Source organism: Miscanthus floridulus, chromosome 10, assembly GCF_019320115.1.
Source record: "Miscanthus floridulus cultivar M001 chromosome 10, ASM1932011v1, whole genome shotgun sequence".
Lineage (NCBI taxonomy): Eukaryota > Viridiplantae > Streptophyta > Magnoliopsida > Poales > Poaceae > Miscanthus > Miscanthus floridulus.
The window spans coordinates 3,643,250-3,715,149 of NC_089589.1; the positions used below are offsets into that span (position 1 = coordinate 3,643,250).

A 71,900-nucleotide genomic window follows, 5' to 3' on the forward strand; every position below is an offset into this window, starting at 1 on the left:
GGAGGAGCTCATGGACATGTGTGAGCAAGTACACACTTGCTTTGAGATGAAGATAAAGGAGTGCAAAGAATTGTGCAAGAAAGTCAATTTTCTTGTGCAATCCTTTGATGAGCTCAATGCCACTCATAGGAGGCTAATGGAAGCCCATGAGAAGCTTGGCAAATCTCACTCTAAGCTTAAAAAGGCTCATTCCTCTCTCATTGAGCAAGCCAATGAGGAGGCCAAGAAGGAGCAAGTGATTGTGTCTTGTGATGTGGGACTAACATGTGATATTATTATTGAATCCTTTAATAAACCCATTGTTGTTGCTCTCACTAACCCTTCTTGTAGCACTACCACTTCTACTTCACCTTTGAGTGATGGTTTCACTTGTGATGCCTCACTAATAGTAGAAAATGAGACCCTCAAGAAGGAGGTGAATGAGACCCTCAAGAAGGAGGTGAATGAGCTCACTCATGCCTTAGGCAATGCCTATGGTGGAGATGCCCGCTTGCTTAAGTGCTTGGGTAGCCAAAGGTTTTCTCTCAACAAAGAGGGATTAGGCTATACCCCCAAGAAAGGAAAGATAGCCTTTGTCACTCCCAAAGCTAGCTTTGTGAAGGGCAATGGTTAGTTTTGCAATAGATACAAGCAAGTTGAGCATATAGAGCAATATTGTAAGACTAACAAGAACAGGCAGCCTAATGTATCCTCAATTAGATTTGATTCTTGTTACATGCTTGTTAAGGGTGTCAATGGTGTGAAGGCTAAGTTCATTGGTGCACCAATTGTGGGCCCAAAAAAGAAGGCCATTTGGGTACCAAAGACCTTGGCAACTAACCTTCAAGGACCCAAGCAAGTTTGGGTACCTAAAAAGAATTGATCTTCTTTTGTAGGTCAATTATAAAGCTGGAGGAAGGCATTGGGTGCTTGATAGTGGGTGCACACAACACATGACCAGTGATTCAAGAATGTTCAATTCAATCAATGAGAATGAGAGCAATGGGATTGATAGTATCACATTTGGTAACAATGGCAAAGGCAAGGTCAAAGGTCTTGGTAAGATTGCAATATCCAATAACTTGAGCATTTCCAATGTGCTACTAATAGAGAGCTTGAACTTCAACCTATTGTCGGTAGCTCAATTGTGTGATCTTGGTTTCAAGTGCATATTTGGTGTGGATGATGTAGAGATCATAAGTGTAGATGGCTCTAACTTGATATTCAAAGGATTTAGATATGAGAATCTATACTTAGTTGATTTCAATGCCAGAGAAGCTCAATTGTCAACATGTTTGCTCATTAAGTCTAGCATGGGTTGGTTATGGCATAGAAGGCTTGGTCATGTTGGAATGAAACAATTGAACAAGTTGATCAAATATGACCTAGTTAATGGCTTGAATAATGTCACATTTGAGAAGGATAAGCTTTGTAGTACATGTCAATCCAGAAAGCAAGTAGGAAACACACATCCTAAGAAGAGCATGATGAGCACATCTAAGGCATTTGAGTTGTTGCACATGGATTTATTTGGACCAACCACATACACTAGCATTGGTGGAAACAAATATGGATTTATGATTGTGGATGATTTCACTAGATACACTTGGGTGTTCTTTCTTGTTGATAAGAGTGATGTGCTTGCAACCTTCAAGACATTCATCAAGAGAATTCACAATGAGTTTGAAACAACCATCAAGAAAGTGAGAAATGACAATGGAAGTGAGTTCAAAAATACAAGAATTGATGAGCTTTGTGATGAGTTTGGAATTAGGCATCAATTCTCGGCTAAGTACACTCCTCAATCAAATGGCCTAGTTGAGAGGAAGAATAGAACTTTAATTGACATGGCAATATCAATGTTGAGTGAGTACAATGTGAGTCATTCATTTTGGGCCGAAGCAATCAACATGGCTTGCTACTATAGCAACCGACTCTATTGTCATCCATTGAAGGAGAAGACCCCATATGGGCTCTTGAATGATAGAAAGCCCAATATTGCATACTTTAGGTTTTTGGTTGCAAATGCTACATATTGAAGAAAGGCACAAGATTGAGCAAGTTTGAGAAGAAATGTGATGAAGGTTTCTTGCTTGGTTACTCAACTACTAGCAAGGCTTATAGAGTTTGGAATTTGGCTAGTGGTACTCTTGATGAGGTTCATGATGTGGAATTTGATGAAACCAATGGTTCCCAAGAGGAAGATGAGAATCTAGATGATATGAGAGGCACTCAATTGGTCAATGCAATGAAGGACATGGATATTGGTGACATAAGGACTAGAGAGGTGATTGATGTTGAAGATGACAAGAATCAAGTGCTCTCTAACTCAAATGTGCAAGCTAGTGGTTCTCATGATGAAGATCAAGCAAGTGCTAGTGACGACAAAGTGCAAGATCAACAACAAGTGGCTAGTTCATCATCTCAACCAAGTGATCAATCAAATGCAAGCAATCAAGTGCAAGTGCTCCAACCAACCAATGTTGCAAAGATCATCCATTGGACTCCATAATTGTTGATATCTCAAGAGGTGTGCAAACAAGATCAAGATTGGCATCATTTTGTGAACACTTCTCATTTGTGTTATCCATTGAACCTAAGAAGATAGATGAAGCTTTAAAGGATTTTGATTGGGTAAATGCTATGCATGAAGAGCTAAACAACTTCATAAGAAATCAAGTATGGGAGTTAATTGAGAGGCCTATGGATCATAATGTGATTGGAACTAAATGGGTCTTTCGGAACAAACAAGATCAAGATGGGATAGTTGTAAGGAACAAAGCAAGATTAGTGGCTCAAGGTTACACTCAAGTTGAAGGTCTTGACTTTGGAGAAACATATGCCCCGGTTGCAAGATTAGAAGCAATTAGGATCTTTTTAGCCAATGCTTGTGCCCACAACATCAAGTTGTACCAAATGGATGTGAAGAGTGCATTTCTCAATGGGTACATCAATGAGCTTATGTATGTTGAGCAACCTCCTAGGTTTGAAGATGAGAAGAAACCCAACCATGTTTACAAGTTGAGAAAGGCTTTGTATGGATTGAAACAAGCACCAAGAGCGTGGTTTGAGAGATTGAGGGATTTCCTACTCTCTAAGGGATTTAAGATGGGAAAGGTTGACACCACTCTCTTCACCAAGAAGCTAGGCAATGACTTGTTTGTGTTGCAAATCTATGTTGATGATATCATATTTGGATCAACCAATCAAGATTTTTATGAGGAGTTTAGAAAGATAATGGCAAGTGAGTTTGAGATGTCCATGATTGGAGAGCTTAGATACTTCCTTGGTCTTCAAATCAAGCAAATGAAGAATGACACATTTGTGAGTCAAGGAAGTACATCAAAGACATGCTCAAGAATTTTGGAATGGATGATGCTAAAGCTATTAGTACACCAATGGGGACAAATGGAAACTTGGATAGTGATGCTAGTGGCAACATGGTGGATCAATAGATATATCGGTCTATGATTGGAAGCCTACTCTATGTGACCGCATCAAGGCCGGATGTGATGTTTAGTGTATGCATGTGTGCTAGATTTCAAGCCTCACCAAGAGAAAGTCATTTGATTACAACAAAGAGAATATTGAGGTACTTGAAGCATACACAAAATGTTGGATTGTGGTATCCCAAAGGAGCAAGATTTGAGTTGATTGGGTATTCGGACTCCGGTTATGCGGGATGCAAAGTTGAAAGAAAGAGCACATCGGGCACATGTCAACTATTGGGAAAATCACTTGTGTCTTGGTCATCAAAGAAGCAAAATAGTGTAGCACTTTCAACCGCTGAAGTTGAGTACATTCCGGCCAGTAGTTGTTGTGCTCAATTACTTTGGATAAAGTCTACTTTGAGTGACTTTGGAATCAAGTTCAAACAAGTGCCATTGCTATGTGACAATGAGAGTGCTATCAAACTCACCAACAACCCGGTTCAACATGCAAGAACAAAGCACATTGATGTCCGCATAAGAGTTCACCAACAAAAAGGGGACATTTGTATTAAGAGTGTGGGCACCGATGGTCAACTTGCCGATATCTTCACCAAGCCATTTGATGAGAAGAGGTTTTGCAAGCTAAGGAATGGATTGAACATACTTGATTTCTCAAATATGTGTTGATGCACCCCCATTATATGACATGCCCCTCCTTCGAGCAAAGCAAGGTAAAGTTGATTGACATGTCATTCATCCATTGCTAAGGACTTATTTAGTGCATCTAGTCATTTCTATCATGTCTTAGGCTCATTCATGAAAATCAAATGAATTTGATGCTTGTATGGTATCACTATTGCTTGTATGTTTGAAATGATCTAGTGGTAGCATATGACATGTTTGTGGGCTTGTGAACCTAGTGTTTAATCTAGAGAATGAGCTATAAGTATTTAACTCAACATGGTACAAGATAACCCTTATTTGGAGGTGTGAAGAAGCTTGTCCTTGGATCAAACCGAGTTAAAAATATTTTGTAAATGACCTAGATTGAACCAAATTGAGAAAATGATCCTCACTTCACATGGTTTCACCCCAACCTGTCTAAAATTTGAGCTCACCTTTTGTGCTAATTGTTGACAAAGGGGAAGAGAATTCACAAAGATAGTAAGAGATAGGGGAGCAAACAAATGAAATGACATTGTAAGGGGATCAATTAAAATTTGAAGCACACAAGTAGGGGGAGCAAGCTCATAAACTTGTATGATGCATTTGTATGTGCATTACACTTGTTTGCTTGCATGACACAAGTTCTTTAAATTCCCTATCAATGCTTGTGTGGTGTATGCTAGATTATAGAAAATGATTGATGAAATGAAAACTGGCATGCATAGGATGATAGTTAGATGTACCTTGCATGTTTTACAAGTGATACTAGAGCCTTGCTTATAATGTTGATCTCACGAGGTATCTAGTGATTGTGTTGCAAGTGCTATCTAACTAACCATAGTGCTAAGGATGGTGTTCAAATGGCAACTCCGATTGGTATCATGCTTCAAAGGTCCATTCTTTACAACTTAGCATCATTTGGTAGCTATTACTCTCCCAAACTTCTAATCCATGCATATGTGCAAGCTTCCAAATCCAAACTCTTAGCACATATGTAGGGGGAGTTAATACTAACAAATTGGGTTGACGAAAGTTGTCCATAGTCTTTACACATGGTAATATGCTTGGGCAAGCAACATGAATCCAAAAAGATTTAATTGAATATCTTTGTAAATAGGTTGTCATCAATTACCAAAAAGGGGGAGATTGAAAACCTGAGTTTGGCTTTGGATAATTGAGAAAACCTAGGACTAACCTTTGATCTAAGTGAGTGAATTAGATAAGGTGGCCCATTCCAAGTGTTTGAGAAAGATGAGGTCCATGGAGTTGAAGATGGACATGTGTTAATGATGATCAAGCTCAAGTTGGAAAAGAAGAAAGAGAAAAACAAAAACCAAGAAGATTAAGGCAAAGGTATATGATAGGTTTTTGTTTTGCACTCAAGACACCATAGAGGGTGTGAGTGACTTAGGATTGATAGCCGTACTATAAAGAGGGGAAATCTTTGGCTAAACGGTTTATCGAGTGCCACTAGGTGACATGATTCTTGAATATGCATTTAGGAACCTAGTGTGCTAACCTTGACCCTTGTAAAATGCTTTGAAAATGCTAACACACATGTACACAAGTTCTACACTTTGTGGTTAGCAACTTGGAAGCAAGGGTGAAGCGGTTGTGAACTTAGAAAAAGAAAAAGAGGAGAAGGTCCATGACCGGACGCTGGCCGCGGGGTGACTAGACTCACCCCGGTGCATCCGGTCATTTATAGCGAGGTGGCACAGCTCTAGCCGAGAAGGCCTATGAGCGATCGGATGCTAGGATCTAACACAATGGCCGCATCAGGTCAACTCAAGCTGAGGAGAAACCGCTCGGTGGTGCGATCGGATGCAGGCGTGTTGTGTCGATCAGACGCGCAGGCGAAATGCAAATGCGCTGACGTACGCTGACGTCGCATGCGCAGAGGCGACACAGGTGTCGATCGAATGCTCGGGCGCATCAGGTCACCTCTGACCTGACGCGTCCAGTCACTAAAAACTAGCTCTAGAACGTCTCTGGAATTGACTGGACGCTAAGGGCTCGTGCGTCTGGTGGCACAAGCAGCGAGTCCGATCAAACATTAACAACACGGGCTCAGTTCTTAACCGTTGAGATCAAGCGGCCATGGTTGAATCGTGGGGACATGTGGTGGTGATCTAGCGAACGGATGCTGAGGAGGCTACGTTCGGTCACACCAACCGGTGCGTCCAGTCACCACGTAGAGGCACCCCTTTGATCATAACATCTCTATTTCGTTGGGGGTGTCTATTTAAAGGGTTTGGCCAGCTTGGGGCTCACTCTCTTGGCACTTTAACATACTTGACATCCTTGTGAGCCTAAGCAAACACCTCCCACTCATCTCCACCATTGATTCATTGTCATAGTGAGATTGGGAGTGATTCCAAGTGCATTTGCTTGAGTGATTGTATCTAGTGGCACTTGGGGGTCATTGTGGCTTCGACACGTGTTGGTGATTGTTCGTGGCTAGCTTCGGTGATTGTGAGGGGTCTTGCACCTTCCTCAGCGAAGTGCCGTAAGGTAGCTCTAGTAAATTGCTCGTGTCATTGAGTTACCTCACTTGTGGGTAGGTTCTTGCGGTGTCCAATTGTGTGGACGAGGTTCGCGCAACACCTCTTAACCGCTGAACCACCAAGTGTTGGTCAACATAATGGGGACTAGCATGCCGGCAAGCACGTGAACCTTAGGAGAAAAATTGGTTGTCTTTTTCCCATTGGTATTCTCCCAGTGATTGAATTGGTATTCATCTTGTGATTGGTTTACTCCTCTACGTGACGGTACAATCACCCTACTCACTCTCTTACATTCCTTGCAAACTAGTTGTCAACCTCTTTAGTGTAGTTAGTCTTTGAGAGCTGGTTAGTTTGGTTAGTATGGCTCTTTAGTTAGTCTTTGAGAGAACACTAGCTTAGTGAGTAGTGACCTACCTTGTTGTGTGTGATAGTGATCATAACAACTAGAATTATTGGAATAGGTGGCCAAGAGCTAGAGCAAAATTGCATTACACCGTTTGTTGTACTAATCAATTGCTCTAATGCTTTGTAGAGATTTTAAATAGGCTATTCACCCCCCCTCTAGCCATATTAGGACCTTTTACCGACCCAGTGAAGCGAGCAGTGGGGATGCTTTCGTCCTCACGTCCCAATGGCATATCAGCAGAGATCTAATTGAGGAGTGGATAGCTCTTGGCCAGAAGCCACTTTGTGTTTAAAACAAGTTCAAGAACATAGTTGATTCGGATGGCTATAAGGGTCCGGTTGTAAGTTGCCGCAGGCCAAAAGAGTTAAAGACCGACGCTAGTTTTGTCACTTATGTCGAAAACCAGGTGAAGAAGATTTGTGGGGCTTATCTTTTCAAGGAGCAGGAGGCCAAGAATGCCAGCCTTAGCTCGAAGAGGAGGCTAAACTGAATTTTTGATCTGATGGGAGCGGTGTATGACGATCGGCCTATTGTGGAGGAGAAAGTTGTAGAAAAAACTGATGGGCGAGCGTCGAAAGCTGTCCAGGGACAGAACAGCTCGGCAGGGCTGCTGGGAAACACAAAGCTCACGAGCTCGCCGACGTTCGGATTGGACGTGAGTTGGTGAAACCTGTCGAGAGGATGAGCCAAATGGTTTTGTTTTGTCTTGGTGAATACACTGGCGAGGCTAGTTGTAGTGATAGGGTGAGTTGGGCGTAACGAAATGGCCGTCCTTTTCCTTTATCGATTGAAATAACAGGTTCTGGGTTTCGATCGTTGATTTTTCGCTTGCTTATTCTTTTTGTACTATTTCAGGTTGACTCGCCCCCAGGCCTAAACCCCATGGCGCCTCCCAAGGTTTTGGCTGCTACTGCTGTGAATGCCTTTAATGATGACTTGTCTGTCATCGACCCTCCCACCTTTTCCTTTATTGTTTTGACCGCAATTGACCCATTGTCCTCCTTTCACTTTTCAGTCTATTCTTCTAAACTGAACTCAGCAGCAATAGAGCCTGCTCTATCGCCAGAAGATTGAAGAAGACAGCGTGGTGAAAACTCTTCGTGTTGAGGAGTTATAAAAGGAGGTTGGAAGCCCCAAGAAAAAGAATCATGATGAAAGGGAGCTACGAAAAGCGGCCGAAACCAGCCATTTGAAGGTGAAGGAGGAACTGGCAAGGGTCCATGAGGCCAAGATCAATGAAGCCTCATTGCTTAAGAAGAAAGCAAAAGAGATTGTGGCTCGGTATCGCCACTGTCTCAATGGCATTGGCTGTGACACCCAGCTTCCGGCGGAGTACATTGCTGCCCCGTTTATGGATTGTTTGCTTGGTGAGGTTTCGGCCCTAGAAGGTCACATGATTTCGCTATTTGATTTCGCTGCGGTAACCGCCTTTAAGGCTATATGCACTGGGCTTTTGGAAGCTACTTGTGATCACCTAGAGCATCTTGACTTGTCAGATGTTGATCGGTTTTTCTAGGTTTCATCGGAGGCTAACTCGATTGCTGGAAAAATTTTCAATTCGTTTTGGTCTATGGGTGGCAATGACATGGCCATTATGAATGCTGCTCTGTCATGCGGGAAGGTATTGGCTTGCTTAGTTTACTCTTCACTTGATCTTTTGTTGTTCCTAATGGCCTTCTTTGCGAATCCTGACGCGTTGTTGTTTTCTCCTTTCGCCAGTCTTCAGAGGAAAGGCGAGCGATTCGTGCCATGGTGGAGAAGTACCTGAACGATATGCGTGGTCCTCGTGATGGTGGCGATGCTTCACCTGCTATTTCGCCCATGGCTTTGCCTGCTGCTTTGCTAGCCCCTAGAGTCGAGAGCTCCGCAGCTGGCGCTGCTCGGAATGCTGGGAGAGACGGGGTAGATGAATAGATCTTGAACTTTCGTTGTGTGGACAAGATGTCTTAGGTGATGGTTGTAAGCATTTAACTGTTAACTTGTTGCCTTGAACATTTTCGGTGCGCAGGTTCCAAGCGAGGAGCCTGCACAACCACTTGACGTTAATCCGCTCATGATTCGTTGCGGTGATTTTTTGTTGGTGGCGCCTCATGGTCTCGGTACCGTCAGAAAGTTCGAAACGCTTGACTTTTTGACTTTTTGGGAATGCGGTATCGGCGAATGCGCCGAAAGGAGTACCTGCAACACTTCTTTGCCTCACTAGATCCATCCATTTTGGCCAATAGGCATCGCCTTCGCAGGTGGATTTGGCGCGCACGTGGTGAACCACATGCCGACTCCTCTGCCAGATTGCGGGAAGCTAAGGAGGAGCCGATTGATTATGAAAAACGCTGATACAATTTTTACTATAGCATGCATGATGACAGCGCCTGAATGTTTACAAATTGCTTTCGCTTTTGTGTATGCTTAGCTGAGACTCGTCACATTTTTGCCGAGTATAGTGGGCTTGTGTTTTTGTCTATGTGACTTGGTGGAAAAAAATCTACGCCTTCCCCCAACCTTTTTGGCGGGGGGTGGCGAAAGCACGCGTGAAAGGCTCCGATGCCAGCCCCTCAGGTGCTACTTAGAAATTTTGACGCCTTCCCCCAACCTTATCGGCAGGGGGTGGCGAGAGCACGCACGAAAAGGCTCCGATGTCAGCCCCTCGGTGCTACTTAGAAATTTTGACGCCTTCCCCCAACCTTTTCGATGGGGGTGGCGAAAGCATGCGCAAAAGGCTCCGATGCCAGCCCCTCGGCACTACTTAGAAATTTTGATGCCTTCCCCCAACCTTTTCAACAGGGGGTGACAAAAGCACGCGTGAAAGGCTCTGATGCCAGCCCCTCGGCGTTAGAAATTTGGATGCCTGCCCCCAACCTTTTCGGCTGGGGATGGTGAAAGCATGCGCGAAAGGCTCTGATGCTAGCCCCTCGGCGTTAGAATTTTGACGCCTTCCCCCAACCTTTTCGAAAGGGGGTGGCAAAAGCACGCGCGAAAGGCTCCGATGCCAGCCCTTCGGCGCTACTTAGAAATTTTGACGCCTTCCCCCAACCTTTTCGGCAGGGGGTGGCGAAAGCACGATTTATGGGAAACAATGATGTCGGTTGTGTGGTGGAAATGGGCTTTTGTTTTGCTTTATTATATTCAGTAAAGATGCGATAGACTTCGCTTTGATGGGAATTTACATTCTATTGGTTATCTTTTGATTGCTTATATATGACTTCTTTGCCTTCCCCTTTGGTTGAACGTATTGGCAGACCTGCGCAATTGGTATCTTTCCTTCTTCCTATTGTTTTGCGTTTACTTGCCATGAAGTTGCAAATAGTGGGGCGAATTAGCTAAATTGCCTGAAATGATGCTGGCTTTTGGCCTCCTTCGTGTTTGTTTCCGCAATATTGGAAATGACAGCCTGCTCCTTGACCTTTGGTGTTTAGGGTGATAGGTATTGCCAATCGGCTGAAAAAGCCTTTCGACACATCGGCACCTACTGCGCCTGTAGACCAAAAGGTGACCCATGCCACAAAAACTCATGTCGCAGCTCTGCCCGATGTGGGGATACTATAATTTTCCTATTGTCGCTCCCCCACTGATAGCTTATGTGGTGGTACCTTTATGTCTCGTGACATGACTCGTGGGCCTGGAGTGTGGTAGCGTTTAGGCATTTGGTCCACTCATGCTGGCTGTGGCGTTGGCTTTACGAGCTCTCTTTCAATATCTATTTTCACAATTCTATGGCTTATGCCTATATAATCTTTTGCTCCACGGAATGACGGATGGCGGGTGTATGGTATTTCTTGGATTTGCTCTGCCCTTGCGTAGCGTTATTGGCTACATTTCTAGCTCACCCTGGAGTGCCTAAAGTAAGCTAAGCTGCTAACTACAGATCTATGAGAAAATTTTGTATTTGGCCTTAAAAATAATGCTCCTTTTTTATTTGACATCGAAACTGAAAATCTTTCCTATATGTCCTGAACTCGAGTTTTTCTTTCGTATTTGACACTTCCGTCAGTTTGAGTTGGTAACGGTGTCAAGTCCTATGTGAAAAGTCCATTTTACCCCTCTGTACAAGCAGCAGACGCAGCCAAAGGGCGCCGGCAGGCCGTCTCCCAATCGCATCTTCATGGGGCCTCTCAAGAGGGCATCCGGGGGCTATACGCACTTGCTTATCGCCGTAGACAAGTTTACAAAGTGGATAGAGGCTCGATCGATCTCCGCAATCAAGTCCGAGCAATCCATGCTATTCTTCCTCGATATCGTCCATCGCTTTGGAGTCCTGAACTCCATTATCAAGGACAATGGCACGCAGTTCACCGGGAAAAAGTTCCTTCGATTCTGCGATGAATACCACATCCACGTTGATTGGGCCACCATGGCGCACCACCGCATGAATAGGTAGGTCGAGCGCGCAAACAACATGGTCCTACAAGGCCTCAAGCCTAGGTTTTGCAACCAGTTGAACAAGTTTGATAGACGAGGGGTCACGGAGCTTCTCATGGTACTCTAGAGCCTGAGGATGACCCTCAGCCAGGCCACCGGCTCCACGCCATTCTTCATGGTCTACGGTTCCAAGCCTATCCTCCCGACCATCCTCGATTATGGAGCGCCGAGGGTCAGGGCGTACGACGAACTGGGAGCTGAGGCATCCCTCGAGGATGCCATGGACCAGCTAGATGAAGCGTGCGACATTACCCTTCTCTACTCGGCCAAGTACCAGCAAGTGTTGTGCCGGTACCACAGCCATCGAGTGCGGGGTCAGGCCTTCAACGTCAGGGACCTGGTGCTCCACCTCGTCGAGAGCAACAAAAACCACCACAAGCTCTCTCCACCATGGGAGGGACCATACATCGTCATGGAGGTGCTCCGACCAGGCACCTATAAGCTCAAGACCATCGACGGTGAAGTCTTTATCAACGTCTAGAACATCAAACAACTACGTTGCTTTTACCCTTACGCACACTTTCTCTTATCGGTTTCGCTATCGAGTCCTTGATCTTTAGTGACTCCCGACCTAGCAATGTCAAGGGGTCGGGCCTCACTCGGGGGCTAATAAGAGCATATCTATCTGGTAGATATTTTCTATGCCCGACCCTTTCTCACGTTAAGATCTAGAAGCAAGGCTTGCAGAAACAAACACTGAGTAAAACTGGTCAGACCGCAAGAAACCTATGCCCCAGTGACTATGGCGTTTTTGCTCACCAGCGTGATCAGAGTTTTTTGCCCGCACCCCGAGGTTTTTAGCCTTAACTACAAAAAGAGTCGGAACACACTAAAGAGTATATCTACCCGGCAAACATTCTCTGTGCCTGACCCTATCTCATGTTAAGATCTAGAAGCAAGGGTTGCGGAAATGAACGCTGAGTAAAACTAGTTGGACTGCAAGAAACCTACGCCCCAACAGCTATGACATTTTTGCTCACCAGCGTGATCAGAGTTTTTTCACCTGCACCCCGAGCTTTACAGCCTTAACGACGGAAAGGGTTGGAACACATTAACCTTTTTATACAAAAAGGGGAGAATAGTTGAAAATTTGTTTGCCCATAACGAAATTTAAGAGCTTGTCCACTTATTACAAGTTCACCGCCTGGCTTATCTACCTAACTAATTTCTTGGGGGGATGATCTCATCCTCTATCTCGGTAGGTATGTCCTATGCCAGAGGGGCCACCTCCTTCTCGATGTCGTCCAGCTTGGCATTGGTGTAGATAGGCATGAGAGCTTTCACAGGTAAGGAGGGATACAGAGTTAAAAATGCTCATACGGCCCATTCAGGACCAGGAGTTCGAAGGCCGGCCCTCCGATGGGTTCACAGCCGCTCCATGGTGCCCTTAGAGTGAGGGGTGGAAAGGGATGGGCCCACTAGCGGCTAGTACCCAGGTGCATGAGCGCCGTGGGCTTCCCGACCCATGTTTGAGTCTTGGTCAGTTCCCAGTCCATGGTTTTTCCTTGAAGAAAGGCAACGAGCCCTTGGGACCGGTCGAACGGACCCGAGAACTATATAGATTGGCCACTGAGAATCTAGAATCGATCACCAGCTGACCCATGCCGGACCCCCGCGAACAGGAAGCCAGGGTCCACTTGGACTAGCCTGCTAATAGCTCACCGAGCACCATGTTTCATCCATCGAGGAAAAACATGGCATGGCTCAGCCCCTCCATTTTATCGAAAAAATGCTTGAGGGATGACGATCACAAAGACAAGCCGACCCCTCGACCAGACCCCTGCAATGTGTGGGGGCTTGAGGGAAGTTGGACTCGCAAGGAGACCAAATGCATGGTTGCAGGATGATGGCTCAGATCCTAGGGAGGGGTACGTACAAAAACTAAGAATAATGTTTTTGAAACAAAAAATGCTTTCTCTTACCTGTTTTGCTATCATCTCCTCGATCTTTAGTGAAACCTGACCCCGGCAATGGCAAGGGGTCGGGCCTCACTCGGGGGCTGATAAGGGCATATATATCCTTTCTGAAATAGTCACTGTGCCTAACCCTTTCTCACATTAAAAACCTAGAGGCAAGGTTTGCAGAAATGAACGTTGAGTAAAACTGGTCGGACTACAAGGAACCTATGCCCCAGTGGCTACGGCACTCTTGCTTACCAGCGTGATCAGAGTTTTTCACCCACACCTCGAGTTCTATAGTCTTAATAACAGGAAGGGTCAGAATACATTAGCCATTTTTACAAATAAAAAGGGAGAAAGAACAAATTTGTTCAACCGAAACAAAAGAACAAGCTTGTTTAAACGAAATAAAAGGGTTGGAACTTGTCCGCTTATTACAAATGTGCCACCTGACCTATCTGACTAAACTAACCCCTCCAAGGGATGATTTCATCTTCTATCTTAGCAGAAAGGTCATGCACTAGGGGGCCACCTCCTTCTCGATGTCGTCTAGCTCGGCGTCAATAAAGACGGGCGTGAAGCCTTGGCTCATCGTCGCCAGATCATTGTTCTCATAATGAGAATGGGTGATCACGAACGATCGGTGAACGCCAAAGCAAAGTGCACCTCTTACCCTATCACAAGCCTGGTCTATGATCCGGGTGGCACGAACCACGATTGAGCTTGTCTCCTGCTCTGGGGCTAGCTTGAGCTCGTCGTAAACCAGTTGGATGGCGACGCGCAGGTTGTCGTGTTCGTCGCTCTCCTTCTGGACGGTGTCCTTCACCTCGCTGAGCTCCTTCTCTAGGCCGCGGCTCTTCACCACCTCCACCCCGAGCTTGTCATTGAGACCTGCCAAGGTCATGTACTGACCATGCCAAAAGGCTTACCATGGATTCCAGGGAGAAAGACAACAAGGGAAACTGGAGACTTACCATTCACGTCCCCTCAAAGCCTACGCACCTCATCGCGCTGCTGGGTCACCTCAGCCTCTAGGCACTGGACCTCTTCTTGGCGCTGACCAACCTCCGTGGCGAGCCCGGTGGCCATGCCCTCGGCTACAACCTTTAGGTCCATCTCCCCCTAAAGCTCATCCTCGAGGTGGTCGATCCGCTGCTGAGCGTCGGCACGCTGTTGGTGAGCCAGGTCAATCCCCATGCAGAGCTCTTCTATGGCCTAGAGCAAATCATTCTGCTCCTTCTATAGTCGCTTGGCCTCCACGATGTCCGTGCGCACCCTCTCAATCAGGGTCACGAGCTTCTCCTCGGCCTCGCGGGTGTCATCGCGAGCGTGTTTCTCTCTGACTCAGAGGTCAGCCACCTCCCGGGTGGCTGGGGCAAGCTTAGCCACCTCCTAACGGGTGGCAACGAGCTGTGCGGCCAGCCCCTCACTCCACCACATCTCCTCGACAAGGAACTAGGACTTATCCCAGCTACGGTCCATAAGGATCTACGAAGAAGACAAGACTTAGAGGCGTGGAAAAGAACATGAGGGTCGGAAGCACGGTCATATCATACCTAGCCAACTGGGGTGACAATGTCATGCATCGAGCTTAGCATGGTGGTCAGGGCTTGAACTGCATCTCCAACCTCCGTGTGGATGCTCCACCATTCCCTCTCCTCTGCTGCTTCATCGAGGGCAGCCACCCGGACCAGAGACCAGGACATCCCCACGCCGACCTCAAGTGGTGCCAACCTCTCTTGTGGTGGCAGCTCCTCCAGAGCGGCTCCTCTAGCGATAGAGGGGGCAGGTGAGGCGGACACGAAGGCCTTTCCTATCACCACATCCATGAAGGATGCCTTGGGTGTGCCCCCTTCCATCTGCCCCACCACAGACATGGCCACCTACATGGACGATGGCTCCGACCATGCTTCCTCTGCCTGCAACATCGATGACACAACCGGCCACGCCGCGCCCACCATGGGTGCCCCAGAAGCGCCCTCCTCTGCCTGCTCTCCCGTGGAGGTAGCCATCGGCTGCACCTCCCCGGTCAACGCCATGGCCACCCCAATGCCACTCACGTTCACCACCGGCGTGGTGCCAGCCGGCTCCTAGCGTGTTTGTCGAGGGAGGATCATTTTCAGAGCGAGTCACAAGAGAGTCCCATGTCCTCCAACGCTATAAGGGACATGGCAGTCAGTTCACGGCAAAAATTCGATAAGACAAAAGGACAAAAAAAACTCTTGACTCACCCTAACATCATCATGCAAGGACATTTTGGGGCTGGCTTGCTTGACCCCAGCTGCTCGTCGTCGGCACATTGCCGCTTCAAGCACTCCCTCGGCTTGGAGGGCTCAGACAAATTAGAATGGCTGCCTCCCACCGACTTCGGAGGCACTGCCGAGGGCTCAAACGGAGTGGGGCAATCTATTTCTGCCAGCTTTAGGGCCACCATAGACAGCCCGGACTGAGCAGGATGGTTTGATTCTGCCAGCTCTAGGGCCATGGTCGAAGGCCCAGACAAGGCGAGGCAGCCTGATTTTGCTGGTTTCGAGGCCACCGTCGAAGGTCTGGACGGGGCAGGGCGGTTTGATTCCGCTGGCTCTGGGGGCGGGTCCTCCCCCTCCTACCCCATGGCATGCCGCAGGAAAGGGCTCCGCCTACGGTGAAGACGGGTTCTTGTCCCCAGCGGCCAGATCATCCCATAGGATGGGCGACCCAGAGCCGTCATCCTCCTTCTCCTCTTCTTCCGACAAACCTTGATGCCGCTTCCCTCGCTATAGCTTCGCTCGCTATTTCTTATCCTCGTCGTCCTTCTTCTTCTTCCTTTGTTCATCCATGGCATAGTTCACCGCCCTCATGGCTGCGTGCTCTGGCAGTGGCGCGATAGAGTCCTAGAAGAGTAACCCCACCAGCAGCTTGATGAAACCCATGTCTAGCCGCATCACTGGATGCCCTAGGATCAGGAACACAACGTCAGCCTCCCCTATGTCCTCCTTGATGCACTATGCGACCTCGCTATCGTAGAGCAACCCTTGGGCAAGCGTCGTCCTAACAAGTTGCGTGTCAGGTGTCATCCGGTACAGCGAGAGGACGTGCGCCATCAGCGGTGCCACCCTCCTCGCATGATACCCCCTGATGATGCTAGCCCCACAAAGGCCATGGGTCTTCACGAACATGATGGCCTTGAGGAGGTTGCACATCCTCTTCTTCTCCTTGACGGGTGGCCCACACGGCCATGACGGCGGTACCTCTTTGACTAGGTGTCCAGAGAAGACTGGCAAGGGAGCGGCAGGATCATTCTTCAGGTAGAACCAATGCGAGTGCCACCCCTTGTTGGATCTAGAGAGTTATTAGGGCTTATACTGGGCCACCCGCTGCCCCCGGAGGTGGATGCCCATGAAATCCGATCAACACCGGGGTCTCCTAGCCTCTCTCCTTCTTCTTGATCAAGGAGATGGAGAAGAAATATCTCCATAGCTCAAAGTGGGGCTCGATCCCTAGGTACCCCATGCACATCGCGATGAAGGCCGCGATGTGCTGGATCCCATTGGGTTCAAGTGCTGCAGCTCAATCTGATAGTGGTGCAGTAGACCCTAGAAGAACGGGTGGGGAGGAACCACGAGTCCATGCTCGTGGAAGGGTGTGAAGTAGACGACGTAGCCGTCGGGCGGCGTCAGTGCATCCTCACGGCCGGGCACAAGCCACTCCATCACATCGGTCCTCCCATGGAGAAGACCACGCTTGATGAGGCCCTCCATGCATGCATGGGTAGCATCAGAGCAGTACCACAAATCCATGGAGGATGGAGGCAGCTACAGAGAAGCAAAGGCAGCAGTGGAGAAGCAGAAGCTACAGATCTAGGGTTTGGGTGGGGATTAGCAAGCACGGCAGATCCGAACGGCGACAGCGGAGAAACAGAGAAGGTAAGGCTATAGTTTTGGTGTGCAGAAACGTTAAGGGGGAGGCCGCTATTTATAGGACGGAGCAGGGCGAGAAGGCAAACCGTCTGCCTAGGTTCACGCGCCCGCTGTGCTGCGTCACGTCACCTCCCTCCGAAGATCGTGCACATGCTATCTCTAGCCACGCCTATTTACACCAAATTTTGAGAAGAAGAACGCAGGAACTCGAAGCTTCTAAGATCGTGTCGTCAAGGAATCGATTGTATAAGGATCAATATTAGCTGATTCAGACGTGGTACTGGGATTGGCTCTCTTCGGATGACATCAGCAGATAACATCAATGAGCTACAGTTGGCGTTGGGAAAAATATGTCGGACTCTATAAAAAGGAAAGATTAGGGTCCAAGTTATCTTAAGTTAGGAATGTTTTCCTTTATTCCAAAGACTGTAATGAGTCGTGTTTGAGTAGGATTTATGTTTAAGTTCTGGGTATAAATATTGGACCCCGACTATTGTAAGAGACATCCAATCAATCAATACCAATTACTTTTTTTGGCTTCACGCCAACCCTTAGGAGTAGGAGTACTGTAGATCTCGGTGAGTTCTTCAACAAGTAGGGCTGCATCGATCTAGTCAACCTCTGGCTTGTCTGTAAGTACCGTCATGGCTTACACCTTTGTTTGTAAGGTTGCATCGGTCCGGCCGACCTCTTACGAGCTCTAGTATAAGTTAGTTATTGATCCTTATCTAGTTTAAGTACGGCTGCATCAGTTAAGTTCGACCTCCACTGCTCGAATTAGATTAAGGTCAAGTTATTGGCTCTACCGAAGGGTGGCATCCTTCGGATAGATTCATTAAGTTACCGATCTTGCTGATATTCTTGTTGTCATTAGTTTTAGCAATATTAACCTGCCCGATCGAGATTGATCTAGATCAGCCTCACATCCTTTTAGTCCATCATTTATTTTGTCACATTGCGATGGTTCTTACTGTAAACAACGGGTTATGTTTTATCGACCATTCTACTTCGATCTTGATCGTTCATGGTACACGGCTAAGGTATGTCTGATCTTGAGAAGGTTTGCTAGCTAGTTGAATCTGGTCTATAGCTCGCTATTATGACTGTAATGATCCGGTCGATCCCCACTGTTAGCACTTTAGATCGGAGTATGCTAGTTGGTAGATTTGCTTTTGACCAGGCATGACCTTGGCTATTTGCTATGCCTGTATCAGCTAAATAGCCGATCGCCCATACTTTAACGCTTATAGTGTGTCTTCATTATTCTGTTAAATGTGAATAGATCTATTTATTTTAAAGGTTTGATCTGTTATCTTTATCATGGCTGCCATTGATCCGGTTGAACCCTACTGTTAGGGATAACAGGTTAGATTTGATGAGTTTATAGGTCTGTCCATATTAAACGGTCGATTGTTCACATGCTGTAATCCCTTTCCTACCTGAATCGGCTATTTTAGCCGATTTGCCTGTGCTTTCACAGATATGGCATGTTTTTCATGAACCTATTAATATATAGATGGTTTTATGGATTCTTTGGCTTTAGTTTGTTATCATTATCATAGCCGTATCGATCCGATCAAACCTCACTATTGATGGTAACAAATCAGATTCAGAGCGTTTGTAGATTCATTTGTACTAGATAGTCAATTTGTTCGCATGTTATATCCCTTCCCGTTAAACTTATCAACTCAATACTTTACATTGGTTATATGTACCTAGCTGATGATGTTACTTATATCTAGATGCAATGTACTTGTTATCATAAATCAGTCATGACCCATGAACATCGCAGTCCTTAATTGCTGATTTCTTCTCATATAAGCTATTTAGTCGATCTTCCTGTCTGGCTGTTCCCGAAGTAGCAAACTTGGAACCATCTGGGCAAAACTGGCATGTTCCACACTAAATTACTGATAAACTTTCTCTTATTGTCAATTGTAGGTCAAATTGACTGGCATGCCATTAGGAATTCGCAGGATCGACTGGTCATGCGTTGAAACCAGGCAGATCTCCAGATCGTTCTGGCTTGCTACGTGTCCACCCGGCATGGCTCCCACATTTTCTCACCGACCGCGCCCATGAAGGACACACCGGATGATGGTTTGCCCGGTCGATGGGCCAAGAACCATCGTAGGTAAGGAGGGATACAGAGCTGAAAACGCTCCTACGGCCCATTCAGGACCAGGAGTTCAAAGGCTGGCCCGCCGATGGGTTCACAGCCGCTCTGGGGCACCCTAAGAACGAGGGGTGGAAAGGGATGGGCCCATTAGTGGCCAGTACCCAGGAGCACGAGCGCCGCGTGCATCCCGACCCACGTTCGAGTCTTGGTCGGTTCCCAGTCCATGGTTTTTCCTTGAAGAAAGGCAACAAGCCCTTAGGATCGGCCGAACGGACCCAAGAACTATATGGATTGGCCGCCAAGAGTCTGGAGTCGATCACCAGCTGACCCATGCCAGACCCCTATGAACAGGAAGCCAGGGCCCCACTCGGACTAGCCCGTTAACAGCTCACCGAGCACCACGTTTCATCCATCGAGGGAAAACGTGGCACAGCTCAGCCCCTCTATTTTATCAAAAAAAATGCTTGAGGGATGACGATCAGAAAGATGAGCTGACCCTTGACCGGACCCCTGCTATGTGTGGGGGCTCGAGGGAAGTTGGACTCGAAAGGAGACCGAACACGCGGTCGTAGCACGACAGTGGACCGATCGAATCCTAGGGGACCAGAATCAAGAAAAATCTTTCTGACCTCCCGAATGCTTCGGTTACATGCCCTAAGAAGACCGATCGCGACAAAAGGAAATTGCCATCCTACTAGGACACGCCGTGGGCTACAAAAAGAAGGCAAAGGCCCTTAGAGTCCTCTCATCCAGAAAAGCCTCGAAAGGAGTATTCTACTCCTCCACAGGCTTGGGGGCTACTGTCGGGTATCGATATTAGGGATACCCAATGTAAGGAAGTTAGCGCTCACGCTGACTTCCCTAGATGGCTCGAGACATATTAAAAGGTCTTGCCTGACCCCCACGGCCATGGGCTCCATCTTGTCTGACCTCGAGGCCACGGGCTCTGTCTCGCCCGACTCCTTGGGTACGGGCTCTATCTCGCCCAAGGCCGCGAGCTCTGTCTCGCCTGACCTTGAGGCCGCGGGCTCTGTCTTACCCAACCTCGAGGCCACGGGCTCTGTCTCGCCCAACCCCTTGGGTGCAGGCTCCGTCTCACCCGACCCCAAGGATGCGGTTCCTGTCTCTCCCAAGGTCACAGGCTCCATCTCGCCCGACCTCGAGGATGCAGGTTCCGTCTTATCCGACGGGGACCCATACCACCGCCAACCACTCTAGGTCCAAGCGTATGGGCCTAGGCCAAAACTCTGATGCCAGGGAAGAGGCTGGCATGCCTCGATGTAACCTGTGGCCATGATGGTCCATACCTCGGGATTCACATCAAGAACAGTGTCGGGCGTGTCGGTGATGTTCTGCCTAATCCTCGTACGGACGCTGACAGGCGCGTTAGTTCACCACAACATCCATCGGGATGGAGTGGAATGCCATGACCGGCAGATGACACCTGCACATGGCGCTAGTGATAAATAGGGCCATGACATGGAGCCATCCCTATTGACATCTACAGGATCGGTAGGACCCGCATGAAGGAGAAGAAGGACCCAGCAACCCTGGAAGCCTTCTTCTCTCTCTTGTTCTTCTCCTTTTCCTCCTCTATAACCCACACTTTCCCTTCGCCAATAAAAGGGGAAGCCGGGTGCCCCATGAAAGGGGGGATTGGGACACAAGAGCACGACACGAGCACACAGCTGAGCGGCAAGCGAGCTCTCAGCACCCATTCACTCCTTCCACTAGAGACTTGGGATCATCTCCCTCTCTCGCCTATTTGTAACCTCTACTGCAAACCAAGTGTCGGCAACACGAGCAGTAGCGAACTGGATGTAGGGACGTTCCGCCTGAACTAGTATAAACCCTTGTGTCCTCCGAGCACACCATCCGAGCCAGATGCGCAAATACAAAATTATTCGTCAGTGGTCCGAAAACACTAACACTTTGCACTTCTACTTTCGCTGCTTTAGCTCTTTCTACTGACGCCTAGGAGGTCTTTGGCTGACTAGGTGAAAACATTGTCGTTTTCCTACAGAAATGAAATAAGGTTCTGCTTCTCTTGGTTCGATAAATTTGTGCCGATATGAACACACTTGTCTGGTACTGCCTCGGTTAAAGGCATATTTGAGTGTTTTCTCCAGTTTCTGCCCTTGGACTAGTGATTTTTCCGCTGTCCCATTCGATTTCTTATGGCTTTTTGGTCACTTCGTTGATGAGGCTATATCCAGGTATGTGTTTGCCCTCTATGCACCTTGAGGCGAGTTGATCCCCGTGTACAGTGATTATGCTGAAAGGTGAAGGCATTTTCATGCATAGATAACTTTGCTTAATCACCACTTTGAATTTGTTGGTGAAACCTCTGCCAAAAATAGCAGTGTATGGGTAGTCCATGTTGACTATGTCAAACATTATTGTTTCCATCCTTACTCTTTCACCTTCTTCTAATGATACTCAAATGGCCTTTTTGCCAATAGCATCTATCTTTTTACCGCCGAAACCGAATAGGGAGTTTCCTGCTAGTTCAAGGGTGCGCCTATCCAATCCCATAGACTCAAAGGCCTTGATGAAAAGAATATCCACCGAGCTTCCCATGTCGATCAGAATGTTGTGCAATGTATAGCCAGCCACATTCGTTGTTGCGACGAAAGCATCGGAATGCGGGAAGTCTCTCACATGGAAATCGCTTTCGTCAAAGGTGATTAGGACCAAGGACCAAACTAGTATGTTCAAGGGTAGCCTTGGGGACACCGTATGGACTCTCATTTGATAATCCCTTCTTGCTCTCTTGCTTTCATGTTCCTGGTTGGACCCGCCTGTTATGGCAAAAATGTGACCACGTGACGGAAGAATGCTATTGACGGTGTGTTGATCTAATGCATTCTCCTATTTGGCCTAGTTCTACTGGCTGGACTGTTGTTGATCTAGCTAGATTGGTGAAGATACCGCTACTGACTGAGTTGGGTACTGAGCGAACTACTGATAAGGTGGGAATGTTGGGTACTGCCAGGCGAAAGGTGCTTGGGAATAGCCTTGCGAAAAGCTCTGTGATGCATTACATTTTGGCCGACCGGAAGCGGCGACTGACTATAGAACTAAGTGTGGTTGCTCTCGGTGTGAGGTGCGTTGTGAAAGACGTGCTTGGGTGCTTCACTGCTTTTGGACACCTCATCCTTCTCCTTTAGCTCTCTGGCCATCTGACTGTACTTGCAATCTCTGGTGAAGTGACCAGTGTTTTCACCGCATATAGCATAGTATGGGGCCTTGGCCCTCTTCCTCGACCTCTACCATCTCATCCCCCGCACGGTGTACGGCCGCCACTACCGCTGCGCGCCGAAAAGTCGAAAGGGCGATATAATTGTTGTTGTTGCGGGTTAGGCTGAGGTTGCTCTGGTGCCGATTGCCCTGAATCTTCCTCTAGGTTGTTGACCAATCAAAACGGTCTCACGTTGCGCTGATTTGGTGCCTATGGAGCTCGTGGGATCTTAGCTGCTTGTCTGAGTTGGTTACGTGCCGCCTTCCGGCGTTTGAAATCATCATCTGACCTGGTGTACTGCCTCATCACCTCGAAAAGTTCCTTCACAGTGGCCGGTAGTTCCCGTGTGAAATGCGCAGCGCATTGGCCTATTGCCAATGCTTCAATTGCTACTGCTATTACGGCAGCTTCTGGAACATTTGGCACTTGGGCCTTCAGCTGGATGAATCTTTCCAAGTATTCGGATAGCGATTCGTTGTCTTGCTGGCTGCAATTCAAAAGGTCCCTTGTGGTTTTTGTGCCCAATTGGTATCCCTGGAAGGTTGCCAGAAGCTCTGCTTTTACCTGCTGCCAGGAATTGATTGAGAGAGGCTTCAGGGATGTATACCAATCAAGGGCAATGTCTTCAACTGCTAAGATGAGTGATTTCGCCAGAGTTGCCGCATCTCCTTCAGCTGAGAACACTGCCGTCTCGTAAGCTGCTATGAACTTTTTGCGGTTATTCTTTCCATCGAAAGTCGGAATGCACGCCTTGTAGCCTGCTGGCTAGGGGTGCTGTTGCAGTTCTTTCAACATCGGTGAAGATGGATCGTAGGTTTCATCGTTTTTGACCAGCGCTCCGATCTCTGGGAGCACCACATTTTCGGCAGCGTGCCTCGGGCCATTGGCTCCTGCTCTTTGTAGCTGTTGGATTTCTCTGAGCAATCTCTCCCTTTGGGATTTGGCCTGCCTGATGGCCCTCTGAGTCTGATCAGCTTGGTTTCGCGCTGCGGCCTGATGCATTAGCTGATCCCTCTCTTGTTTCAATCTGGTGATATCTTGCTGGAATTGCTCTAGCCTTCTCAGTTCTCTTGCTTGATCTATGATTTCCCCATCTTCTTTGTCTTCGTCATCTTGATTCTTGTCTGCTTCTTCAACCTCTCCTTCTAGCATTTCCGCCCTTCTGCTTGGTAATACCACTTCTTCGCCACATGGCACCGGCGCTCTTGGTTCAATAACGACTGGTTGAGCTATAACAGCGGTTGCTGCTACTTCTGCTGCGCCGGTTGCCGTTTCGGCGGCCGTGATACTGGCGGTTTTAGATGCTTCGGCTTTGTCAACTACCATCTTGGGTCCCTTCCTCCCGGCCGTGGCAAGCTCGAGCAACAACTACGGTGGGCGTCAATGTTGTTCTAGGCCTTAACCTAACAACACCGGGCTGCTACTCAAACTGCCGAAAACACAAGGAAGTAGACTGAAGAGAATAGACTGACAAAAAGTATGTGCATGTTAATTCATGGAACTAGGGTTCCACCACCCCCCTTTGCATTGCTCACATGGAGCTCTATTTATACTCATCCGTATCTTTTACAAATACTAAAATGCCCTCCTAACTACTTAGATCCCAAGGCATATTCCCCTCTCCTACAGGTGCCCTTGGTCCATCCTGCCTGCGGCCTCCCTCGGGCAACGTCTCCCCCAGATGGGTCCCCTCTGCCTGGGCCCCTGCTGGGCCGTCCAGGCAAGACTACCGACCAGCAGCGGCGAAAAGACCTGCAAGCAGTCACATGCTACATAACGGTTAGCTATTGTCCCGTCGAAAAGATTCTCCCGAGCGCCATTCTGCCAATAGGCAGGAACTGATGTTTCCTTCCACCAGGGGTTTCGCCGAATGGAGGTACCGACGTGCAAAACATAGGCCGAAGGCCTCTGGGCGCCTCTGCACAAGATGGGCGGAAACTGGCGTTTCCTTCCTCCAAGTGTTTCGCCGAACGGGTGTACCAGCGTGCAAAACACAGGCCGAAGGCCTCTGGGCGCCTCTATGCAAGATGGACGGAAACTGGCGTTTCCTTCCGCCAAGTGTTTCACCGAATGGGGGTACCGGAGTGCGAAACACAGGCTGAAGGCTTCTGGACGCCTCTGCGCAAGATGGACGAAAACTGGCGTTTTTTTCTGTCAAGGGTTTCGCCGAATGGGGGTACCGGCGTGCGAAACACAGGTCGAAAGTGACTTTACGTAGCTGGGGGCCCAAGCTATATGGCACCCCCCAACACTGCTACCTTGCTCCTCGTTTTCCTGAGGCAGGTCCATATGGAGATCTTGACGGGCTAGTTACTAATACAATTCATGTGATTAGGTTTTCCCATATATAAACGCTGAAAGGCCATAGACAAGCCACTCTTTTTCTATATGTTTGCCGTGTCGACCACAAGGAATAATGCGCCAACTTACACGTCATTATCGGTGGTGGGTCACCCTAGAGGTGGCACACCTGCTTGGCTAACAACTCCCTCCCTCGTAATTAATCTCTTTTTTTTTGAGAATTTCCTCATAATTTTCTATCTTTGTTTGACCTAGCTAATGCCCTTACGTCTCTTGGCCACGATAACAAATGAAGGAAACAAACACATCAGTCACAGCGGTCAGCAGCAGCTCCATCCAGCAGCAAGCGGAGTGCCCGAGCCCGAGTAGGAGAGGCGCTGCATGTCGATTTCGCTCGCAAATCGCAACCAGTGAGTCTGGCTCTGCTGTTTTCTCACCCTTTATCTGTTAAAGTCCAAGCCAGCAGGTTTTCTCACCCTATAAGGAGAAAGATCCGTTGTACCATGGAGATCGTGGTGGGGGCGCTGCCGAGCCTCCTCCCCAAGCTTGCTAAGCTGCTCATCGGCGAATACAACCTGCAGAAGGAAGTCAAGGGTGGCATCATCTTCCTCCAAGCAGAGCTCGAGAGCATGAAGGTCGCCCTTGAGAAGATCTCAGAGATGCCAGCCGACAAGCTTGACAAGCAGGACAAGCTCTGGGCCAGGGATGTGAGGGAGCTGTCTTATGACATAGAGGACAAAATCGACACGTTCATGGTGCGTTGCAAGGCCGGGAGCAAGGTGGCTGAAGACGAACAACATGGCTTCAAAAAGGCCATTGATAGGAGCCTCAAGTGGCTGGCACGGCCGAACATCCGCCGTAAGATTGCTATTGATATCCGAGACATCAAGAGCCGTGTTCTTGAGGTGCATGAGCGGCGCCACAGGTACGAAGTCAACAGTAACCGTAGTGTTGATAAGCCTATCAAAGTTGATCCTCGTGTATTGGTGCGGTATGAGGAGGCGACGAAGCTAGTTGGAATTGATGAGGCAAGGGACAAGGTAATCAGGATTTTTATACAACGCAATGAAGTGTCAAAGCAGCAGCAAGACACGATAGTTTCTATTGTGGGGTTTGGAGGTCTGGGAAAGACAACTCTGGCTAATGTGGTGTATGAAAAGCTTAAAGGAGAATTTGATTGCTCAGCTTTCGTATCAGTTTCTCAGACTCCTGACATGGAGAAAATATTCAACAACTTACTGTATCAACTTGACAAGAGAAATAATATACGCATCGATGTCATCGTTGATGATCTCAGGGAATTCCTTCAGAAGAAGAGGTACAAACAAATCAAACGATACTAGCCATCAATTTATAATTATGAACTTTTGCATAGGACAATTGAAAAGCACCACTATTATCCAAAAAAAAAATCCTATTGAAATTTTCTAGCTAGTAGAACCCTTAATTTCCTCTACACTCTTATTTCTTAACTCTATTACTTTGAGTGGATTCTATTGTCAATTGTGACCCTTTTGCCCCCACTAGTAGAGAACAGACCTTTGATCCTCGGTCAAAATGGGCTCTAGTCCTGGCATTTTTTGCGCCCGGGACTAGAGATACCTTTAGTCCCGGTTGGTGGCTCCAACCGGGACTAAAGGTCCCTCCCAACGGCTACTACGCCAGACAGAGGTGGCAGGGACCTTTAGTCCCGGTTGATGTCTGGCACAGTAGCCGTTGGGAGGGACCTTTAGTCCCGGTTGGAGCCACCAACCGGGACTAAAGATCCCCCCTTTATATCCCGGCCGTCTTCTTCTTCCTCCCCGAGCCCGAGCTCAGCACATTTTGAAGCTCACTGCACTAGTGTTCTTGCTTCCTCCCTCCATTGTTCCTCCATCAATTCTTCGATTCCTCCGTCGATTTCTTCGATTCCTCCGTCGATTTCATCGATTCCTCCGTCGATTCTTCAGTTGTAAAGGTTACCAATCTCATACTCTCATTTTTCACCATTGTCTTATCTCATTTTGTTCACTATATATATATATGGTTCTTTATTGTGGTTTTTTTTTTCATTTTTAAGCAATTTGAGCTCAAAATCACTTCAAGCTTGCATATTTACATGAAGGAAGGTTAAAGTAGCTATTAAAAACTAGTATTCACCGTTCATTTGTAGCATGCATAGCACACTTCATTGTTTAGAGATATAGAGAATTTTAGAGTTTTTTAATTTTATTTGTTTATAAAATGAGAAATTTATAGTGTATTAAAAAATGAGTATAGGGACTAGTGCCTCCGACTGGTATGACAGATGCAATGCAAGGCCGTGCAATAGGAAGCAAATCCGTTCTCTTTTGACGATTCGCCCGAACAGCCGGTCCTGACAGATTTGGTGGTTGAACGGGTCCGTCGGCCGTCGCCGTGCGACTGTACGACAAAGAACGGCATCGATCGACCATAGTATTTTATTGTCCGGAGTCCGGTCCGGGGTGCAATGCAACGCAATGACAATTGACAATGCGTTGCTAGGTCAAAATATGGTCATTTCTATGGACTCCGTGACTAAACATTTTATTTTAACTTTTTATGAAATGAAAAACTTGGAAAATAGTTAGAAAATTATAGAAAATCCGTACTAGTTGAACTTGCGGACCGAGTTCAGCTCGGCCAGCATGTTCTCTGCCGAGCGGTAACGGACATCAAGGAGGAGCTTTGATTCTACGAGGGAGAGCGGCAACGGTCGTGGAAGACCGTGTTCCCTTCCTCGTAGAATCGGAGCTCTTCCTTGACCAAGTACGGTGCCGTCCGGTGGAGAAATGCTCACCGAGATGATCACGTAAGCAAGGTCAACTAGTACGGATGGTTATTTATTAAAACATGTTTTTGAGCTATAAATCCTGTTGGCCGTCTTCTTCCTCCCCGAGCCCGCCCAAGAGCTTAAGTTCAAATTTAAGCAGTGTTCTTGCTCTTTCTCCATCCATTCTTCGATTCCTCCATCGATTTCTTCGATTCCTCCGTCGATTCTTCGGTTCTAATGGTTACCAACTTCATACTCTCATGTTTCATCATTGTCTTATCCCATTTTGTTCACTATATATATATGGTTCTTTATTGTGGTTTTTTTCATTTGTAAGCAATTTGAGCTCAAAATCACTTCAAGCTTGTATATTTACATGAAGGAAGGTTAAAGTAGCTAGTTGAACTAGCGGACCGTGTTCATTTCGGCGAGCATGTTCTCTGCCGAGCGGTAACGGACGTCAAGGAGGAGCTTTGATTCTACGAGGAAGAGCGGCAACGGTCGTGGAAGACCGTGTTCCCTTCCTCGTAGAATCGGAGCTCTTCCGTGGCCAAGTATGGTGCCGTCCGGTGGAGAAATGCTCGCCGAGATGATCACGTAAGCAAGGTCAACTAGTATGGATGGTTATTTATTCACACGTCCCAATATCGTCGCAGTAGTCTGTCAAACACCGTACCAAACATAGTATATATATAAATATAAACGATAATCGATTGTTATGTGTGTACACTCCCATTCTTCTATTAATTTACGGAAATATCATGTGAATTACTTACCTGCCGCAGTAAAAGATGAGAACACAATGACCATTAAAAATATCATTGTTTAGAGATATAGATAATTTTATAGTTTCTTAATTTTATTTGTTTATAAAATGAGAAATTTATAGTGTATTAAAAAATGAGTATAGAGAGTAGATGGCAACTGCTTCCGGGTCCTCGGCCTCTCATGGGTTTCCAAAGCGACTTAGGCCGGGCCTCCCTCTCATTCCATGCGACAAGTGTCATGATGAGACGAAGATTGTGATGGAGTACCGAGTGAAGAAGGAGGGTCCCAACAAGGATCGTATCTTCTATAAGTGTTCGGATCGCAATGTGAGTTATTTTATCGTATTTAATGATTATGGTTAGTTTATACCTATTTTCATGATGGTTGTGATTAAAGTTCTAATTTTTTGTTTTCATTTCAGTGGGATGGCAGTGGACGATGTTCAGGCTTCTACTGGGAGGAAGAGTATGTTGAACTCGTGCAAAAAATATCTTGCACAACAGGCAGATATGGCGGCTAATGAGGCAGTGATCCAGCCGAAGAAGCCCAAAGATGTTGCACAATCGGGGGATCTGTCTGTTTTAGTTGAGATTGGTCACGAAATCCTTGTGCTCCTGAAATGTATTTTAGCTTTAGTTCTTTTAGTGGTAGTTGGGATTGTCTACATTGTAGCGATGCTTTCATAAATTTGTACCTTTTGTGGTGGCACGCATGTTGTATAAATAATTAATTATGATCTAGGTTTTAATATGGTATTTATGTCATGTAATGCAGATGAGCCGGCATTGGATGTACAATGCTGATCGCCGCTCCCAAGAGTTCATTGACGGCGTGCATTCTTTGTTACGTGCGGCCGAGGCAAACAAACGCGACGGTTTCATGTGCTACCCATGTGCCATATGTAAGAATACGGTGGAATATCCTTGCTCAAGGACTCTTCATTCACACTTGTTTAAGTCGGGTTTCATGCCAAACTATATTTGTTGGACGAAGCATGGAGAAACCGGCGTTGTAATGGAAGAAGGTGAAGAAGAACAATGGGATGACAATGATATTATTCCCGATGGTGCGTGCTTCAATGATACTGCAATGGGAGAAGCTGAAGAAGAGGTAGCTACAGAAGATGAGCCTGCTGATGATCTTTGTCAGGTCATTCGTGACGCACAAAGAGAATGTGAAAGTGAAAAGGAGAAGATCAAGTTCGAGCGGATGCTAGAAGATCACAAGAAATTGTTGTACCCAACTTGTGATGCAGGGCAGAAAAAGTTGGGAACCACACTAGAATTGCTGTAATGGAAGACAAAGAATGGTGTATCCAATAAAGGATTTGGAGAGTTACTAAAAATCCAAAAGAAGATGCTTCCGAAGGACAATGAATTGCCCGCCACTATCTATGAAGCAAAACAAGTTGTCTATCCTATGGGGTTAGAAATTGAGAAGATACATGCATGTCCTAATGACTGCATCATGTACCATGGCAAAGAGTACGAGAAATTGGATGCATGCCCGGTATGCCATGCATCGCGGTATAAGATCAGGCGAGATGACCCTGGTGATGTTGAGGGCGAACGTCCGTGGAAGAAAATCCCTGCCAAGGTTATGTGGTATGCTCCTATAATACCATGCTTGAAACGTCTGTTCAGAAACAAAGAACACACAAAATTGTTGCGATGGCACAAAGAAGACCGTAAGGTAGACAATATGTTGAGACACCCTGCTGATGGGTCCCAGTGGAGAGCAATCGATAGAGAATTCCCGGAGTTTGCAAATGACGCAAGAAACTTAAGGATTGCTTTAAGTACAGATGTTATCAATCCTTTTGGAGAGCATAACAGTAGTCATAGCACTTGGCCTATTACTCTAAGTATCTACAACCTTCCTCCTTGGTTATGCATAAAGCGGAAGTTCATTATGATGCCTGTGCTCATCCAAGGCCCGAAGCAACCTGGCAATGACATCGATGTGTACCTGAGACCACTTATTGACGAACTTCTCATTTTGTGGAATAAAGAAGGTGTACGTGTGTGGGATGAGTACAAACAGGAACACTTTGATCTGCGAGCATTGTTGTTCGTAACAATCAATGATTGGCCTGCTCTAAGTAATCTTTCAGGACAGTCAAACAAGGGATATAATGCATGCACACACTGCTTCGATGATATTAGAGGTGGATTCTTCAAAAAATGTCGAAAGGTCGTGTACCTTGGCCATCATCGATTTCTTCCTGCAAATCACCCCGTAAGAAAGAAAGGCAAGCATTTTAAAGGGATGGCAGACCACCTGACCAAGCCTCGCAACCGAACCGGTGAGGATGTACTCGATATGGTCAATGATGTGAAAGTCGTCTTTGGAAAAAGACATGGCAGCCAACCTATTCCGAACGACGCTAATGGTCACGCACCCATGTGGAAGAAGAAGTCCATATTTTGGGACCTACCCTATTGGCAAGTCCTAGAGGTCCGTAGCTCGATCGACGTGATGCACCTGACGAAGAATCTTTGTGTGAACCTGCTAGGCTTCATGGGTGTGTATGGAAAGCCTAAGGACATATTTGAAGCACGATAGGACCTGCGTTGTTTGAGAGAAAGAGACAACCTGCATCCAGAGAAGACAGATGATGGACGACATTACTTACGTCCTGCCAGCTACACTCTAAGCAAAGAGGAGAAGGAAATCATGTTTGAATGCTTAAACAACATCAAGGTACCATCTGGATTCTCCTCGAATATAAAGGGTATTATAAATGTGCCAGAGAAGAAATTCTATAACTTAAAGTCCCATGACTGTCACGTTCTTATGACGCAATTACTTCTAGTTGCATTAAGAGGAATTCTACCTCCAAATGTACGTCTAGCCACCGTGAAGCTATGTGCATCCCTCAATGCAATTTCTCAGAAGGCAATTGATCCAACTGATCTAGCTAAACTACAGAATGATATGGTTTAATGTCTCGTCAGCTTTGAGTTGGTGTTCCCTCCTTCCTTCTTTGATATCATGACACACCTCCTAGTTCACCTAGTCAAGGAGATTTTCATTCTCGGTCCTGTGTTCCTACACAACATGTTCCCCTTAGAGAGATTCATGGGAGTCCTGAAGAAATATGTTCACAACCGTGCTCGCCCAGAAGGAAGCATCGCCAAGGGCTATGGAACAGAAGAGGTCATTGAGTTCTGTGTTGACTTTATTCCCGACCTTGACTCGATTGGTGTTCCTGAATTGAGACATGAGAGGAGACTAAGCGGAAAGGGGACACTAGGGAGGAAAACATATATTGGTATAGAGGATGATTATTTCAATAAAGCGCACTACACAGTTCTACAGAACTCCTCTTTGGTAGATCCGTATATTGAGACACACAAGGATCTCTTACGATCCGAGTTTCCAGGGAAGACTGAAGCTTGGATTACGCGTAAGCACATGGAAACTTTCGGCGGTTGGTTGCGAAAAAAATGTCAAGGTGATGAGAGCATCCATGAGCAACTGTATTTATTGGCTATGCAACCATCATGGCATATCGTCACATACAAAGGGTACGAGATAAATGGGAACATATTCTACACAGTAGCCCAAGATAAAAGGAGTACCAACCAAAACAGTGGTGTCCGCATAGATGCCACAGACCCGAATGGGAATAAGCAGACATATTATGGCCACATAGATAAAATATGGGAACTAGAATATGCACCTACTTTGAAGATCCCATTGTTCAAGTGCCAATGGGTCAAGGTGACCGGAGGCGGGGTAACAGTAGGCAACGAGTATGGAATGACAACAGTAGACCTTAGTAATATTGGGTACAAAGACGAACCATTCGTCCTTGCCAAGGATGTGAATCAGGTGTTCTATGTCAATGATATGTCTACCAAACCAAAAAGAGGGAAAAACGATAATGACTCAACCAAAGAGCCAAAGCGCCATATAGTTCTTTTAGGGAAAAGAGTCATCGTGGGAATTGAGGACAAGTCAGACATGTCAGAAGATTATGAAAAGTATGACCGAATTCCGTCCTTCAAAGTGAACAAAGACCCTAGCATCTTGGTAAATGATGAGGACACTACATGGTTACGACGCGATCATAACCAAGGGACATACATAAAGAAGTTCACTGCTGTGCCCACTTGATGATATAGTGATTTAATGTAGTGTGTGTTTGAGATATTATGTAATAATTGTGAATTTAGATGTTTATTATGTCGTGTTTCAAATTAAATCAATGTTTGATTTGGTGGGATTTCTCTCTCGAAAAGTTAAATTAGGATATTGAGTGATGAAAAATTAAAATATTAACGTTAAAATGATGTGAAAACAAATTTCCTGTCCAAAACCAATAGTTTTAATAATTTTAATTAAACACTACATTTTTGCATTAACGAAATAATAAATATTAGTTACATTATGTTTTATAATTATAACAAAAAATAAAAAAGTTAGGTTATAGATTTTTCCTATGTGCAATAAAGAAAAAGAAAATCCATATTTTTAACAAAATAATTTTATGCCTTTTATTTAATTTACTATGTATTTAACAAGAAAATCCATATTTCTATTAAAAAAATTTGCTCAAAACAGGCGGGAAATGAAACTGCAGCCCACCTTTACTCCTGGGTGGCCCACCCGGGAGTAAAGGTGGGCTGCAGTTTCGTGGCTCGCCAACCTTTACTCCCGGTGGGGGGATGACACCGGGAGTAAAGGGGTGTGGCATATATATACCAGTGCCATCTTCTTCCTTGCCTTCTTCGCCGATTCCTCTCCCCCTGCGCCCACGCCACCCGGCCCACCACACTGAGGACGCCGCCGCCACCCCGCCCGACGCCGGTCATCGCCACCGCCTCGCGCGCGTCCGCGGTCCCCACGCCACCCCGCACGCCGACGACCTCACGGCGCCAGCTGCTGCCCGCCCCGGCCAGACGCACGGGCCACACCGTACCCTCCAGCGCGCGTTGACACGGCGCGACGACGAGGCCGCCAACGCGCGCGGCTTCCTCTCCTCCATTCCCGAGGTACGTACGTACGTTCTACCACGGCAACGATTCTCCACGACCGTCGTATGTGCGTGATTGGTGGTTCATAATTTTGTTCGTGATTTGGCGATCTTGAACAATGTGGTGGCGGCACTGATGTCGGGCGATCTTGAACAATTAGGTGAAGGGGTGCTTAGCTAGCTAGCTGCAGATCTGACATCGATCCTAGGTATAAGTTTCATGGCTAATTAATTCATACGTGTATGTGTGTTGTTAAAATTTTATTTTATAAATGGAAAGATCAAAGGTGGAAGTTTGTTGCAATTTAAAATGGAAGGTAGTTCGATGGCATCTCAAAATGCGTGGCATCTACTTAAAGAGCTAGCGAAATGGAATCGGAGTTCTCTTATGCGACCCAGCTGGGCTACTTGAGTTATTATATATTGTTACAGTACATAACTGGTACAACAACGTACAGTTGGGGTCTAACGGCATGGAATACTGGATAGTTGGACCACAAGTTAGGGCCCCTTCAATTAGTCAGGAATGGAGCTGGGAATTATTCCGGCTTACCAACATTATACAAATTAGTGAACCATTTCGACCGAGTACTCCCGGCTGGTGGCTGGCATATGTATACGGCCCCTGGTATATAAGCGCCATGCGTTTCTATGTATACGGCGGAGCACCGTCGCCCTCGTTCGCCCTAGGGTTTATACGGCGGAGCACCGCCGCCCTCGTTCGCCCTAGGGTTTAGGGTTTATACGGCGGAGCACCGCCGCCCTCGTTCATCCATGTGTACAAACATATATACGGCGGAGTGGAGCACCGCCACTCTCATCACACCGTCCTCTCTCGCAGCCTAGTCGATCAACATTCGTATTATCGTTATCGTTAACGCTAAACAATCATACTAGGGCGAATTGCGTCGGTGACTAGGGCGAACCGCGTTGTTGATGTCACCGACGTGGTTCGCCCTAGTCACCGACGTAATTCGCCCTCGGCCGTTTATGTATAGCCCTAATTCACCCTAGTACTGACGCAGTTCACCCTAGTGTGGCGAATTGCGTCCGTGACCGAGGGGCAAGATTTAATAATGCATATTGTTCGTAGATTTTACGCATGTAAGCAAAGATTTGACGTACTATATATTGGTTTTGTTTTTTGAAGCTAGATGGCCGACCTGAGAAACATGGATGAGGAGGAGTTGATGATGAATTTGATCAACACTGGCACTCAAGTTGCCGGCGATGATGGTGCTAAAAATAACGTGCAAGAGGATGCAGATGACGGGAGTCAGTACTTAGCTCTTGAACAAAATGAGCAACAACATATTGGCCAAGTATATATTTTTTATTATTAGCTATATATATTATCATATGTCTTATGTGTGCTCATGACATTAAAAATAATGTTTATGTTTTGTAGCCCTCTAGATCGACATCAACAACTACAACGAAGAGTAAAAATGTTCGAGGTCCCAAAAAGCCATTGGAGGGCCGCTTCATCATCTCAGAGTTCAATGTGGATATAGGCGAACCGGGGGGGGGGGGCAAATAAAACGAAATTCATGCACCACTGTGGTTACCTTGTATGGGACCGGCTCCCGATCAGTACCCATGAATGGAAGAAGAAGACCAATGCTCCTCATATCAGTTTTGTCTTCGACCGTGACAAGACGTTAATTTGGAATGATGTCTTGGAACATTTCACGCTCCAAACAGATGGTTATGATGATATAATAGATGGTGATGAATTGAAGGAGCGAGTTAGGGATTGGGCAATGAAGAAGATGGCCACCCAGTTTTAGACTTGGAAGAAACACCTATACACGACGTATGTCAAGAAGAACATAGCACCAGATTTTACTGTTCCAGGCCCGATCTCAAAGCAGAGGCCCTATTGAGATGAGTTTGTACAGTACAAGACGTCGGAAGAGGGTGTGAGTCGGGTGATAAAGAACCAACGTAATGCCCAACAGAAGACATACCACCATAACTTGGGATCAGGTGGCTACCCGACTGCCATTAAGAAGTGGAACAAAATGGAAGCAGATCTTCTTGCCAAGGGTATCACACCAGAATCACTCGAGTGGGGAAAGCGTGCAAAGAATTGGTTTTTCGCTCATGGGGGAACACTAGACCAGGAGACAAGGAAGTGCGTTTATGGCGCAAGACTATAAGAAGCAGCAGAAAGATTGTTTTATGCTCAGAGAGCTACTGCTAGTGGTGCGTTCAGACCCAACAGAGAGAAGGATGAACTGACATACGCCATCGGGACTATTGAACATGGTGGCCGAACTAGAGGCAAAGGAAGTGTCTCGTGGGAGCATGGATTCCCTCAGGACAGACCTTCCTACAGAAGCCATCAGAGAAAGAAGGAAGAAGAGGCACAGCGGCTCCAGAGGTTGGAGGAAGCGGTGCGTGAAGCACAGGAGCGGGAAAAAACCTTGAAGCGAGAATGCAGGAGGAAATCAGAAGGCAAGTGCAAATAGCAGTGAGTGCAAGCAAGCAGACATCAGAGCCAGGAACCAACATTAGCCAATCTGTTCAGTTGAAAAGCAGCTGCACTTCCATAGAGATACCAAATCAAGGGGACACAGGACTGCACTTCCCTGTGGATGACGTCACTGAACCTTGTACATCGTGTGAGCTACACATTCCAAAGGGGAATCCACAATCAAGGTGGCTATCGGTCTTGTTAATCCTATCGACCAAACCAAGACACCAAGGATTCATGGGAATATAATCCATGAAGGATATGCTACCATCTCGGTAGATAAAGCTGAAAAAGGTTTTAGTGATTTGCCTCTTGACATTCCTGGAGGTGATGGCGAGAAGACTCTAGGAGAAGCAGAGAAAACATTCATTCTATGGCGCAAGCGCTACATCATCATTCCCGGGATGTCGCCTCCACCTCCTCCTGAACTACCTCACCATAGGTGTGGATGAAAACACTACATCATTAATTTATATTGGCTTAAATAATTAACAATCTGCTCATAATAATATGTCATTCCTTTTTTGTAGTAGATCCTCCCCAACCTAAATCCAAGTGTTCAATCGCCAGATCATCATAGTGCTCTGTACGATGACAATGTGTTGGAAGGCGAGGCTGCATCCACACCATCTCCAAGGAGGTCTCCAATGCCGCAGCCGCCACCTCCAAGGAGGTCTCCAATGCCGCTGCCACCACCTCCAAGGAGGTCTCCAACGCCTCCCCCGCCCCCGCCTACCAAGAAGCCAAGTATTAGCAAGAGGCCAGCCCCACAAACAAAGAACCAGTCCCCGCCGGCAAAGAAAGCCACCGTGAAACCAAGGGCTATTCCCAAAATAATATCTGAAGAGAAGGAAGAAGTAACTGATGCATATGAAAAAGATATGTCCAGATTCTATGACAAACTTAAAAAGAATCAAGAAGCAAGGAGAAACCTGGAGAAACCGTACTTCTTCATAGCTCCAGATATTCTAAGAAAAAAGGTGGCTTCTTACCAGCAACAACAGTGGGAATCTCGTAAGCCGTCCAAATCAATGTTAACGGACTTTGATCGCACTCTCACCAAGTCAATTGAGGCGGCACAGAAAAAGAAGCGGGCAGGGAAAGGAGTTGCACAACTCGGACAACAATCGCACCAATCAGTCCCCCCGCTAGTTGTTGGTAATGAATATGGTTCGAATTTAGGATTAATGCATCAGGCAAACATACATCCGGATGTCAATTTGGATCACCTTGGTGAATTTATTGAAGAGACTGGTCTCGACCTTTACCAGATGTTTGGTGATGGAAACATTGAGAGTGCGGCGGAGGTTGATATTTGGAAGAAAAAAATTGTACTAGGCCAGAGTCTATACAACCCTCAAGCCTTATGTGATCTGGGGACGCAAATGTACCTGCTAAACAAGTGGTACATGCAGACGTCTACCGGTGGAGACTTCTGCGTTGGTGTCAGAATTAGAGACGAACATTGGTTCCGTGGCGATGATGTTATGTATGTTGACTTTGCAGAATTTCATCAACTATGCCACCTGACCTCTCTGGACAAAGTTATCATTAGCTGCTATTGCCTGTAAGTAATAATTCTTTCGATCTATTATTAAACTCATCATATGTGTGTATATGCATATAAATTATCCTAACAAGTACTATATATATGCAGATTTACAATGACAGAGCTCAGAAAGGAAGGCTACAATGAAATTGGTTTTGTTGATCCCCATATAGTATTCAAAGACCCAGTTGCTCTAAAGCCTAATTGGAAGTCTGAGTCAGAGAGTAACCTCATGAACTTCTTAGTGAACCAACGCCACAAGAAGGATATACTCTTTTCCTACAACTTCAAGTGAGTGTTAATAATGTCGATCATCCTTAATGGCTCATATGTTGATTCTAGTTAATTAATGAGTGTTATGCGTTATATCCTATAAACACATGCAGCAATCACTGGATATTGATGGACATCGATCTGGTGAAAAGTCATGACTCGATGAGAAAACCACAACAAGACTACCAAGATATGATAGATATTATCCAGAGGTAATTTCGGTATCTCTAGCAACTATATATACACACAAACATGATGATTAACTATATCTGATGACATGGCAAATTTTTTATTGGGCAGTGTTTGGAAAACCTTTATTGAGAAGCAACACATGGGAAAATGCAAAGCGCCACTGAATGTAATCCCTTTGAAAGTAAGTCCCCTAAATCGCATCATCTTTATTAATTAAACATATAGCTTTCACCGGATCACCAGATTGGATGACAAATCTTTTTCTCGTAAAGTGGTGTCTGAGGCAGGAACAGGGGAACAACTACTGTGGTTACTATGTTTGCAAGTTTATCAAGGTGGTCTCCCAAAGAACTCCTACAGAGAGACTATATATTGTGTTACTATGTGTGTGTGTATATATATATATATATATATATATATATATATATATATTAATTTATTTTCCTTTAATTCAAACCTGTAGGCTCGATGGTTGGAGGAAAAGGTCATACGGCAAGACCAAATCAAAGCAATTCAAGAGTCTATAGCCGGATTTTTTAATGAGCAGGTCATCGATTCCAAGGGCGAGTTCTACTTCGACCCAACACTGCCATGGAAGCCAAGCTAGAGGATGAGAGGAAACTTGTTATATCACAACAACTGTAATGCAATCTTTTGTAATATATGCACATGAAATAATATAATGTAAAATACACATATGCATGCATGCATGTAAATATATATATGATGCATGCATATATATATATATATATATATATATATATATATATATATATATATATATATATATATATATATATATATATGCTTGAATTGTGTGATTTAATACGTTCATTGTGCTTGAACCGAAACATACTATACGCGCGTATAAATATATAATTAGCAGCGTACAATACGACTTCGAAAACCTATTTTGAAAAGAAAACAAAAAAATGAAAAGAAAAGAAAAAAGAAAAAAAAACCTTTAGTCCCGGTTCGTATTACCAACCGGGACTAAAAGGTGCCGGCCATCGTGGCATGTCAGGAGGCACCTTTAGTCCCGGTTGGTGTTACCCACCGGGACTAAAGATTCCCCTTTAGTCCCGGTTCCTGACCCGGGACTAAAGGACCCCCCTTTAGTCCCGGATGCTTGCTCCCGGGTGGGGAACCGGGACTAGAGGAGGTTCCCCACCGGGAGTAAAGCTCTGTTCTCTACCAGTGCCCTTGTCGCCAATTAGAATAGTTAGATTTAATTTATACAGAATGGAACAAAAGTTCCAATATGGAATAATGTGGTGTCTGAGAATTGATAACTTTTTTTTCTTTTCCTTAGATTTGTCACCAATTTTCTCATGAATTTGTATGGTGTCTTTGAAGGAGTATGCATAACGATTGTGAAATGGAGATTCCTTGCCACAATGTAATTGTACCATAGTTAAAGAACTTTGTTTCTGATAACATAGCTTTTTGTGGTGTACGTACTTGATTGTTACTGATGACATATGGGATATCTCAGATTGGAAGCATATTAGATGTGCTTTGCCTCCTAATAATGCTGGATGCAAAATTATCACAACTACACGTAATATGAGAGTGGCTGAAGAAGTTGGTCGTGCTTACAAGATGAAACCCCTCGATCTTCACTGTTCTAGAATATTATTGTATGGAAGAATATTTGGCCATGAAGGCAGAGACAAGTGTCCTAATGAGGAGCTAGTTGAAGTATCCAATAAAATACTAACCAAGTGTGATGGGGTACCCTTAGCTATCATTACAATAGCTAGTTTGATGGCCAGTAAAGAAAGAAATAAATTGGAATGGTATGAGGTGTACAATTCCATTGGTACTGGTATGGAGAATAATATAGATGTCAAAAACATGAGAAATGTTTTGTTGCTCAGCTATTATCATCTGAAACCTCATCTAAGAACTTGCTTGTTGTACTTAAGTGTATTTCCAGAAGATTATGAAATTGACAAAAGACGTTTGATATGGATGTGGATAGCGGAAGGTTTCATTCAATGTGGAAAACAAGGGCAGAGCCTATTTGAAGTCGGAGAGAGTTACTTCAACGAGCTCATAAATAGAAGTATGATCGAACCGGTGTATTATATGGACACTATGAAGGTACGGTCTTGCCGTGTACATGATGTGGTGCTTGATCTTATCCGTTCCTTGTCAAGTGACGAAAACTTCGCTACTAGTTTGTATGGCATGGGTCATGCATCTCCATCGCAAAAGATTCGGAGGTTATCCATTCAAAATGGCAAGGTAAATGAGGGTACGCATGGTGCTACTGTGAGCATGCAACAAGTAAGGTCGGCAGCCTTTTCATCTGTTGTGAATCTAATACCAGCCCTTGCAAGGTTTGAAGTTGTGCGTGTTCTGCATTTGGAAAATTGCGATCTTTCACATGGTTACAACCTCAAGTATATTGGGAAGTTAGTATATTTGAGGTTCCTAGGACTAAATTCGACAAAGATTGTTCATCTCCCTGAGGAAATAGGGAGCCTGCAATTCCTACAGGTACTGGACATCTCGAAGGATGCAATTTCAACCTTGCCATTCACTATTGTACAGCTAAGACAGTTAAAGTGCCTATACATAGATCATAATGTAACAGCGGAAAATAGGATTGGGGGTCTAACATCCCTGGAAGAGCTACGGTACGGACAAGATTCCAATGGTATTATACAAGAGCTGGGATGCTTAACTAAACTAAGGGCACTGGATATTAATGTCTGCTTCCGTACAGAAGAGCAAAATATGCTGGTGGAGTGTCTACACAAGCTACAAAATATCCAGAATCTATCTATTCGCTCTATAGATCGTACAGGTAACTTGGATGGCTGGGTTGGGCCTCAGAGCCTCCGTAGTTTGGACATAGATGGCTACTTGTTCTCGAGGCTGCCGGTTTGGATGAAACACTCACATGTTCAGAACCTCTCCTTCCTAAGGATCAGAGTTAAGGGTCTACAGCAGCAGGATATCGACACCCTTGGGAAGTTACCTGCTCTCCGTGACCTAGATATGTTGCCGGGGGACCTAACTCTCTAGGGAATTTGTCATTAGCTGTCTCAGATTGCTGCAACGGCCTCATCCTATGTTGGTGCCTTTGGGCTGTTGGATACCGCTATATTGTCTGCAATCCGGCAACCCAGGAGTTGAAGGTACTGCCGCCTAGAATCCATTCTATTGGTGAGGCTCGACTGGGGTTCGATCCGACAGCCTCCTCCCACTTCCATGTGTTTGAATATATGGAGGAGGATGGTCAGTGCGTGCGTGTGGATATCTACTTATCTAAAACTGCAGTGTGTTTAAGGAATCTAAATGGAGCGAGGAGGCTAAGTGGACATTTTCGAAATCAGCAACTGTGTTTCTTAATGGTTGTCTACACTATATTAGGTTTTGCGAGGGTTACCGTCGTATACTTGCTGTGGATACGGAGGGAAAGGCATGAAGGAAAATTCTAACTGGCCGCGTGGTTTTTCACACTCCATCCATCAAGCTCAAAGTCACTTGTGTCAATATAATGTTGGTGGTCGCAATATGTCCAAGCTTTCAATCTGGATCCTTGAAGACTATCGTACTAATAATAAATGGACATTGAAGCATACTATCAGCCTACGTAAGTTGTTTGGAAAGACTAAGAAACAAATGGGTTACTTTGATTTTGAGTCGTGCTACACAACGGTTATAGTTCACCTAGAATGGAATTTGGTTTTCTTTGTTGGGGTTGGGGTGGAAAGAGCCGTCATCGCATATAACATGGACAACAAAAAAGTTCATGTCATCCCTACACATTACATTCCATATGGTAGACGTGACATCCTGCCAGAAATCATTGGCGGACCTTACTATCTTCCCTATGTTCCCTTGTTCTCGAAGTTGGAGTCATTAGTAAAGTAGTAAATAAAGTTTCATTTGATGTATCTCTCTAAAATGACATGTTTAAATGGATCAATGTTGTTTGATTGTCTATGGACATGTTAATTTCCTCTTGAATGGATGTTGTCATTATTTTGCAGCAACTTTAACTTGTTTGTAATGCAAGCTAAGGTCTGTGCAGTGTGTCAGACGCGTTCAAACCTACAGAGGTCAGACTCTCATGCGTGTGCAGTAACATTTCAACACCAATGGCACCTCTTTGTTCCTAAAAAACAAAAAACACCAATGGCTCCTCTGTAGTAGTGATATATTAACCGCCGTGATCTCTTCCGCACCTCCGCTTCTTTTCCTTCCTTCCCCTAGCCCTTCCATTCCCACTGCAGATCTAAAATCGCTAGGAACGTGCGGTTGCCTTCTTCAAACCTACTTCACTCTTAGCCACCTCCATGCTAAAGGGCGAGCCTTCTACAAAGCACGCATGGGAGGGGGATGACGCCATGCCCGTGGTGAAAGAGGATGACGCCGTGCCCGTGGTGAATCAAGATGAAGCTCCTGTGGATCCCTTTGGAGATAGAGACAATTGGGCCATTGGCATCATGAGTAAGGTTTTCTTGAAGATCAGGCATGAGCTACAGAACACCGGTCTGGGCACCCTCAACCCGCCTCGAGAGGAAAAGGTGAGCAGTTACGTATTCATTTTTCACCAACTCACCGATGTCCTAGAAGAACTGCCAGCCTACCTGAACAGGAATCGTGCGGACAACATGGAGTACATCCTTGCCTGCTACCAGAGTCGGATAGATGACTTCGACACTAGCGTCGCGATGCAGGAATCAGCACCGCCCACAACACTGAGAAGCACTAACGCAACCTGGTTCGTGCCGATGCTGAGCAGGTGGCCAACCGCATCACCACTAACGAGCAAAAGGGCCTCATTGCTATAGAGGAGGATGATGAAGACGTTGATACTAACAACGAGTAGAGGAGTAAATAAAGTTCCATTTGATGTATCCCACATTGCATTTGATGTATCTTCCTTATGTTGGGAGTACAGATGGAGTACATGTTGTTACTCTTTTCTTATATTGCTACTCTTCCTTATTATGTATCTTCCCTTGCTTTTTATGTTAGACGCGTTCAAATATACAGAGGTTTTGATTTGTGAAGTCTGATTTGCAAGTCTGTGTTTACTTTTATTGAACTTTGTATTAGGTGGGTGAAACTCTGTTGAGCATGGTGTAGATCAGGTTCTTTGGTCAATTGGTAGCCGGTTTCTAGCCCCTGTTGGTTGGTTTTGCCTGTAGGTTTCTTTCTAGTTCTCTTTCTGATCTGTAGTATGGTAAACATGCATAACGGAATTCATCCGATCAAGTCTCACGTCGATGTAATGCCTAACGGAGGAGCTCTGTACTATATAGTGTCCGACAAGATCAAATGTGTCACATTCGAACTTTCTTGCAAGCGCAGTAAAATATGAGAATGAAGCGAATGTGGCAGGAAAGCTAGACACAAGAAGTGAATCGAAAAAAAGAGCTTACGACCACCATGACACGCTTGACACTTGAATGCCTGGTGCGGTTGTGATAGGTCTTTTCTGTACTTATTTCACTCCAATCCAAGCAGTCATGGCAGTTGAGGGGTAGACTGATTGCTACGATCTCTACTATCCTATGAGATCAAATACTTAGCGGCCAGACTTTCTTGCATTCGCAGTAAAAGTCAACAACTTTGGCTCTTCCATTTTGCATTAGATCGAGGTGAGACTTGTTCAGATGTACTCCTCGATGCATGGTTCTTTCAAGTTCAACAAATTTTGTCAAAGACACGAGTTGGCTTTAACAAAGATCAATAGCACTCATGAATGTTTAGCAAAATAAGTTTCAGGAGCTCTGGAGAGAGAAGACAGCAGGTGTATAACCTTCCCTCTCGCCCCTTGTCTCTGCTGCTATAGTTTGGGGGCCATCAACCATCCCACGACCAAGACGTTTGAGTGGGTGGGCGGTGGGGCTTTGCCCCTGTTGGTATATGTTAATACACATAGAATAATCCGCAAGTGCACAGATATTATACCAATGTAGCACTTCACTGGGAGTACCCAGTTTTATATCGAACTCGAGGAAACATGTGTGAGAATAACCCACTCTAACTTAACCCAACTTCACAATCAAGGCTAGATAATAGGAGCGTAGAGGAGATCACAAAGGTCTTCTAGTTCTAACTTTCGTAAGCTTTGTCTTCTATTATTCAGTTCTAGGGATATTACTAAAGAAACACAGGGAGAGTATGTTTCCTATAGCAACAAAGTCCTGCTAGGCCTACCAACGGAAGGTGGACTACAAAGGATTCAATGAGGCTATAAGAGTCACCCTCGCGAGCTATCATCGATCCGAAAAGTAGGGTACATCCATGAGTAATTGAGTCTAGGCACCACGCTTACACTACGAATACTACTTTAACCCAGGAGCTACAAGGATTAAAGTACTCAAAAGAGAGTCGCAAACCTAAAGAACAATATGAACAAGATGCTTACTTCAATTAGAAGTCGATTATCAGAGAAATCTCAGAAGCAAGCTAAAGAAGAACTTGATTCCACAGGGTACAAGCCGTAGAGAGAGCACTGATAGGCTAGGACTCCTCCGAAACTCTTTCCTCTCACTCTATCTCTCTATCTCTAATACAAGACTAGATCCTATTGAGGACTAATCTTCTCTTGATAGCTAGCTCTAATCCTAGTAGAATTATGAATTAGGGTTTCTAGCCCTCAGCTCTCAGGATCAAATGCATGGTCCTCTCCTAGGGGTGCAGGCAGGTATATATAGGCCCCTTGAAGCATCCTAGACCCTCGGATCAAACCGACTTGAATAAACAGCATAGATGCAATCCTTAAGGCGGTGGAGAACCGACATAGCAACGGGAGGCTGATAGGGTGGCCCCACAAGTCAGCCGACCTAATAGTGGGACCGGTTGGCCCCACCTAGCAGGGGCTCGGGCTCCGCTTCTGTGATTTGCCTTCTAAAGTCTACTAAAGTCTTCCCACGTTGTTTATCCTATGGAATTACGCGATTTCCTTTGACGAATAGGTCCTCCTTGGCTGTTTTTTGATTAAATCCTGCTAGAAACATAGATTCACCAAAACCCATAGAATTTATCAGTTAAAACCCCTAAGTCTATGTTGGTGATGTATTTTAGTCATTTATGCAAGTTATATTGATGGTTTGTGATGAATGTTAACTACCGTCAACAAACTCCCCCACACTTAGGCTTTTATTCGTCCTCGATAAAAGGATGGATTACTCAAGACATAACCTTAGTTCAAGACATCAACATAAAACCATTCCTAGTCATGCATGCATTGTGGGATTCAAAGTGTCTACCATGAAACTTTGAGCGGTTGAAGAATGGAACAGCTTGAAATAGATCACCATCTTCCTTCAGTCAAGTCAATTGGAGAAATATTTTAAGATTTTTGAAAACAAAACATAGCTTACCTTCTCCTTTTGTGGTACTCTCAAATCACTCTGTATATATAGTACTTTTGGATCCTCACCAACTCATTAAAGACTTTGCCTTCTTTTTGCCTACTTCTAAAAGCTTATGTGGAGCTCAGGTAGGGATAAATATGAAAACATACTTGTATTGCATATATTGTAAAGTCAAAACAAGGATCCGAGGAGAAAAATGTTATACTCTTAGATCAAGATGTGCATGTGTGTGTATATGGTGGCTATACTAATTCTACTATGCTCCTTGAAACATATCTGTCTTGTTTAAAACTTGAAAAACTCTTACAAGCAAACATGGGTTATCTTATTCATTTCTTTCTTCTTTTCTCTTTTTTCAGGTGGGCATCTGAGTACCCATTGTTTTAGATATCTCACACTTGTACATTTTATCAATACTTTTTTCTTTTTTCTTTTATGAATAACTCTTGCATAGCCCATGCCTCTTTTTGTGTAATTAAAACTTTTCAAGAGAGACATTTACAAGAACTTGGAGCATTTATCCTAACAAGCATATTTTTGTGTCTATTGCTAGTGTAGGAGTAGAACATTTTTGGTGGATGGAAAACATGTTGTTGCGTACCCCTAGTGTAGGCGCAGCCGATATATGAGGAGTGTACGTGATCTTGATCTTGAGAGCATGATAAATTTCTCAACAAGGGTCACAAGGTTTGACCATACTCAACACAATAACAAGTAATATATGTAAAAGGTTTCTCTAGTCTATCATATTTGGCTCTGGTGGGATATCGCTTTTACCACAAAGGAAAGGTGTAGCTACTCATTTTTTTTGAAATAAATTTTTCCAATAATGAGACATCAAGAATCAAGTTCTCATTATTCTACTGTATCTCATTCCACAACAACTTAAGTAACATGGGGTCCCTAATAAATAAGTTCCCAACAGTAGCTAGACTTTTAGGGAAAGTATTATGTGAGTCTATCCTTTAGCTATGACTGAAATAATCTTTTCCTCTGGTTTTAAGTTGTTTTATCAAAGGATTTCCAATTTGGTTCGAAATAGAAAGTATAACATGTGAAAATAGAACATATGGACTGCAAACCTGACCGTGGATGAAGCGCGAGGTGAGGGGGCACTGTAGTAGGCTGGCCGTCCCATTGGGGAGACCGGGCGTCCTGTTCCATAGCCCGTTCGGGTCCATCTTTGGTCAACGTGATTCTTGGTCCATTACTTCTTGGATTTCATGATTTTCGCGATCAAATTCTGTTCTGTTGTCATGGTGTGCTTCCCCCACACTTGTTTCCCATTTACCTTTATGCACAACATGTGGAGACAAACATATGTCCAAAAGAAATAGAGAGCAAGTAATAATAACAAGATTTCATTGAGATCATATCATAGGGCACTTTATTACGCAATCTGACCTAAACACACATTTTAAACTAGCAGACTTTCAATCACTCTAACAATCTGAGCTAAGCAAATGACTTAAACACTAACCTAACTATGCCCTATTGATCCATAACCTACCTCTTAACTCTCGTACTTCTCTTTGTTGATGACATAGTGTCGGTGCAGAAAGTGACCAACTAGTAAATATTTGTAGTTTTGCCATACGTTGTGATCGGAGGTGGCCTAGCACTCAATGACATAGGGTTTATACTAGTTCAGGCAATGTGCCCTACGTCTAGTTTGGGTCGGTCAATGACTTTATTCCTAAGCCTAGGTGCTCAAAGTTTGCAGTGGGGTTACAAATGAGAAGGAGAAAGATGGGGTGTACAAGAGGTCCGGTCAGCTCCGGTCGGAAGGGCCAAGAGCGACAAGAGCTACGCTATGAGCTAAGTGTTCAAGTGTGTGCTTGAGGTCCGAGCCCGGTGGTTCTATGGTTGTGGACTAGTGAACTTGGTCGATCTCATAAATCTAAAAAGGCTCTAAAAAGCCCCCTCCTTCGTTGGAGGGAGCGCATCCCCTTTTATAGATAAAGGGGATGGCTTTACAAGTGAGAGGGTGTGGGTACGTATGCTACTGAGCTTTGTTGCCCATGCCGGCGGGTACAAGATAATGGTAGGCGCCCACAACACCATTGATGTCACTGTAGAATGTCAGATGCATGTGGGAGGTTGCGTTGCCTTCATCATGAATAGTAGATGTCTGTACCTGTAAATATTGTTCGATGCCTAGAGGCATGTGAGGAGTTTCACCACATTCACCTGGTACGGTAAATCCCGGTGCCCACAACACTATCGATGCCTAGAGGCATGTGGGGGGCCTTACCATATGGGAGTTAATGGCGCCTACAATACTGTAGAGGGAAATGTCGACACCTACAATACTGTTTGTGTCAGGGTGGTTGTAGAGTACTATTCCTATAGACATATAGGGTATGGTCCCTGGTATCATGGTTTGACTTGTGCGCCCTGACTTGCTTTCTCCGTTCGTCGCCTGGTTCCTTCCGAGCAGGCGTCCCCGGTCGGATGGCCCCAGTCGGCTCTGGTCGCACCAGTCGGAGAAGAGCGGTGAGCAGGGTTTCTGTGAACCCCGGTCAAAGACACGGGGTCGGAGTCAGAAGTAGTGCTTGGGCCAAGCCTTCCAATCGGAGAGGTCGTCTGGAGGCGGCTGGTGTCCGAAGCGAGCGCTTCAGTCTAAGAGGTGGGCTGAAGTAGTCGACGAGTAGGCGCTATCCCTCTTCGGCCAGACCTTCCGGTCGGTGACTGGACCGCCCTTTCGGCCTGTTGTTTTAGACTCTTGGGGCGGGCCATGAGTTGTGTGCTACCTGCTTGGGCCGAGCCTTGGCGTGGAAGCCAGTCCCCAAGGGACCCTAGGTTTATGATCCCGACAGGAGCCCCCGAGCCCCCGGGCGATTCGGACAGAATCGTCCTGGGGATTTTTGTCTTGCCGATGGGTGCGGGCGAGCGCACCCATGGGTGTAGCCCCTGAGCCCCCGGGCAGTTCGGGCAGAACCGTCTAAGGGGTTTTTTGTGTTGTCAGTGGGGGTGGTTTTCCGTTTCATTGGTGGGTGCGCACGAGCGCTCCTGTGGGTGTAGCCCCCGAGCCCTCGGACGGTTCAGGCAGAACCATTTTTAGTTGGGACGGAGTTTGCTTTAACCAAGGCGTCGTTATGCAGCAAAGGCGTTTCAGTTGGTTGAGAGATTGAGACAGAACTCACTGATCCTGGCGTTGGTGCGCGCCGTGGGATTGGGCGAGGGAGTTAGTTTGGATGAGATATAGCTCACTGATCCTAGCGTCGATGCGCGCCATGGGTTCGAGCGAGGGAGTTAGTTTGGATGAGACATAGCTCACTGATCCTGGCGTTGATGCGCGCCACAGGATCAGGTGAGTCAGAGTCGTGGGGCGAGATCGGGGTCACGGACCTAGGTGCTTTGGAGCGCAGTCGGAGGGTAGCCAGATGGGGCAAGATCGGGGTCGCAGACCCAGGTGTTTTTGGAGCACAGTCAGAAGCATAGCCAGATGGGGTGAGATCGGGGTCGCAGACCCAGGTTTTTTTGGAGCACAGTCGGAGCGTAGCCGGATGGGGCGAGATCGGGGTCGTAGACCTAGGTGTTTGGAGCATAGTCGAAAGGGGCGAGTTCGGTGTCGTAGACCCAGGCTTTTTTGTGTCTTTAGCCCTCGAGCCTTGCTGGGCCTTAGTAGGGGTCGGTGTGAGTTGTGTGCGTTACCCCATCCTCGGTTCCTCACAACTGGAGGGGCTGAGTTTTGTCGCTTGTCCTGATCGCTCGGGCTAGAGTGATGTGCTCGGTGAGTTCGCTAACGGGTATGATCGAGCAGAATCTAGGTCTGTCATTCATGACGGGGTTAGCATAGCCCTCTTGTGACATTCCACTGCTCCTTTACCTATAACCCGACAGATGTCTGGGTCATTCCGGAGACCAACCCGGGTGGCCTAACGGCCTCCCCTCGATGGAGATTCTGTGGGCTTGGTGAGAGGTTCAGGATCGAACGAGAAGGTTGAGATGACCCGATCTGCCAAACTAGGCGAGGGCCGCATGGGGCTCATCTGTGATTTTCTCCCCTGACTCTGTTGGTTGCTCATGTCGAATGAGGCAACCGCTGCTTCATGACGCAACACGGAACGTTGTGATGCATTTCGCTGCACATGTGATGCTTAGTTCCCGAGCCCTTGGGCGGTTTAGGGCCTGAATGATTTGGGAGGCACGGGCATATGGAATGAATGCATGTATGGATGTATGAAATGATTATATAGAAATAGAGGGGGTTGGTAGTTTTTACCTTGATGACTCGAGTGACGGGGTTTGGAGAGCTCTAGTCGAAAACGTCCGACTAGGACCCATGCTCGTCGTTCGTGACGGAGTTGGTATGGCCTATATGGGGCGTCCCTTTGCTCCTTACATGTCTCTCAGTGTCTATCCTGGGTGATTTGATCGACTCAGTGGGCCCGATAGTCTCTCTCGGCGGAGATCTCATTTTGGGTTTTCCTAGGTCTGGCCTAGGGAAGCGGGGAGCTGCCCGCATGCGGTGGCGCTTTGGTTCTTGTGCCCGACATGCGGTAGTGGTTGGTCATGCCGTAGTGGTGGGCCATGCCCAGGCCACGTCCCGTCCGATCAAGAGCCGTTCTATCGGGCAGGGCACGTCTCATCGGTTAGGGTGCGTCTCATCTGCATTAAATGGGAAAGAGAGAGTTTCTCGCTCTGCCGTTTTGCCTTCCCCGATCGGCACACCCTTCCCTAACTATTGTTCCCTTTTCCTTAAGTAGGAGAAGGGAGAGGGTTTTCGCCCTGTTCTTTTGCCTGTTCCTCATCTACCGCCGCCTTTCCTCTTCCTTCTTGCTGTGAGCGTTCCTGAGAGCCGCGGTGGTTTCTAGGAAAGAAAGGGGAGAGAGCGAGAAGAGAAGAACTCACCAATCCTTTTGCGATAATGTCAGACTGGAGGTCATCCACCGTGAGGGAGTCAGTGTTGAAGGCCTTCATTGGGAAGGGGCTCCTGCCACCAAAGGAGGTGGTGCACTGGATGGTTCCCAGGAGGGAGGAGTTCTCGCAACCTCGGCCCGATGAGGTGGTTTCCTTTCTCACCTTCCATGAGCGCGGGTTAGGATACCCCATGCACTAGTTCCTGTGTGGGCTCCTCAATGAGTGGGGTCTGGAGCTACAGCACCTTAATCCGACGAGGGTGCTTCACATCACCAGTTTCGTCACCGTCTGTGAGGCTTTCCTCGGGATGGAGCCACATGTGGATTTCTTCCAGCGGCTCTTCTCTAGGAGAGCCCTGACGGCAGGGAACCCGGCCGAGATCGTGCCGGTGGGGGGTTCGCCCTGCAGAGGAAGCCAAGTGGGGAAGCTCGTATCCCGCGTACCTCCCCTACGACTCCAACCGGGGGTGGCATGGGGAGTGGTTTTACATCAGGAATCCAGCGGCGGCGCCGTTCCCGGCGTTCACCGGCGAGAGAAGCATAAGGTGGGGGTCATCGAGGAGGAGCTCCAGAAGCTCGTGAAGTGTGGCCTTGATGGGGTGTAGGTGTTCCACACCCTATACCATCGCTGGGTCACGCCGTTGGTGGAAAGGACACGGCCGATGTGGCTGTACAGTGGCCCGTCGGACCCGGACCGTGCGTCACCGGAGGATCTACTGGACGACGAGGTCTGGAGTCGCCTTAGCTAGGTGCTGCAGCTGAAGCCCAAAGAGAGGGTCGAAGGGAAGCCCATGCCTTTCAACTCCTCGATCGTGTCTAGCCTGGTATGCTCCCTTCTCTTTAGTCCGCACTTCTTCCTCTGCTTTTCCTATTTTTTTGATTGGGAGTCACATGTTCCGCAGGGGCTTGGAAATTACAAGTCCCAGCCGCACCTTCCCAAGGGTCCGGAGGGTGTGGCCAAGCAGGCCGCTCAGAAGGAGGCTGCAGACGCTAGGAAGAAGAAGAAGGCCAAGGTGGCCCACCGGAAGTACAAGAAGGAGAAGGAGGTTGCCCGGCGCAAGAAGGCCGAGGAGAGAGAGCGATGTCGAGTCCGAGCTCGAGTCAGAGGATCCCACGAATGTTGATGACATAGTTTTCTCTGAGGAGGAGGAAAGTTAGGAGGTCGTTGTGACCTCGGTGGAGCATTGCAACCCTACGGCGATGTCCACTTGTGATGAGCAGGAGGCCACGCAACGTGCGGTGGCTTCCGCGCTGAGCAAGCGCGCGGCGAGCGCGGATGCCATCAAAGAACAGACGGCAAAGTGGACGTGGTCACCGCGCCCTTTGGCGCTGTCGTCGGTCCCATCATCGCCTATGGGGGATGTGGCTGAGCAAGTCGGGCGGTCCAAGGAGCGGACTGGCACTTGTGCATCGCCGAGACCGGTGCCAACGTGTGACTCATAGCCGGGGAGGCCCCGCCTGCCATGGATGCGGTTAGCAAGCTAGGCGGTCTGAGGAGCAGACTGGCGCCCACGTGTCACCCGACTTGCAGCCGGAGGATGCCCCATCCCCTACTCTGGTCGGGGAGCCCTGAGCCGAGGGTCATGGTGACCCGTAGGCCAGGTAGGAGCCGGTCTGGATGACTCTGCCCCCGACCATAGTGAGGGGGCGTGGGTCGCATCTCGGGAGTGGCCCATGCCCTGCAGGCCCGTCGATGCTGGGTCTTGCTTTTAGAGTCGTACCGCTCACCTCCCGGTATGTTTTTCCTTTATTTCTTTCCAATCTTTTGCTGTTGAGCCTTTTTGGATTGCAACTTACCTGCGCCCTCTATCAGTGGCCGGGCGATGATGGGGTTGAGCATCGCCCCAACTCCCATGCAGGAGGCATGGAGGCCCACCCTACAGCATGTCGTGGTGAGCGGCGTGGGGAACAGGGTGGCGGCGCGAGCCCTTCCCTTCCGGGGGCGGTTGCTGCTATAGTGACAGCGGTGGCGTCGGCATTGGCGGCGATTCTGGTGCCGACGACGGAGGTTGTGTTGGAAGTAACCCTCGTGGCCCTTCCTCCATTGGCCATGGTGGAAGAGGAGAGGGAGACTGAGCTCCCTGCCTCACCGAGCAAAGGGCTGTAGGGCTCACCCTCATGGTTGGAGCCGAAGACGCTGGGGGAAAGCGTGGCTAGGACGGAGTTGGAACGTTCAGCGGCAGTCCATGCAACCGAGGTGGTGGACATCCCATCTAATGACGAGGCGGATGATATGGCGGAGCCACCGGTGTTGTCGCAGGAGCTAGCGGTGGTCCAGTCGGAGGCTACGCCCTCTAGTGGGCTGCCGGGGGGTGACTTGGAGTGGCCCTGCCCTGAGGACCCAGCAAAGGTGTGGTTCATCCTCTAGGATTCCTAGGAGTGTTAGCTCTAGGACATCCTTGGGGAGCAAGGGCATGCCACGGTGTCCAAACTCGCCAACCTGTCAGCGAAGCTCAGAGACGCCCAGGAGCGGGTTAAGTCCACTCAATAGTTAGTTGAGGTCGACCTACAGCTCGCCGCGGAGATGAGTTTCACGTACTTGTCCTTGACCTATGAATCTTTTGTTGGTTGCCTCAGCATGTTTGTTTTTCGTAGAGTCTGAAGGGGATGTCATCCCACAAGTCCGGCTTTCTCTTAATGGAGCACGCCAGGATGGCTGAGCTTGAGCGCCAGCTAGCGTCCGCTCATCGTGAGTCCTAGGACTGGGCGACTGAGGTGACCATGGCGCGGGTGGAGGGGCAGCGTGCAGCCGAGTGGGCGACTACCGCCGAGCAAGGGCTCGAGGCGGCGAAGGCCCACCAGGTAGAGACCAAGGTAGGGTTGCGAACATCCCTGGCAAACACCGAGGTGGCACTTCAAGAGTCCTTGGAGGCCCTTGAGTCAGAGCGGGCTGCTTTGGTGTCAGAGCGGAGTGCCCTGGAGTCAGCACGGAAGGCTCTAGAGGCAGAGCAGAGGGCCCTAGAGGTGGAGCGAAACGCCCGATCAGAGATGGACCAGGAGGTGCTCGTGCTCCGGGGCTGGGTGATGGGGATGGAGGAAGCGAGCGCGCGGCTACGCGAGCAGGTGGCCCGACAAGCAGAGGATCTCTCCACCCTTGAGAACTTCCACGTCGGTACGTACCTTTTTCTATTTTTTGTTGTGTTGGTTTTTCCTTTAGCTTGTTTCTAAGCTTGTCGCTCTTCTTTCAGAGCTGGGTGGAAAGGTGAAGACGCTGGAGCGAGACCTAGAGACGATCAAGGCGACCTTCAGCCAGAGTGTGGAGGAACTGACCAAGTCCGATGAAGAGCGACGTGCTCTCGAGGGGGATCTTGACCAGATCCACAACATTGCCCAGCTGGTCATCTCGGAAGTCTTCGGGTCGGCGCCAAGCACTAGCACACCCGCCGTCCAGCTGGTGGAGGTTCTGGATGTGGTTCGGGACCTTATCAGGAGCGGGCTGTTCTATAGAGCATCGGGGGTGCTGACTTCGGTGGCGATGCACCACCCGAACCTGGACTTCGCTGCTATCTGCATTGGGTATGCTAAAGGCTTGAGTATGGAGGACATCTAGTCGATCGGGGAGGGCTTGCTGCCGCACGCAAGGTCGGTGGCGGAGCAAGTCTCTGCCCAATGGGTGATGGACGTCCGTCGTGAAGACATGGCTAGAACCATGCATGGGGTGGATGCTGCCCAGCCTATGGATGGCGCGGAGCCTAGGTCGGAGGTGAACATCGCCCCAGTTTCGACCGAGCCGAATGTCGTGCCGTCGGGGAGTGAGCAGCCTGCGCCCTCATTGGTCGCACTGACAGCAGATGCCGCTGGGCCGGTCCAATAGCTTGTAAAATATAAGTAGTTTAGTGAGTGTAAAAAGTTTAAGTTCATGAGGGAGCCCCTGTGTAAACATTCCTGTGTGCTTAATGACTATGGTCTGTTTTGTTTTCTATAATGGAGTCACTCCATTTAGGGAAGCTTATTCCCCTTTTGTTCCTTAGTTTTTTCCTTAGCATAATTTTGTTTTTTATTCTTTCTTTCTCGTACCTACCCATCTGTCCCATAGGCTGCGACCTTGGGAGCCTGGGACGTGGCCCGTGAGGCTTGGCTGTTCGTAACCGTAGGGAAAGGCGGGGTGCGATTGGTTGGAATATTTTTAAAGCAAAGCTATGTAAGGCAAATTAAAGGAACAAACTATCCTTTTGGTTGGGTAGGAAAGAATTTCACCATATGATAGTAAACAAAACAAAGAGGTAGTGGTGTACCCTAGTGGAGCCCCCGAGCGCCCTAGGCCAAAAAAGTGTTCGGGTCGGAGTGCTTTTATAGGAGCATAGGCTAAGTAAACAATGGTAAGACTAAAACTTAGGGGAAAAAGCGACATAGCTGTTCCAAGCGTTCGGAGAGAAGGACGTCGTTATTGTCCTTTGGTCGGTAGGCATCTAGTTAGATCACTTCGTCCTTCAGTCGTTCAGATCCTTGCCCGCTACGCCCCCTTTCACGGTCGCTGCTTCTTTGCCTTTTCCTTCTTTTTGGCCTGCCAGCTAGCCGCAGAAGGTGCTTGAGGAGCTGGCAGTCCTTGTAGAGGTGTTTTATAGGGTAGTCGTGGTTGGTGCACAGGCTCTCCATGAGCTCGTGGAAGTAGCCTAGGGGGATCCTGCTGGGGTTGTGTGCCCGCATGATCAGCCGTGGCGACCAACGCGGAGTTGGCGGGTCGGCGGTGATTCTTTCTGTTCTTTTCCCCCTCTGTGTGGAGGGGCCCTCGTCCTGATCCTAGCGCTTGGCCTTGCCCTTGCCCCAGCCTCCGTCGGAGCACGGCGGGGGCGGCGTTTGTTGGAGGTTTTGGACAAAGGTCTGTGGTCCTGGGCCATCAGGGCTGGGACTCCGGTCGCTGCTGCATGTGTCTTGGTTCGGTCCGAGCCACGCGTATACAGGCGGTCGGTGTGGAGCGGTCGTTAAGTCAAGATAAGTGGCCAATGCGGCCTCCTGTGCTGCGCTTGGCGATTGTAGTGGCGATCGGGTGGAGCGACACATCTGCTGCGTCCCTGTTCCCCTGATGGGGAGCGAGGCCACGAGTCAGTGTCGCAATACGGAGCACTTCGCTTGTTGAACGGCGACGGTCTCCACTAGTGCCTGGAGGTTCTAGTGGATCGTCTGTTCATGAGGGTCGTTCGACTCGAACAGGCCGCGCAGAAGCATTGCCGTGGTGGCGATGTTCTGATTGGCCCAAGCGAACTGCGGGGGATCGTTCCCCCTATCCATAGTGTTGTGCTGGACTCGATGGGCACGACCCCGAGCGCCGCTCGCCGGTCTACGCGCACAGGGCGCAATGTGGTGTGCTGAGCGTGCTGGCGCAGTCGGTGGCTGATGCAGCCACCGTTGTCGTAGTTCCTCCTCGTGCACACGTGTGAGCTCGGGGGTCTCTGTATGATGGTCCGGAGGGGTGTGAGTCTACAAGGACTTCGTTACCCTAGGTGGCTATCCTAGAGCGTCAACCATAGCACACTCCCAGGATGGACGGTGGCTAGGTGCCACGTCGCCAATGTTGGAGCCATCACTCTCGACGTCGTCATCCATGAGATCGAGGAAACAGGTGGGAGCGTAGCTCGCCATCCCCACGAATTTAGACGTGAGAGGGGGCGGTGCCGGCATCTTTTGGAGCCCCCAGGCGTACGCGTCCACGAGGGACATGAGGCCGTAGGGTGTAACACCCTGGGTGTTTAAATACTAAAACAGGACATGTCATCATATGCATTGCAAAGCATTTGGTCATATGGAAAACTTTGATATGCATTTACTAAAACAAGTTTACATTTATGTTACGAGTGTTGCCTTGTTTGGTTTGAATTTTGTTAAAAATTTGGTTTGGATTTTTAATTTTCAAGAAAACCTTGATTTTTCAGTATTTAAATCCTACTCTGAAAACTCATTTCAAAATCTAAGCATATTTTGGGGTTGAGCCCAAAAGCAAAAGTGTAGAGCTTGACAAGTTATACAAAGTTTGTTTTTGGAGTTTTCAAAGTTGTTTAGAAAAATTTGAAGTAATTTGAAAAGGCGTGGTTCTTTAAATGTCCACTATTTGAATTTAAATTTGCATTTCAAAATGTAGAAAGAATTTGGGTATGGTTATAAAAGCAAAGTTGTAGAAATTTAAATTTGGAACAACTTTTATTTTTGGAGATTTTTGAGTTGTTACATAAATTTGGGAGTAATTTGGATTTTTAAATCGAATGGTAGTTTGGTAATTCTGATGAACAGTAACCGCGGAAGCCAACTCACCGTCTACGATCTTCCTTCTGCTTCCAGACGCGACTGTGGCCGCCCTTGGCTTTGCGCTGGCATGGGAAAGGCCCTGCGTGGCTTCTCTTTGCTTCCTGGCCGCTCTATAAAACCTGTGCAGTCGCCGTTCTTCATTTTCCCTTCTCCTCTGTTTTCCCGACGCCATCGCTGCTGCTCCGTCGAGCTTTCGCCGTCGATTCAGCGCCGTTGCCGTCCCGGCAAAGCCTGTCCTAGCTTCGCCTGCTCCTTGCGCACCCAGCCAGCCAGTTTTGGTCATTTGATTTCACCGAGAAACCCCCGTTCGTTGCTCTTCTTCCTCGTGGCCGGCAGTACCGCCGTCGCGAGCGCGTCACCGTGGCCAGAGCTCTCCGTCGCCGGAGCACCGCCACCGTCGATGTTTTGCTCCACCGTGGTTGCTCGGATCGTCGACCTGCTTCAACGTTGCTTCTCCAGCCCGTTCTTTGCTCCATCGAGCTCGGGGTGAGCTACTAGTGCTTCCTGTGCACGTCGAACCACTCATCCGTTGCTCTTCCGATCCAGCTTTATGCTCCAGTGCGTTTGGGGTGAGCTCTAGGTTCTTTTCCGAGTTGTTTTATGTGAGCTCCAGGTTCTTTTCCAAGTTGTTTTGTGTGAGCTCCAGGTTCTTTTCCGAGTTGTTTGTGTGAGCTCTAGGTTCTTTTCCGAGTTGTTTTGTGTGAGCTCCAGGTTCTTTTCCGAGTTGTTTGTGTGAGCTCTAGGTTCTTTTCCGAGTTGTTTGTGTGAGCTCTAGGTTCTTTTCCGAGTTGTTTGTGTGAGCTCTAGGTTCTTTTCCGAGTTGTTTGTGTGAGCTCCTAGTTCTTTCCGAGTTGTTTGTGTGAGCGGGTGAGTTCAAAATGGAATTTTCCTTTTTCAGATATGATTGAATAGTGTTGTAATTTGTTATTTTTGTGTAGATTTATTTAGAGCTTCAAAAATTATGAAAATTTTTGTGTGACCTCTCTGTGATGTATATTATTTAGGAAAAATATAAAATGATACTTTTCAGTAATTTTTGAATGTGATAAAAATTGCTCAATTAATTAATAAATGAGTTTTCATGATTTTTCTAGGCTTAATTAATTATCCAAAAATTATGAGAATTGTTTTGCCACTTAGTTATCATGTGATGAACCTTTACAAAAATTTTGAGCTCAATTGAAATAAGTTTTATGAATATGTTTAATTAGTTGTTAATTGGCATTCATCATCGAGCATCATGTTTTGTATTCCGCATCATGTTAAACATGTCATTGTTATTACGTGTAGTGAACAAAGGTGAACATGTGGTAGTTAATCAAGTTGTTGAGGAGGTTAATCCGTCTGTTGAGGTCGGATCAAATACTTGTGAAACGTCGCAGGAGCCGGATTTTTCCGTCAACGAAGGCAAGCCCCGGATGCATACAACCCTACCTTGTGTTTTATAAATTAATTTCGCTTTTGCTTTCCGTTACTGCATTAAGTGATTAGGAGTTAAGTAAGAGCCTAATTGGTGCATTACCACCCTTGTTATTCCATATTTACCATATTACCAGTTTTAAACTCGTATATGCCTAGTTTTGCTTAGCTATGCGTAGAACGATGAAAGTCGGGTGATTACCTGCCACCTGCAAGTTTTAAATGGAACATTGGTTAATTATGTTAGCATGTGATATGGGAATGTGGAGTAATAAATCTAGACCGGGCGGACTCGGTGAGTGTGAGCCACAAGACATGGAGGTCTTGTGAGCGGGTTCTTTCCGCCTGTGTCGATTAAGGCACGTCCGTTGTTGAATTGTATGAGGTGAGAATTTGTAGTACTAACCACATACTCCGGTAAGCCTGAACTTGACAATTCTATTACGAGAATGGCTACTCGCGCACTGGGAGTGGAGAGATGGCGGGAATAGTGTGTACCCACGTGGCCATGGGCTGGAATGGTGGAGTACTGTATTCTCGGGTGGCGCGGACCCGTTCTTGTTTTAGAGGATCCGAGGGTAGGTTGGTATATGTAGGTCGGGGACCTGCATATGTCGTGTGGTCGGGAATTCCCAGCTGGGTTTATAATCGGTTCGAATCGTCGTTGCTCCTCGGTTATGGAGACTCAACTCACTGTTCATCATCGTAGAATTAATAACTGGAACTCGAATAAGGCTTGTGAAGGTGTTGGATATAAAGTTTCATGATCTCAGTGCGGATCGTGTCAGCTTTGTATATAATTTTTATGAAGTTTTATATATAAAGAATCTTATTAAAGAGCTTTTACTGCAAAAGAACTTTGATTATTGTTAAAGCTATACCTTGAATCCCTGAGCCTGCATTCCTGAGTCTTCTCAATTTTGTTTTGGTTAAGTCTTGTTGAGTACTTTTGTACTCAGAGTTCGTTGACCCCTTGTTGCAGGTGAGCCTCATGAGCAGATCTGTTTTGGATCGTGCTGCATGACTATCGTTCGTTCTGACTGATGAGAAGTAAATGTGTGATCCTTGGGCAGGATGTTTATTTTGTGTGTTATGTATATGTTAATTATGCCACTCCACTACTACTATGGTTTGTAATAATTGTCGAACTTAGTTTGTAAGGTTTGAAACAACTGGTTTGTAAACTATGTTATCGTAAGACTTCCGCTGTTTTTACTCTGGTACTGATATTTGAATAAATGTTGTAATACTGCAATGACTTTGTAATGTGATCCTGCTCGGAAATCGTGGATGATTCGGGGTTCCCCGAGGACACCCGACAGTCTTTTTAAGTTCATGGAAACATATGCATAGATGTCAAAGGTCGTCGGACAGTGATAGGTGCATGTGGGTCCTATAACTTAGGAGGTTCTGCCATAGAATGGTATCAGAGCGATCGTTACAAGGTTTTGTTGTATTATTTTACAAAAACTTCAAAATGATTTGGGATGACTAAATTTAATTTGATAATTTGGTCCAAATTGCTTCTGACTTATCTTATTTCTTTCTCACCATTCCGTATTTGATTAAAAAGGTTTTGTGTGGTGGAGTAGTAATATTACTATGCCCTATATAAAAATAAATGTTATTTATGTGCATTATTAACTTTGATGTTTTTGTTCGTAAGAACGATTCATGCATCATGAATAATTCACTCGTTACTTCCTTCACCTCTTAGTCTGGAGTTGAGTAGTGAGTCTAGTTTGAGGAATGTAATCCATCTTAGCTACTTTTTGGATTTTGGTCAAATGGTCTCACTTGGATTAAATTGGCTTCCTACAGTATGGCTCGTGCCAAGATGACGCCCCGTAAGTCCACCGGACCCAAAGGAGTTCCTCGTCACCAACTTGCCCCTAGAAATGATGGTGCTAGCAGTAGCAGTACTAGGCCTGATCCCCAGGCAGAGATACTGAGGGTTTCTATAGAGTTAGCACAATCTACTAGAGATAGGGCTTTGGATGTTATACAAATAGGAGAATTACAGGGTCAATTGAGGCATCTCACCACCACGCATAGGAACTGCGAACGTATGTTGGTTCGTACGGTGGAGGGAAGAAATGAAGCTTGGCACAGGGAAAATGTAGCTAGAGCTAGAACTCATGAGTTAGAATTCTATGTAGAAGATTTAGAAGAACATAATACCTATCTACATGAGGAAGTTCATAGGCTTAGCAATCTACTAAATCCGAATCATGAACCTCAAGCTGATGCCATGGACCCTGGTGTCATCCTTGCCGATGATGATGAATCGGGAGAGGAAGAGGAAGAGGAAGAAGATCCTGAAGAATTAGTAATGATCGATGAAAGTGATGATGAAGGCGGTAATAATTCCGGAATGGATACCGAGCCTGAAGTTTGAAGAAATTGAGGAAAAGAGTAGAGCTGTATAATAGTAGCTCTAGTTAAGTTATGTAGTTTTGTTTTCGTACTCGTGGGTTTGTTTGTACATTAGTAAACTCTATGTAATGTGTATAGAGTAAGCTTTGGTACAATTCAATAAAGATATGTGAATAAAGTTTGGTTTGTTATGAGCAGATGCGTCGTACGCGGGGTTCGTTTATTCCGGGCACTTCACAAGATGAGGACGGTATTCTAGATCCACCACCAGTTCCAACAAATTTAGCTGATGCTATAACCGCACTTGTCAATGTGACGGCTGAAAATTCTCGTTTGCTTCATGAGATGGCTCAGAGTAATCAGAATCAGATGTACGGGAACCGTGGACGCCACCATAACAGACAGGAGACTACATATGTTGATTTCACAGACACAAGACCCCCAGTGTTCACCAAGGCAGATGAACCATTGGAGGCTGATGACTGGCTTCGAACCATGGAACAGAAATTTGACCTTATTCCATGCATGGAGTATCAGAAACCTACGTTTGCCGCCCAGCAACTTAGAGGAGCAGCAAGTGCTTGGTGGGCAAACTTAGTGGCTATGCAACCTGCTGGCATTCCAATAACTTGGGCTGAGTTCCGTACTGCCTTCAAAGCCCATTATATCCCTGAAGGAGTGATGGCTATGAAGCTAGATGAATTCCTTGCTTTGAAGCAAGGAGATCAAACTGTCATGCAGTATGTGGGAAGATTTAATCATCTGTCCCAATATGCATCAGAACATGTCAATACTGATGCCAAGAAGAAGAGGTGGTTTATGAGAGGCCTGAATACCAAGTTGCAGACTATGATGACCACTTGCACCAATGTAACTTATCATGAGGCAGTAAATATTGCAATTGCTTCAGAGTCAAAGTATCGGCAGCATAAGGAGCTCAAAAAGAAAAAGAGTGTGCCGTCTGGATCTTTTGGGGGAAATCAGAAGAGGCAGAGGGTGATTTATCATCCAGTACATCATAATCGTCCTCCTTATCGTCCGCCGCAGTTCCAAGCTGGGCAACAGTCAAATGTCCATCCTACTATAACCTATCCGAATTCACAGTCAACCAATGCTTCTGGTGGCAATGCTCCAACGTCCCAGGGTCACAACTACCCGTGCTACAATTGTGGTAGGACTGGTCATTTCTCCAGGGAATGTCCATATCCTAGGCAGGCTAATCAAAATTATCAGAAGGCCCCTGCCAATCAACAACAGGGTCAGGCACCAAACAAGAACCCCAATCAGAATGCTCAGAAGGGCAAAGGTGAGAGGAAGACAGGATGGGTGTTCTATATTCAAGCTGGAGAAATTCCAGAAGGGGAGCCAGTGATGATGGGTATGTTTCCTGTTGCCAATCACCCTGCAGTTATACTTTTTGATTCTGGTGCATCGCATTCATTCATCAATAGAACATTTGTCGTGAAGCATGAAATTTCAATTGGGGCAACAAAGGAAAGTTTCTTTATACAGTCGCCCGGGGGACGTCTATGTACTAAGGAAATGGTATACCAGGTACCCGTAAACCTGGGTGGGTATATTTTTCCCACTACCATGATTATCCTTAAGGATCAGGATATAGATGTAATTTTGGGAATGAATTGGATGTATCAGCATAAGGCTGTTATAGATGCTTTGAATAGGACCTTAAGGGTGAGTTTGCCTGATAGTAATTCTCAACTTCTCATCCAACTTCCAACCTTAAGAAGATCAGTGGGCAAGATTTGTGCAACTGCTGTCAAAGAGATTAAAGATATTCCGGTAGTGTGTGAATTTCCGGATGTGTTTCCTGAAGATTTACCCGGTCTACCACCCGATAGGGATGTACAGTTCAATATAGAGTTACAACCTGGAACAGCCCCGATTTCTCGGAGAGCTTATAGGATGCCACCTAAGGAATTGGCCGAGTTGAAGACTCAGTTACAAGAATTGATTGAGAAAGGGTTTATCCAACCTAGTTCCTCACCTTGGGGATGTCCGGCAATTTTTGTGAAAAAGAAAGATGAGACCCTGAGGTTATGTGTTGACTATCGTCCATTGAATGAAGTGACCATCAAGAATAAGTATCCATTACCTCGGATAGATTTGCTTTTTGATCAATTGGCCGGAGCCAAAATTTTCTCCAAGATAGATTTGAGGTCAGGATATCACCAAATCAAGATAAAGCCTGAAGATATTCCCAAAACGGCATTTACCACAAGATATGGATTATATGAGTATCTGGTAATGTCTTTTGGTTTGACAAATGCTCCAGCTCATTTCATGTATCTCATGAACTCAGTATTCATGCCTGAGCTAGACAAGTTTGTAGTGGTGTTTATTGATGACATTTTAGTATATTCCAAGAATAAGAAAGAACATGCGGAACATCTCAGAATTGTTCTGACCCGCTTGAGAGAACATCAACTATATGCCAAGTTCAGCAAGTGTGATTTTTGGCTTAAGGAAGTGCAATTTCTTGGACATGTCTTGTCAGCCAAAGGAGTTGCAGTTGATCCCAGCAAAGTGAAAGATGTGCTTGATTGGAAACCACCAGCCACAGTTCATCAAGTTCGGAGTTTTCTGGGATTGGTGGGGTATTACCGTCGGTTTATTCCAGATTTCTCGAAAATATCAAAGTCCATAACTGAATTGTTGAAGAACCAAGTTAAGTTTGTCTGGTCATCAGATTGTGAGGAGGCTTTCCAGACTTTGAAGAGACTGTTGACTACTGCACCAGTATTAGCCCAACCTGATATCGAGAAGCCGTTTGATATTTATTGTGATGCTTCAGGTATTGGTATTGGATGTGTGTTGATGCAAGAAGGCCGAGTCATTGCCTATGCATCTAGGCAACTTAAGCAACATGAAGAACACTATCCGACTCATGATCTGGAGTTAGCAGCTGTGGTTCATGCTCTGAAGATTTGGCGGCATTACCTGCTTGGTAATACGTGTCATATGTATACAGACCACAAAAGCTTAAAGTATATCTTTACTCAGTCAGAGTTGAACATGCGACAAAGAAGATGGTTAGAACTGATTAAGGATTATGAATTGGAAGTACATTATCACCCTGGTAAAGCAAATGTAGTTGCAGATGCTCTTAGTCGCAAAAGTTATTGCAATTGTCTGACAGTGAGAACAATAGGTTTGAATTTATGTCAAGAAATGGAAAAGTTGAATGTAGAAGTAATTCAACAAGGAAGTTTGACTAACATAGTTGTTGAAACCACCATTCGAGATCAAGTTATTGCCGCTCAGAAGGAAAACAAGGGTATAGCCCATATCAAGGAAAGAGTCAAGAATGGAAAGGCGGAATGCTTTAGCATAGATGATGAAGATGTGTTATGGTTCAAGGATCGCCTGGTGGTACCAAAAGTTCCTGAGTTGCGGCAGTCAATTCTAGAAGAGGCACATGCTACTAGGTTATCAATCCATCCGGGAAGCAACAAGATGTACCATGACTTGAAGCAGAGATTCTGGTGGACTAAAATGAAAATAGAGATTGCTACATATATAGCAAAGTGTGATACTTGTCAAAAGGTGAAAGCTATACATTTGAGGTCTGCTGGTGAGTTACAACCATTACCTATTCCATCTTGGAAGTGGGAGGACATAAGTATGGATTTTATTGTTGGTCTACCCAAGACATCAAAGGGATTTGACTCAGTATGGGTTATTGTAGATCGACTCACTAAGTCAGCACATTTTCTTCCAGTCAAGACAATATATCCTACGATCCAATATACCAAGATGTATTTAGCAAGAATCATGAGTCTCCATGGAGTACCCAAGACTATAGTGTCAGATAGGGGTACACAGTTTGTCTCTAATTTTTGGAAACAATTGCATTCTTCGTTGGGTACCAAACTTCTATACAGTACAGCTTATCATCCACAGACTGATGGACAGACTGAAAGAGTCAATCAAGTACTTGAAGATATGTTAAGATGTTGTGTCCTTAACTATTCCAATAAGTGGGATGAATGCTTACCTTTGGCCGAGTTCTCATACAACAATAGTTATCAGGAAAGCATTAGGATGGCTCCATTTGAAGCACTCTATGGTCGTAGATGCAGAACATCACTGAGTTGGTCTGAGCCTGGAGAAAGAAGATTCTTTGGGGTTGACCTTGTGAAAGAAACAGAAGACAAGGTTAAGCAAATACAAAGTAATTTGAAGATAGCTCAATCCCGACAAAAGAGTTATGCTGATAGAAGACGGAGACCATTGGTATTTAACAAAGGAGATTTTGTATATCTGAAAGTATCACCAATGAAGGGAGTTACCCGTTTTGGTGTTAAAGGAAAGTTGGCACCTCGATATATTGGACCATATCAAATTTTGGAGAGGTATGGAAAAGTAGCATATCGCTTGAAGTTACCTAAACATCTTGCAGCTGTACATGATGTGTTCCATGTTTCTCAATTAAAGAAGTGTCTCCGAGTGCCTAAACAGAATGTTGAAGTTGAAGGAGTGGAACTAGAACCGAATTTAACTTATTCCGAATATCCTATCCGAGTGTTAGATCAGAAAGATCGTGTTACTCGAAGAAGGACAATCAAGTTCTACAAGATACAATGGAATCAACATTCAGAAGAAGAAGCTACTTGGGAATCAGAAGATTACTTGTTAGAAAAATTTCCAGAGTTTCTTGCGTCGATATAGAATAATGTTAGTGTACTATGTTGTTACCAATCATGTTTGTAAAGGAACCTCAGCTATTTTATGAATAGATTTTGGATATTTTGGACTGACACATTTCCTTTTCCATTACTTACCCTATGACTTTGAATCTCGGGACGAGATTTCTTTTAGGGGGAAGGATTGTAACACCCTGGGTGTTTAAATACTAAAACAGGACATGTCATCATATGCATTGCAAAGCATTTGGTCATATGGAAAACTTTGATATGCATTTACTAAAACAAGTTTACATTTATGTTACGAGTGTTGCCTTGTTTGGTTTGAATTTTGTTAAAAATTTGGTTTGGATTTTTAATTTTCAAGAAAACCTTGATTTTTTAGTATTTAAATCCTACTCTGAAAACTCATTTCAAAATCTAAGCATATTTTGGGGTTGAGCCCAAAAGCAAAAGTGTAGAGCTTGACAAGTTATACAAAGTTTGTTTTTGGAGTTTTCAAAGTTGTTTAGAAAAATTTGAAGTAATTTGAAAAGGCGTGGTTCTTTAAATGTCCACTATTTGAATTTAAATTTGCATTTCAAAATGTAGAAAGAATTTGGGTATGGTTATAAAAGCAAAGTTGTAGAAATTTAAATTTGGAACAACTTTTATTTTTGGAGATTTTTGAGTTGTTACATAAATTTGGGAGTAATTTGGATTTTTAAATCGAATGGTAGTTTGGTAATTCTGATGAACAGTAACCGCGGAAGCCAACTCACCGTCTACGATCTTCCTTCTGCTTCCAGACACGACTGTGGCCGCCCTTGGCTTTGCGCTGGCATGGGAAAGGCCCTGCGTGGCTTCTCTTTGCTTCCTGGCCGCTCTATAAAACCTATGCAGTCGCCGTTCTTCATTTTCCCTTCTCCTCTGTTTTCCCGACGCCATCGCTGCTGCTCCGTCGAGCTTTCGCCGTCGATTCAGTGCCGTTGCCGTCCCGGCAAAGCCTGTCCTAGCTTCACCTGCTCCTTGCGCACCCAGCCAGCCAGTTTTGGTCATTTGATTTCACCGAGAAACCCCCGTTCGTTGCTCTTCTTCCTCGCGGCCGGCAGTACCGCCGTCGCGAGCGCGTCGCCGTGGCCAGAGCTCTCCGTCGCCGGAGCACCGCCACCGTCGATGTTTTGCTCCACCGTGGTTGCTCGGATCGTCGACCTGCTTCAACGTTGCTTCTCCAGCCCGTTCTTTGCTCCATCGAGCTCGGGGTGAGCTACTAGTGCTTCCTGTGCACGTCGAACCACTCATCCGTTGCTCTTCCGATCCAGCTTTATGCTCCAGTGCGTTTGGGGTGAGCTCTAGGTTCTTTTCCGAGTTGTTTTATGTGAGCTCCAGGTTCTTTTCCAAGTTGTTTTGTGTGAGCTCCAGGTTCTTTTCCGAGTTGTTTGTGTGAGCTCTAGGTTCTTTTCCGAGTTGTTTTGTGTGAGCTCCAGGTTCTTTTCCGAGTTGTTTGTGTGAGCTCTAGGTTCTTTTCCGAGTTGTTTGTGTGAGCTCTAGGTTCTTTTCCGAGTTGTTTGTGTGAGCTCTAGGTTCTTTTCCGAGTTGTTTGTGTGAGCTCCTAGTTCTTTCCGAGTTGTTTGTGTGAGCGGGTGAGTTCAAAATGGAATTTTCCTTTTTCAGATATGATTGAATAGTGTTGTAATTTGTTATTTTTGTGTAGATTTATTTAGAGCTCCAAAAATTATGAAAATTTTTGTGTGACCTCTTTGTGATGTATATTATTTAGGAAAAATATAAAATGATACTTTTCAGTAATTTTTGAATGTGATAAAAATTGCTCAATTAATTAATAAATGAGTTTTCATGATTTTTCTAGGCTTAATTAATTATCCAAAAATTTTGAGAATTGTTTTGCCACTTAGTTATCATGTGATGAACCTTTACAAAAAATTTTGAGCTCAATTGAAATAAGTTTTATGAATATGTTTAATTAGTTGTTAATTGGCATTCATCATCGAGCATCATGTTTTGTATTCCGCATCATGTTAAACATGTCATTGTTCGTGTAGTGAACGAAGGTAATCACGTGGTAGTTAATCAAGTTGTTGAGGAGGTTAATCTGTCTGTTGAGGTCGGATCAAATACTTGTGAAACGTCGCAGGAGCCGGATTTTTCCGTCAACGAAGGCAAGCCCCGGATGCATACAACCCTACCTTGTGTTTTATAAATTAATTTCGCTTTTGCTTTTCGTTACTGCATTAAGTGATTAGGAGTTAAGTAAGAGCCTAATTGGTGCATTACCACCCTTGTTATTCCATATTTACCATATTACCAGTTTTAAACTCGTATATGCCTAGTTTTGCTTAGCTATGCGTAGAACGATGAAAGTCGGGTGATTACCTGCCACCTGCAAGTTTTAAATGGAACATTGGTTAATTATGTTAGCATGTGATATGGGAATGTGGAGTAATAAATCTAGACCGGGCGGACTCGGTGAGTGTGAGCCACAAGACATGGAGGTCTTGTGAGCGGGTTCTTTCCGCCTATGTCGATTAAGGCACGTCCGTTGTTGAATTGCATGAGGTGAGAATTTGTAGTACTAACCACATACTCCGGTAAGCCTGAACTTGGCAATTCTATTACGAGAATGGCTACTCGCGCACTGGGAGTGGAGAGATGGCGGGAATAGTGTGTACCCACGTGGCCATGGGCTGGAATGGTGGAGTACTGTATTCTCGGGTGGCGCGGACCCGTTCTTGTTTTAGAGGATCCGAGGGTAGGTTGGTATATGTAGGTCGGGGACCTGCATATGTCGTGTGGTCGGGAATTCCCAGCTGGGTTTATAATTGGTTCGAATCGTCGTTGCTCCTCGGTTATGGAGACTCAACTCACTGTTCATCATCGTAGAATTAATAACTGGAACTCAAATAAGGCTTGTGAAGGTGTTGGATATAAAGTTTCATGATCTCAGTGCGGATCGTGTCAGCTTTGTATATAATTTTTATGAAGTTTTCTATAGAAAGAATCTTATTAAAGAGCTTTTACGCAAAAGAACTTTGATTATTGTTAAAGCTATACCTTGAATCCCTAAGCCTGCATTCCTGAGTCTTCTCAATTTTGTTTCGGTTAAGTCTTGTTGAGTACTTTTGTACTCAGGGTTCGTTGACCCCTTGTTGCAGGTGAGCCTCATGAGCAGATCTGTTTTGGATCGTGCTGCATGACTATCGTTCGTTCTGACGATGAGAAGTAAATGTGTGATCCTTGGGCAGGATGTTTATTTTGTGTGTTATGTATATGTTAATTATGCCACTCCACTACTACTATGGTTTGTAATAATTGTCGAACTTAGTTTGTAAGGTTTAAAACAACTGGTTTGTAAACTATGTTATCGTAAGACTTCCGTTGTTTTTACTCTGGTACTGATATTTGAATAAATGTTGTAATACTGCAATGACTTTGTAATGTGATCCTGCTCGGAAATCGTGGATGATTCGGGGTTCCCCGAGGACACCCGACAGTCTTTTTAAGTTCATGGAAACATATGCATAGATGTCAAAGGTCGTCGGACAGTGACAGGTGCATGTGGGTCCTATAACTTAGGAGGTTCTACCACATAGGGGAACCAGCCATATGGTAGTCACAACAGGGACAACCGCCTTCCTTCGAGTAATTGGTGGAAGATAGAAAATATCAAGTAAATAACAGCATGTACATTACTCACAGCAGGGTTTGAGCAGAGAGTTTGCTCGAAATGAAGCGCAGATGCCACGTCGTCGAAGTCGTGCGTCCTAGAGTCGATGGAGGGCGCCCCTCCGATGGGTGCTGGGACGTGAGCCTCCTCACGGAGGTGCAGTACGCCAAGCCAATAGGCGATGAAGTCTAGGCTTCCGAAGAGGAAGGCCTGGGATGGCTCGAAGACGGGGGAGCCCACATCTCAACAGGTGAGAGTGCGGGAAACTCCAGCGAGCCAAAGCGAATCGTATCGCCCGAGCCTGCCACGGCGAGGGTGGCAGAAAAGTGGGCCATCTGATGACCAAAAAGTGTTGAACGTACAACGTCTTCCCCACGGACGGCGCCAACTGTCGGTGCAGAAAGTGACCAACTAGTAAATATTTGTAATTTTGCCATATGTTATGATCGGAGGTGGCCTAGCACTCAATGACACAGGGTTTATACTGGTTCAGGCAATGTGCCCTACGTCCAGTTTGGGTCGGTCAGTGACTTTATTCCTGAGCCCAGGTGCTCGAAGTTTGCAGTGGGGTTACAAACGAGAGGGAGAAAGATGAGGTGTACAAGAGATCCGGTCGGCTCCAGTCGGAAGGGCTGAGAGCGACAGGAGCTACGCTATGAGCTAAGTGTTCAAGTGTGTGCTTGAGGTCCAAACCCGGCGGTTCTACGGTTGTGGTCTAGTGAACTTGGTTGATCTCATAAATCTAAAAAGGCTCTAAAAAGTGCCCTCCTTCGTTGGAGGGAGCGCATCCCCTTTTATAGATGAAGGGGATGGCTTTACAAGTGAGAGGGTGAGGGTACGTATGCTACTGAGCTTTGTTGCCCATGCCGGCGGGTACAAGATAATGGTAGGCGCCCACAACACTATTGATGTCACTGTAGAATGTCAGATGCATGTGGGAGGTTGCGTTGCCTTCTTCAGGAATGGTAGATGTCGATACTTGTAAATACTGTTCGATGCCTAGAGGCATGTGAAGAGTTTCACCACGTTCACCTGGTACGGTAAATCCCGGCGCCCACAACACTATCGATGCCCAGAGGCATGTGGGGGCCTTACCGTATGGGAGTTAACAGCGCCTACAATACTGTAGAGGGAAATGTCGGCGCCTATAATACTGTTTGTGTTAGGGTGGTTGTAGAGTACTGTTCCTACAGGCATATAGGGTATGGTCCCTGGTATCATGGTTTGACTTATGCGCCCTGGCTTGCTTTCTCCGTTCGTCCCCTGGTTCCTTCCGAGTGGGCGTCCCCGGTCGGATGGCCCCAGTCGACTATGGTCGCACCAGTCAGAGAAGAGCGGTGAGCAGGGTTTCTGCAAACCCCGATCGGAGACGCGGGGTCGGAGTCGGAAGTAGCGCTTGGGCCAGGCCTTCCAATCGAAGAGGTTGTCCGAAGGCGGTTAAAGTCCGAAGCGAGCGCTTTGGTCGGAGAGGTGGGCCAAAGTAGTCGATGAGCGGGCGTTGTCCCTCTTCAGCCAGACCTTCCGATCGGTGACTGGACCGCCCTTTTTGGCCTGTTGTTTTAGACTCTTGGGCCAGCCCATGAGTTGTGTGATACCTGCTTGGGCCGAGCCTTCGTGTGGAAGCTGGTCCTCGAGGGACCCCGGGTTTATAAACCCGACACATAGCGACTTAAGATAGAGAGCTCATATTCTAGGTTCTTGCCATAAACGTGCTCCTTATCTATCCTAAACTGTAGAGCATGGGTATAATCGGTGAGGGTTTTGATCTTGTCATGCAGCATGGCAATGGTCGGGCGTTGGCGCTTCTCATCGTTCTCTAAAACTGAGGGTGGCACCCTCTTCTTCTTCTCCTTCGGTGGAACAACCTTCACTTGTTCCGGTGCAGCGCAAACTCCATCTATGCTCAAGCAAGGCGTGACTGACTTATACTTCGCACACGTGATGTCTCCAAACTTGTTGGTCTTCACCCCAGTCAGCATCTCGTTCGCCTTTGGTCACCGGTGGCGCGTCGGGTTGACATGGCTTGTCCATGAGAAGTAGACACGGAGGCGGCGGAGCAAGGATGGGACAATGGATGGCTTGAGCAAAGTAGGATTGGTTGGAAGAAATAAGAGCTACTTCTCATGGCGGGATGATGCTTAGTGGTATTGGTTCGTTGACTCCATAGGGAATGATCTCTCTTTCGGCCATTGGAGCTAGGAAGGTGTAACACCGTAAAATTTCATTTGCAAATTAGAAATTAAATTTGAGCATTTATTAGATCTTCTATGCATTTTAACCTAGGCCAAATAAAAAAATTTGGTTAAATAAAATTAACTATAAGGTTTAAAAATATGTTTGTTGCATTCATGCCGAAGCATACTGTTTTTGGTTGAGTTTAGGGCTAGGTTGTTTGAGGTGGAATTCAAATTTCATTTGAGTTTTGGCTTGGATTTGAAAACTAGAAATGGAAAAGGATTTATTTCTGAAAAACTATCTTCTTCCTCTTTTCTAGGCCAACTTCAGAGCCGGCCCAGCCCCACGCAACCTCTGTTCCCTCCTTCATGCTCGTGGCCCGCTCTGCGCTGGTCTGCTCTAGGGCCTACGCGCGCGCGCCTGCAGCCAGCAACGCGGCCTGCTCAGCACCTATGCCCTTTCTCTGCGCGCACGAGACCGTGGCCCAGCTTCGGCCTGCTACCGCGCCCACGCCCGAGCGTCCGCTCTCTTCCTATCACTGCACATGGGACCCTTGCGTCAGACGTGCCTCCCTCCTTTCCTTTCTTTGCAGCCCGGTGATGGCGTTGCCATTCTTGGCAACTCGCCGCCACGCCCGCGCTAGCAAGGAAAGGGCTCGCAATCCCATGATTCTACAACTCCGCTGTGCTTGCTTTCCATTCCCGCAGTGCCCCTCTCGCCTATAAGACCCATAGCCAAGCCCTCCCTCTCTCCCTTCCCGTCTGCTCGAGCTCGCACACCGCCGCCCTGTAGCCGCTTGCTCCGGTGCCCAATCCACGTCGCCGACGCACCCCGGAGCTTCGTCGATGTAGCCAGAGGTGTCCTCACCTCTTTGTTTTGGTAACCATTTGCTCAGAATCACACTCACCGGCGACATGTTCTCTTTCCAGCGCCGCCGTCGTCGACTGGATCCCTTGGAGCTCTCCCAGATGCCACGAACGCTTCCATCGAACTCGCGGTGAGCCGCTTGAACTTCCCGTGCTGTCTTTTTGGTAGATGTTGCTCTAGAGCGCCATATCGGCGAGCTCCAGTCACATCGTCCATGGCGTTGCCACGGGGCCATCGTTCTAACATGCTTCCCCACCCTACCTTTTAGTCGTATTGGACTCGCGTTGATGCACTCATCGATCTCGTGCCCTCGGCTTGGTCTGGGTGGCTGGAATCGCCTGTACCAGCGACACCGGTGAGCTCGGGCCACCGGCACCCATGGCGCCGCCGTGCGGGCACAGCA

General features: G+C 46.4%; 3 protein-coding genes across 3 annotated transcripts; all 3 read left to right on the plus strand.

The window, feature by feature from the left end:
* Nucleotides 1-11,481: 11,481 nt before the first annotated feature.
* On the plus strand, nucleotides 11,482-11,886 carry LOC136487873 (uncharacterized). The gene has a single exon (XM_066484979.1). The coding sequence runs from the start codon at nucleotides 11,482-11,484 to the stop codon at nucleotides 11,884-11,886; it is 405 nt and encodes a 134-aa protein (XP_066341076.1).
* A 13,480-nt stretch (nucleotides 11,887-25,366) lies between these two features.
* LOC136487874 (disease resistance protein RGA5-like) lies at nucleotides 25,367-40,914 on the plus strand. The gene is made up of 2 exons (XM_066484980.1): nucleotides 25,367-26,181; nucleotides 39,336-40,914. Exons 1-2 carry the CDS (start codon nucleotides 25,367-25,369, stop codon nucleotides 40,912-40,914), a joined length of 2,394 nt encoding a protein of 797 aa, XP_066341077.1.
* Nucleotides 40,915-52,813: 11,899 nt separating this feature from the next.
* On the plus strand, nucleotides 52,814-53,642 carry LOC136487875 (uncharacterized). Its single transcript, XM_066484981.1, has 2 exons — nucleotides 52,814-53,204; nucleotides 53,281-53,642. The coding sequence occupies exons 1-2, from the start codon at nucleotides 52,814-52,816 to the stop codon at nucleotides 53,640-53,642; spliced, it is 753 nt and encodes a 250-aa protein (XP_066341078.1).
* The last annotated feature ends 18,258 nt before the right edge of the window (nucleotides 53,643-71,900 follow it).

Coding starts and splice junctions, on each gene's coding strand:
- LOC136487873 (XM_066484979.1), top strand. CDS start 11,482: ATGACCCTCAGCCAGGCCACCGGCTCCACGCCATTCTTCATGGTCTAC.
- LOC136487874 (XM_066484980.1), top strand. CDS start 25,367: ATGGAGATCGTGGTGGGGGCGCTGCCGAGCCTCCTCCCCAAGCTTGCT. Junction 26,182..39,335: donor GAATTCCTTCAGAAGAAGAG/GTACAAACAAAT, acceptor TTTGTGGTGTAC/GTACTTGATTGTTACTGATG.
- LOC136487875 (XM_066484981.1), top strand. CDS start 52,814: ATGGCGCGGGTGGAGGGGCAGCGTGCAGCCGAGTGGGCGACTACCGCC. Junction 53,205..53,280: donor CCTTGAGAACTTCCACGTCG/GTACGTACCTTT, acceptor CTCTTCTTTCAG/AGCTGGGTGGAAAGGTGAAG.